General features: G+C 37.0%; 1 protein-coding gene across 6 annotated transcripts; it reads left to right on the top strand.

Annotated features, from left to right (window-relative positions):
• Positions 1-22,825: 22,825 nt before the first annotated feature.
• Positions 22,826-62,657, top strand: LOC113433479 (gamma-aminobutyric acid receptor subunit alpha-1). 6 transcript variants are annotated; one of them, XM_087924573.1, is made up of 11 exons: positions 23,329-23,414; positions 24,231-24,348; positions 25,505-25,593; positions 29,687-29,799; positions 37,079-37,146; positions 45,095-45,315; positions 46,354-46,436; positions 48,119-48,262; positions 52,641-52,793; positions 55,874-56,076; positions 59,658-62,657. In XM_087924573.1, exons 3-11 carry the CDS (start codon positions 25,526-25,528, stop codon positions 59,970-59,972), a joined length of 1,368 nt encoding a protein of 455 aa, XP_087780699.1. In that variant the 5' UTR covers positions 23,329-23,414; positions 24,231-24,348; positions 25,505-25,525; the 3' UTR covers positions 59,973-62,657. The 6 variants fall into 6 exon arrangements, with proteins under 6 accessions (XP_087780697.1, XP_087780700.1, XP_087780699.1 ...); XM_087924572.1 differs by having other exon boundaries at positions 24,231-24,353; XM_087924571.1 differs by lacking the exons at positions 23,329-23,414; positions 24,231-24,348 and adding an exon at positions 22,826-23,282.
• The last annotated feature ends 9,432 nt before the right edge of the window (positions 62,658-72,089 follow it).

Below are 72,089 nucleotides of genomic sequence, written 5' to 3'. Positions count from 1 at the left end.
ATTCCCAGGTGGTCATTATTGATATTCATTTCAGACATATCCATGTTGTGTATAATTGATTACAGATAGGAAGTATTTTCAGAAACCATCCATTCTGATATGATAGGAACAAACTAATCTTTTCAGATTAAGGTTTACTCAATGGACTATTCCATGAAGGTTTACGTTGAAATGGTTAACACCAAATCTTTTAATAATAGTTCTGTTTTTCCTTGCTCTTTTCCTTTGCCTTCAGAAAAGGAATCTTGAGAGCTAGTATCTCATCAACATCTGTCAGAGTTTAGGGAGAAAATGTCGCAGCTTCACAAATTTGGATAGTATCATTTCATATATGAATTTATTTTTTCTGCATATAAGTGGATCACCAAACTAGAGTTACAATTTGTATTGGACTCACCTTACAGATAGTTTTCAATATGCCTCTAATTTGACTTGCAAAAATACCCAATTTATTGTATTTCAGAAACCATGCTATCTCATCTGGATCCTATCATTGCTTTTAACTACCATATGTAGTGTCAATCATGCATTGGAACTGGCCATTCAGAGCAAAAAATTAGAGTAATCATCTTTTTATAATGTGGTTAAGCATGTGGTTCTTTAGAATTGTGGGAAAAAAACTTTTATGTTCTTTGGTTCTGTGCTTCTTTTCGGAAAAAGACAGACTGACTTTGGAAGATTTAATTATATAATAACTTATTATAATTTATATTTTGCTGAATAGTACAAGAAACCCAACATTATCTAAGAAAATGAAATTCAATGTAGAAAAAAGTAAAGCCCTACACTTAGGCAAGAAAAACCAAAAGTACACATATAGACTGGGTGAAACCAGGCTCAATAGCAGTAACTGTGAGAGGGATCTTGGAGTCTTAGTGGACAACCTGCTAAATATGAGCCAGCAGTGTGCAGCAGCAGCCATTAACAGAGGGATACAATCAAGATCGAGTGAGGTACTAATATCACTCTATAAAGCCTTAGTAAGACCACATCTAGAGTACTGCATCCAGGTTTGCTCACCACATTATAAAAAAGATGTTGAGACTCTAGAAAAAGTACAGAGAAGAGCAACCAGGATGATTAGGGGATTGGAGACTAAAACATACAACGAACGGTTACAGGAACTGGGCTTGACTAGTCTAGTGAAAAGGACCAGGGGAGACATGATTGCAGTCTTCCACTATTTGAGGGGCTGCCACAGGGAGGGAGGATTCAAGCTATTTTCTAAAGCACCTGTAGGCCAGACAAGGAATAATGGATGGAAACTGAACAAGGAGAAATTTAACCTGGAAATAAGGAGAAACTTCCTGACAGTGAGAACAATCAACCAATGGAACAGCTTGCCCTCGGAAGTTGTGGGAGCGCCATCACTTGAGACCTTCAAGAAGAGATTGGACTGCAATTTGTCGGAAATGGTGTAGGGTCTTCAGCTTGTGAAGGGGATTGGACTAGATGACCTACAAGGTCCCTTCCAACTCTGATTATCTGTTATTATTTGCTAAAAAATAAATAAAACAAGAACTTTGTAGTTGATTTGAGATGAAACTTTCAATGAGAGTAGATTCAGAATTATTCAGTAGATTCAGTAGAGATGAGATTCAGAATTGAAATGGACCTTGGAGATCTTCTAGTCTAACTACCTTCTCAAGAAAGAGACCCTATATCATTCCAAACAAATGGTTGTCCAATCTCTTCTTCAGAATCTCCACTAATGGCATATCTACAACTTCTGGAGGCAAACCATTCCACTGATTAATTGTTCTCACTGACAGGAATTTATCCTTAGTTCTAGGTTGGAACTCTCCTTGATAAATTTCCATCTGTTACTTCTTGTCTTACCCTCAGGTGCTTTGGAAATTAGGTTGACCCCCATTCTTGTGAAATTTGAGATGTGTCCAATGTCAGAGAAATAACTGTTCCAAGTCATGAAAAGTTCTTCACAAGTCCCTGTTGTGCTAGTTTTAATGACTGGTCTTCTTCTGAGTTAAGTAATTTCTGAGCTTTTAAGTCATTCATAACTTTAAAGGTTAAAACCAACCATTTTAACTGAGCTCATACAGCAATTGACAAGTAGCACAGAGCTTTTAAACCAGTCATGATAAATTCCTGATGTCTAGCTTCCATATTCCAAAGTATCTGAAGCTTCTGGAAAGTTCAGGGTTAGCACACATGAAGCATATGACCCAGCAGACTATTGAGGATATAATTAAGATATTCCTTTCTATTCTTTCTACTGACAGGTGAGAAGTGCTTAAAGAGAGTTACCATCAAATTGTTGTTGCAGATAGAATGCCTAAGATAATGAATAGAAAGGGCTTTTAAAGTAGCAAATAAATGCAAAATGTCACCATTGTCATTCAGATCAGTTAATCACGCAAGGTAATTATTGACTTCTTGAACCTTTTTATAGATACAGATTAAAAAACATAAATAAATAAATAAATAAATCTACCCAGCAATCCTGGATAGTTTGCCCCAGAATTCCTCGAGGACCATTTCATCAGAAAGGTGACTTAATTATGGAAAGCTTATAATTGTTCCCATAGAACTATGATATTTAATTGAAAAGTAATGTTAAAGAAGTTAAGATTTTAATGAATATTAACATTAATGATAGAATTGAATTGGAATGGAATGTGTTGTTTTAATTACATATATTTATAATTTTTTTCTTTTTTTTAAAGAATATAGTATGTATTTTAAGAATGTACCAAGCAGAATCCGAATGGAAGTTATGTATTTTATTGAATGTTATAACTTTAGGGTATATATTGAAGCCTAAATAAGAGTTAAATGGATAAACTTAAAAGATATAAAGGCGTCATACTGCAATCAGTAACTACAGGAGAAACTTTGTTTAATGAGAAAAGATAATAGATAATTGAAACAGGACAGACAAAAAATATAAATATAATGATTTGAATTGAGACGAGATAATTAAAATAAAATTGAGAAAATTAAAAGAGGGGAGAAGCTATGCAGAAAATGTAAAACAGTAATAAGATATGGAATAGAACATAAAAATGAGCATGAAATTGAATTTGTGTCTGTACGAAGAAATGTAACCTGGGATTACGCTACTTTCAAAAAAGATGTTTTATTTGTATTTTTTTGTGAAAACTCAAATAAAATTTACCAAAAAAAAAAGAAAGAAAGGTGACTTTAAAAGGAAAAATGAAATCTCATCCAGAATCAGGGGTGGCATGCTACTGGTTCAGCCCGGTTCTATAGAACCTGAAGCTGCGAAAAGCAGCTGACACTGAACCAGTTTGGTGTTTGGCCCACCCGCCTGCCCAGGCTCTAGACTGTCTTTTATTCCCTGCTTTTCCCTCCTCAGCTGCTTTGTGCGTTTTTTCAGCTGAGGTTGAAAAAGCAGGAAACAAGAGGATTTTCAAATGCTGCGTACCCATGAGCAGCACTTGTCAGCTGTCCAGACGGCACAGTTGATGGTTTCTTGCAAACGCTGCACACACGCATGTTATAATTATCCACAGTTCGGAGATCCAGCAAATTGCTCCATTGGCTGGCCCCTCCCCTCCCCTCCCACTCACTCCGCACCTGGCATGCGAGCCATCCAACTTGCCTGGTTTGGGAAGTTGCTATTCCCCCCCGCAACCATCAGCTGTTCTGCTCTGCCTGGAGATTTAGATTAGCTAGAAAGCAGGAAATCCTTGGATTTTTTGCTTTCTAGCTAATCTAAAAGCAGAGCCGAACCTCCCTTAGGACTGAAGCTTTTCAGTACAAATTCAGGTAGCTGATTGCAGATAGACAGAACTCTAAGTGAATCTGTGATTCTGTGAACAACTCAATCTGCCTGCCTGCTTTTGGGTAAAGGTTGCTCTTTTTTTAAATAAAAAATTCAATATTTACATACATGGTGTGTTGTGAGTTAATTTTGTGAGTTTGCTTACAAGCAAATTTTATGTGACAGACTCAGGTAGCCAATTGCAGATAGAGAGATCTTAAGTGAATCAGTGATTCTGTGAGCAAGTCAATCTGCCTGCCTGTTTTGCCTGCTTTTGGGTAAAAGTCAATCAATATTTACATCAATATTTATAATATTTACATACAAGCCATGTCCATCCAGTCACATGACCACCAAGACATGCCCAGTCAGCAAGCCATGCCCACCCAGCCACATGACCACCAAGCCACACCCACAAATTAGGCCACACACACACAGAACCGGTTGTTAAGAAATTTGAATCCCACCCTTGTCCACAATATAACATAACTATTATCTGAGTGCTACGATTAGGAACATTTAGCACTGCAGTCACACCAACAACCGTGACAGCCATGCTATGACAGAGTAAGCAGAATTACTCTGGGATTTATGTCATTGTTTGGGCACTTAATCTACAATTAACTACTTTGACATTCAAAAAAGCACACATTGTATTATAACCATGGACATACTAGTATCTATCCAGATGAAAAGCAGACAGACTTCATATTAAAGAATAGTATTAATACTTTAGCAAAAGATTGTAGGAACTTTTTTTTGCATGTTTTTGCATTGACTAAATCATGAAGGTATAAGATTATAGGTCATATCCAATTTTTCATGATGTTAAACTGCTTTGTGCTTGAATCAGTTATTATGCCAATCTGACAAATTTACAAATGGTACTGTTATTAATGCATGTTTCTCTACCTATTTATGCATTGCTTATGCATTAAGCCAGGAATGGATAACCAAGCAGCTCCTAAACCACATGCAATCCTTCAGCTGCATTTGTGTGGTTTTGCTTGCTTGCTGGAGAATTGCAATACATTTCCGTAATTAGTTGAAATGAGGAAATCTAAGATGTGTGTCATCAACTAACAAATAAGAAAAACGCATTCTCTCCCAAATATTTTGCCTCATTTATCCCACCCTTGCACTTGAGTTATCGTTTGACATAGTAACAAGGATATAATGATGACTCTAACTCTTTGCTCCCATCTAGTGGTGGGCTGGAATTTTGCAGACCAGATATGGTATCCCTATCTCACTTAATCACATTTGTTGTAAGTATGGGCAGAGAATGGGCAGCAAAGGAGAGTTGAACTGGAACTCTATTTCTATGAGCTTCAAGGTGGCTATCTCCCCTACATTTACTCATTTTAAGCCACTGATTTGAATACATATCTACTTTCTGGACAGTGTTTCTTCTGAATATTCCTTTGTATCAAGTGGCAATTTGAATTATTGAATTAACTGGGGTACTAGTTCATTTGCCAGCTACTCAATGATTATCCCAACATAATCTTTTGTGGTTGGAGCATTGAAGTACACCTCTTATGGCAAACATGTGTCAAAATCACAACTCAGCATCATGCTCTTACAAAAAAATTATTGGAAGCCATCAAATGATTGGGTTATTTTATCATAAGAATAAACTAAAGAGTCCTAAAATCACCATTTTCAGAATGATCTGGGAGTATTTGGAGGTGTGGAATTTTAATGGTAGGAATAATAGCAATGTGGAAGGCTTCCTGCTCAAATTTATCCTTTAAGATTTCTCCAAAACAGCGATATTAAGTTATTGGGGCAATAAGTAGTGTTAAATCTTCCAGGGATGGGATTCTACCAATTCAGACTGGTACTTCTGAAAGTAGTCTAGTTTGAGAGCTGTAAGTTAAACATGAGATGTCAGTTACCTATTAAAAACAGATGTTATTTTTGGGGGGGATAAGTCATTGCAGACAACTCATGGCGGCCAACTCACTGCAGGACAATTTGCCATGGAACAATTCAGTTAATTTAATTTAATTTAATCATTTCATTCAGTTACTTTTATTATTGGTGACCATGTTTTCATCAAAATTTTATCGTAACTCTTGTATTTCTGGATTGACTTTCTTGTTATATTATTATTGGCCATGGTTTTGTTGAGATTAATTTAACTGTTGTATTTGTTGGATTGTCCCACATGAGTTGTCCTATGGCAAGCTGTTCTGTGGCCAGTTGGCTGTGGCAAGTTGTTCCATTCCGTATTTTTGGATTCATTAATAGCTCACAGGAAACTGTTCTACTATGTCTTAAACAAACTTCATTTACAACAGAATGCCTAGTTGTGGGTACCAGTTATAAATCCAGAATGACAAACTGTAACAAGTTCATAGGAAGTGTGCTAAGATGATGAAGGTCTTGAAATCAAGTACTTTGAGGAACAATTAAAGGATCTTTAGCTTACAGAGGAGATGACTGAAGAATGATACAATTGCTGTTTTAAAATTTTGAAAGGTTATCACACACAGAAAATAGGAGTGGACTTAATTTCTTTTAAAAAAATTTTTTATTGGTTTTTAAGACAAACATAGACAAATAAAACATAAAAACATCAAGCCATCTTCCATATATATACATACAGTGTGCCGGTTAGTTTACAAATTGTTTTGTGCTTCCATTTCGTAGTCTTCAATTACAATTGCATTGTATATAATCTCATATTTTCAATCAAGTATTAAATACATTAATATCATTGTTAATCATTTGACTATACTTTTATTCATTCATGTTTTACAAAATAATCATATTTTACTTAAATTGTTTTGTGACAGCTCGTATTATCATCTCAAATCTATCCTACGATCATTTTGTAGATGTAATAAGAAAAGAATACATCTTTATATATTTATTATTTTCTAAGAATCTACATATTTCATTACCATGTTTTATTTTCTGACCATTGATAGAATAGATCCCAGATTTTATAAAATTGTTTATCCTCTTGTTCTCTGATTTCAAATGTCAATCTACAAGGAGTGGACTTAATTTCTATTGCACCAGGGACAGGACAAAAAAAAAACCAATTAAATTTAGAACTTCCTGATTGCTTGATCTGTTAGTCAGTAGAATAGGAATTATCCTTTGCTAATCTTCAAACAGAAGTTGCATGGTCATCTGTTAGGGATGACCTAATGGATCCTGACCTGGATAGGCCAATTACTTTTCTCTATATTTGCTCATGTCATTCCTGCCCATCCATTCATGCTACCCAGCAGATAATTTTTCCCCATCTCCATTTGGATCTCATTCATTCAGAATATTAAATACTATTTTTTCAAAACTCAATTGTGGTTCTTCCAATACCATAATGTAATTGTGCTATCTCTTATTTTCATGTGGATTCACAATAATCTAGATTGGGGTCCCCAAACTTGGCAACTTGAAGACTTGTGGACTTCCAACTCCCAGAATACCCCAACCAGCTATGCTCTAATCTAGACCTCTGATCTAGAGAGCATCATATTTTATTCATTCTATTGAGAGAAACTATCTTGTAATATGTTTTAATAGAGGACTCATATTTTCCCTTTTTGCAGACTCTGTATCTAACTGGCTTCATTTCCAACCGATTTCTGTCCCCCTTTCTTCTTCTTTTTCAACTCACCCTGTCGCACGTCACTCAGGTTTCAAACCTGGGCTGTCGGTTTGAGTCTTAACCACTGAGCCACTAACCACCCCTTGTTGACAATTGTCAGTAGTTGAGTCTATAAATATTGACTCCTATGCCCATCATGGTTTGGATCAACTGATGCTTGCCTATAAATTGTTTTTAAGAAGATGGAGGGAGGGGCAGATTAGGTTACCAGCCTCAGTCATTGCCATCCCACAATGAAGGTTTCCACGTGAATAGTAAAGCCAATACTAATCAATTTGGGTACATTTTGACCATTCCATTTCAAGCACAACCAACATCCAGTTTTACTTCAAACATGCTCATGCCATTCTGTGCAATCTAGAAAATATCTAGCAAACCAACTGCTCACATGCGGCTTTGCTCCGCATTAGGAGGGCTTCTCATTGAGTCCAATGCATCAAGAAAGACACCAAGCCGGTTCAGTCTTGGATGAGCAGCCCCGAGCACGCGCTCAGGGAAGCCCTTTTATTGAACAAAAACGTCACAAAAGAGAGTTCAGCCTACTTTACATGTTAAAAGGGTTGGGGGTCTCAGTGGATATATTGTAGCACCCAATCACAGTGCTTAAGGGATACAAAATAACCAATCCGTGCCTGCAGTCCAGCCAGTAGCCCAAGGTGGGCAGCATCCTTTTGTTCCTGATACCTGCTTTCAGCCTACGTGAGGCCTTGCAGGTATCGAAGACTCCTTTGCCTACGTGAGGCTTGGCATATATCAAAACCCTTTGCCTACGTGAGGCTTTGGCATATGCCCAGGCTGTTAGATGTGGATTCGCTGCTGCATCTCCTCTGTTTTAGTTTTACGCAGAGGGATTTCTTCTGGTTCTTCGCTATAGTCCATACAGAAGCCCCTGCGCATGTTCTCATCGGGGTCCTCTGAGGGTATAGCTTTGTACAGAGATTCTTTTTCCCAGAGGGCATTGACCTGTGCAATGGCGCGTTTTTCTGCTAGCAGTGACAGACTATTAGAGATGGTGCGAACAAAGATTGGTAATATACATGGAAGAATAACACACCCAGCAGCAATAATACCTATGAGCGCTATTATAGCTTGTAATCCTGGCAGTTTTGGGAGCCAGGAGCCAAAGATATTTTTGAGGTCCATACCGCCATACTTGATCCGGATTGTAGGTTAATTGTCGCATCTCAGTGGTTAACTGTGCTACAACTTTGCCAACCTTGTCAATTTGAAGACAGCAATTTGTGAGATTAAACCTTCCACATACCCCCCCTTCCTTGGCTAATAAATAATCCAAAGCCAAGCGATTTTGATAGACAGCTGTGCGTAATTTGTCTGTAGCAGTTGCAAGAGTGTTTAGAGCCTTATCTATTCGTTGACCTGCTAAATCTAAGACAGCTTGCAAGCGAATGATTCTATTAAGCATATATATGGGGGTCCTGTACCCATAAGACCCGTCTTGGGCCCAAGTGGCCATGCCATAGGTGCAGACGATTCTCTGTGAGGTCCAGGTGTCCCCTGTGTATTCTGATTGGCAGGGAAGCCTGCAAAGTATTGTCGGCTTCCCTTTTTGCGAGACAACATGTCATAAACAGGGATGCCTAGTTCCTGCTTCACTGAGATTGGAAGGAGGAAGAAGGAAGGTCTTATCCATCCCAATACACATGACCCTTGCCAATCTGCTGGGAGGGATGGGTAGGCTAGGTTACCGCAGATCCAATACATGTCATTGGGTGCAGTCCAGTTCTGGGAGGATGAAGTGTCCCTGAGATAAGGGAGGAGGGTTGTGTTGAATTTTGTGGGTGTGGTAGTAGCATTATCAGGTGCTGTCCAATTCTGGTAGGAGATGTCCCACGACCTAAACAAAGGAGATGTCCTACCGGAATGGACCCATTTCGGGAGAAGCAGTTTCTACCGATTAGATTGGTAGTAATTGTCCAGATAAGGGGGTCAGGGGCAGTTCTGGCTGTTATGTTTCCTATAGAAGACATGTTGTTGAACAGTGATGGCGAGGCTTCTAAGGCTTGCCATGGCCACTGTTCTCCTGTGGTGGTTCCCCCGCAGACAAAGCAATTGGTTATTGCAAGTTGTTTTGCAATTTTTTCTGCCATGTCCATGAATAGGTTTTTTGCTATTATGCTGGTATCAGGGCTTTATCTAGCTTCCTTAAATTATTATACACTGACCAGCCTAATGATGTTTCCTTACCCTCATATATCACTTCTGTTTTTATAGTAATGTAGGTGTTTGGGTCTGCTCCTATGCCATCGATCCCTATACCATAGGTATCCATGGCAGGGTGTTGTCTGGAGATAGTGATCTCTACCTTGTTGTCCTTGGTAGACCCTGATACTCGTTTAAAATGTGACAGATGATTGCAACCTGAGTATCCTCCCCAGTGTAATCACAGACACAAGACCAACCCGAGCATTCAATGGAGCCCCCGCAAGGGATCCAATGATTAGGGTTTCCTACGGCCCAATTGATGGGCGTGGGACACAAATACTTATGATCATGAGCATATTTGGTTTTCCAATCATCTGACCCACAAGGATATCCCCTGGTTTGGAACAAGCAATGCAAACATCAAAAGTTAAGACAATTGGGTCAGTACCATCCTTAAGCACAGTGGTGTGATTTAGGTAGTAAAGTTTTCCTCCCCTTCAGGATCAGCTCTGCCAGAGGCTTTTGGAAGTCCGGCCCACAAAGTAACATTGAGGCGAACAGCCGCCTTGGGGTCATAGCAAATAGTTTTTGAGTTCATTTTGCATAACTGATACACATAGTCCCGTTATTCTGGCAAGTTTTCCCAGTAGAAAGGCATCTCTGAGGTTGCTGGGTATGGTAAATGAGAGTCAGTCGAGTGAAGCCTGCTTGTGTGGTTTTGGTCAAGCAGTGGGTGCAGTCATCTGGTTTGGAGGGTTTTGGTGATCTTTTAATCCTACGCAGCAAAGGGGGTTCTGAATATGAGTGTCAGGCTGATTCACGAATTGTCTGTGATGATGATGAGATGAGCGAGGTCTGAGGATTGTCCAGGAGCTGTAGGTGTTGCGCGAGAATCATGGAGGCGCCCGACCTGAACAATAGTAGGTGGTTGTAGTAGGATGGGATATGAGGAGAGTGTAGCTCGAGGGGTTGTTCAAAGGTGTTGACCCGGAAAGAGGCGTTGCTGGAGATGTAGGACCATGGCTGAGGAAGCGTTGACCATCTGAGATAAGGAGGAAAAATGTCCCAGGATGCAGTGCAGGTCAGCAGGAGGGGGTGTCTGGCGTGAAGTATGTTACTCTGGATGGAATGGAAACTTTGGAGGCGTGCGCAGCAAGGTGGAAGAGGAGGAGGAGGAGGGCCAGCGAAGCAGCAGGGCAGATCATGTTGATATGTCTGCAGCTGGTGGTTTTGCTACCTTGGGGTGGTATGGCCTGACGTGCCGTCCAGGAACCCACAGGACACGATCTGGAAGCTGGATAGCTGCGTAGCTACGACCCCAGGTGAGGAGATCAGCAGGACCCTTCCAAGCAGGGTCTGGCAGTTGGCGGTAGTACACCTGTGGTTTGGGAGAATCAGGAGAGGGGAGGAAAAGTGTCGCTCCGCTGCTGTTGTAGCAGGGGTGCCAGAGAGATTGAGGAAATTAAGCGTATAAAGGCAAAGATTAAGGATGTTTTGCATCGCCGGGAGGCCAAGGGGTTTTTCCCTTTGGCCAGATGTCGCTCTAGTGCTGTCTTTAAAGTTAAATTGGCTCTCTCTGCCAGGGCTTGTCCCTGGCTGTTGTAAGGATCCCAAATTTGTGGGTGACCTGCCACTTAGAGCAAAATTCTGACATAGCCACACTAGTGTATGCAGGACCATTGTCTGTTTTTATTTCATTTGGGCGTCCCAACGATGCAAAGGTGCGAATGCAGTGGTTAATGACATGTTTAGAGGCTTCTCCTCTCTGCGGGTTGCCATTATGAACCCTGAATAAGTATCAATTGTGACATGCAGATACTTCCAGGGGGCAAATGGAGGAAACTGAGTAACGTCCATTTGCCATATTTCACAGGCTTTCAACCCGCGGGATTTACTCCTAAGGGGATGGAATTGGCTTGCTGACTGCAGGTGGGGCATTGCTGTCTGATGGCTGAGGCTTCTGCCATGGTAAGGTTAAAATGTTTCATGAGGGCTTTGGCATTTTGATGAAAGTAAGAATGGCTTTCCCAGGGAGTTAGGGTGTGCGTGGTCATAATACCTGCAGCTGCTTGATCGGCCACGCCATTGCCTTCCTGGAGAATTCCTGGGAAAGGCTGGTGGCTGCGAATGTGGCCTACAAAGAGAGGGTGTTGTCGTTGTGCAACAAGCTGTTGCAGTGTAACAAAAAGAGAGAGAAGGTTCTTGTCAATAGCAGGAGAGAGGTAAGAGTCGTGGATGGTAGAGACTATTTGGGTAACATACAGGCTGTCCAAGATCAAGTTGAGGGGTTCGCTGAAATTTTGGAGGACTAGTATGGTTGCAGCAAGCTCAGCCCTTTGTGGTGAAGTCTGCACAGGGTGGTTTTGGTGTGCCATGCTCCATTCTTTGCCAAGCACATGCCCCTCGTTCCGCTGCCATCAGCAAATATAGTCAGGGCACTGACCAAAGGTTGTTTGCTGATGGGAGAGGAGAAGGAGATGGGTATGGTTCTAATGATCTGAAAACGTGGGTCAGCGGGTGGGTGGCAGGAGACTAGCCCAGGCCAGTCGGATAAGGCCAACTGAAGCTCCTGGGAGTTTTGGAATAGAGGTTCCCAAATTTGCAGCGAGAAGGGGATAAAAAGTGTGGAGACATCTATCCCCATGAGTGCTTTTGTGCGGCTCCTGCCCTTTATGATTAATTGAGCCAATTGAGCTGGTTTGGAAGTGATGGAGCATCGGGTGTGTGGGAGAGATGGATCCACTCTAAGATGTGGAGCTTTTGGTCCTTTTGGGTCACTGCCGCAGTCAAGAGCCTTGGGGTGGCTAGAATGACCATATCTAGAGGAGTATTGGCAGCGGCCCTATCCACCCATATTCTACGTATGTTCTCTTCTATATGGGTCAGCGCTTGAAGCTGAGGTTGCTGCAAGGATATTTTGTCAGCGGGCCCTTTTCCCCAAGTAAGGGCTTCAATAGTGGAGAGAGAGTGTCAGTGGTTAGTGACAGGAAAGGTCGGGCCCAATTAATGGTGCCCAGATATTGTTGAAGCTGAACCAGGGTAGGTTGAGGAGGCAGAGAGAGTGAGGGGAGTGAAGGATAGGCAGTAGTTGAGAGCATTTTATAGCCTAGATATGCATAGGGAGTCAGCACTTGCACCTTTTCAGGTGCTATGTGCAAGCCTCCCTTGCAAGGATGGCTTTCAGGAAAGAGAATCGAAGCAAACACTGTACCTGGGGGTCCAGGAGCAGCAACAAGGATGTCATCCATGTAATGATACACCAGAAATTGTGGATAGGCAGAACGATAGGGTAACAGGACCTTATTTACATAGTGCTGACACATGGTGGGGCTGTTGAGCATGCCCTGAGGTAGGACTTTCCATTGAAAGCGAGAGGAGGGAGAGGAGTTATTCAAGCGAGGCAGAGTAAAGGCGAACAAGGCGCGGTCAAGTTCATGCAGTGGGATAGAGAAAAACAATCCTTTAAGTCAACAACCATGAGATCAAATTTTTCAGGGATGATATTGGGATTTGGCAGACCACATTGTAATGCCCCCATTGGTTTTATAATCAAGTTCAAGGCCCTCAAATCTTGTAGGAGCCTGTATTTGCCTGATTTTTTCTTTTACAACAAAAATGGGGGTGTTGTATGGGCTGACAGATGGTTCAACATGCCCTTTGACAATTTGGTCCTGGACAAGTGATTGCAAGGCTTCTAATTTGTCTATAGTGAGGGGCCACTGATCCACCCAAACAGGCTCTGTGGTTTTTAGTTGCAGCCGCAGTGGGGTTTCAGTGGAGGATGCCATTAATCTATGATGAGTTTTGCATTAAGTTGAGACATGAGATCACGGCCCCACAGGTTAGTGTGTAGTGGAAGCACCAAGGGTTGGAGGTAGGCAGTGCGAGAGATGTCAGATGAACTCACCGGTAGCCAGTGTTTGCTACGGTGGGCGTGCTGAACTCCTCCCACTCCCCGAACGGCCGGGCAGTTTCCAGGGGCCAATCGTCTGGCCACTCAGCCGTTCGGATGACACTAACGCCAGCTCCAGTATCTAAGAGACCCGAAAAGACCTTATCATTGATTGTGAATTGTAATACAGGCCTGGCTCGCTCCATAGATTGATGAACAGTGAATGCCCAGGCATCTTCAGTTTTAACAGGTACTGGAACAGCAGTTGCCACTAGTTCTCCTTGCTAAGTTTTGTGGGAGTATTTCCAATTACTGCTATGGCAACTGAGGAAAAGTCATCGGAATCTCTCAGAAATGGAGATGCAATAATTCCTTTTGCCATGAGGTCCCGGATGGGATAAATTATGAGGGGCGTCATGGCAGGAGGAATGGTTTTCAGACACGTGGGGAGAAAGTACACAGTGCCTGGGATGTCAATTTCCATATCTTCAGAAGCAATTAATTGGAAAGATATGGTGTCAGCCTTTGGAGCGGGCTGGCTGACTGCCCCCTCTAGTTTCCCTGCGGTTGGGGGTGCTGCTGCGACACTGGTTTGCCCAATGGTACCCCTTTTTGCACCTTGGGCAAATTGTTTTCGGCTTGTTGTTGTTTTGTGGATTGTCTCTAGCCCTACATTGTGCTTTGAAGTGGCCTGGTTTCCCACAATTGAAGCAATTCCCAGCTGGCCTGTTTTGAGAATTTGCGTGCTGCAGGGCCATTGCCAGGTGTTCCATATTGTAGGAAACAGTCCCCACGATTCTGCAAGCCTTTAGATAGTCCGAGAGGGAAGCCCCCTCGGGCAGCCAGAGGCTGCAGAATCCTTTACAATCCTCATTTGCATTCTCAAAGGCTAATTTCAACAGAAGCTCTCTGCGGCCTCTTCATTTGAAATCTGCCTCTGAACAGCCTTTTGGAGCTCTTCTATGAATTCGGCATAGGGTTGGTGTGACCCTGGGTAATTTTGGAAAAGGAGCCTATGGCCCCAGAGGCAGGATCATCGACCTTATCAAGGGCTTTGATAGCGATGATACTGACAAGGGCGAGAACTTGCTGTGGGATCGCTGTCTGGGATGTTAAGTCAGCGAATTGGCCCATGCCAAAAATTTGATCTGCTCTTGAGCCACGATCGTGAGCAATTTTCTCAGCTTCAGCACGAAAGTCTGATTCCCACACAACATACTGCGGTCCTGTCAGTATCATTCGGAAGAGGTCTTTCCAGTCTTGGGGTAGCATAAAAAGGAGATGCTGATGGTGTTAATGAGACCTCTGACATATGGTGCCTGAATGCCATACATGGCCACAGCTTGTTTTAAATCTCTAATTAATTTCATGGATAAGGGCTCAAGCCTGGGCACCAAATTCCCAGCTCTATCCCCACATATTCTATGGGGGCAGAGGGAGAGCTCCTCTAGGGTAAGAGAGCCCTCCTTGCGCCCTGTGCCATGGCTTGTGCAACTGCTCCCATGGGTGTCTGATCCCCACAGGATTTAATTTAGGAGGAACCAAGGGTTCAGGAGCTGTGGGGAAGAGGCTTCCAGTGGGAGAGCATCTTTGGTTTTGGTCTCAGCAGCATAGGAGGGGGACCTCCTGCAAGGGGCTGCCAGCGTTAGTCAGCGCTGAGCTCTGAACTATCAAACATTCCATTACCACCCTCCAAGTGGTTAAAATCTTTGGCGGAGCCCTGGGAGTATCATGAAAAAGTCACCCAAACGTTGCCATGTGGAGACTTTTAAGGACCCCTTTTCCGGATAAGCCGGACATTGCGTGTGGATGTATTTTAAAAGGGCTCTGAGGTCCTTTAGTTGGAGCCAGGAGCTTTTTGCCCTGACTCCTAAGAATCAAAATTGAACTCTTCGTTAATTCCTTAATTCTTGCAGATGCACCATCTGCACTTTAGAGAATTTCCGCCCATACTCACCTGAAGGGAGGATTTCTCCTGGGGAAGGATCCGTGACTAGACGGCGTCCCTGGGTTGCAACTGGCTCGTCCGGCCGGGTGAGATGGGAGGTTGAAGGCAGGCGGGTCCGCTCTTTTCAGCAGATCACGTCGGGGTCACCAGATGCGGCTTTGCTCCGCATTAGGAGGGCTTCTCATTGAGTCCAATGCATCAAGAAAGACACCAAGCCGGTTCAGTCTTGATGAGCAGCCCCGAGCACGCGCTCAGGGAAGCCCTTTATTGAACAAAAACGTCACAAAAGAGAGTTCAGCCTACTTTACATGTTAAAAGGGTTGGGGTCTCAGTGGATATATTGTAGCACCCAATCACAGTGCTTAAGGGATACAAAATAACCAATCCGTGCCTGCAGTCCAGCCAGTAGCCCAAGGTGGGCAGCATCCTTTTGTTCCTGATACCTGCTTTCAGCCTACGTGAGGCCTTGCAGGTATCGAAGACTCCTTTGCCTACGTGAGGCTTGGCATATATCAAAACTCCTTTGCCTACGTGAGGCTTTGGCATATGCCCAGGCTGTTAGATGTGGATTCGCTGCTGCACTCACACCTCACCATTTTAGAAAGTATGTGGAGTGTACTGACACAGACCCAGGATGCTTCTATCTTTTATATATTTCTTTTCCTCGTGCCTACTGTATTTCAGGGAAGAGATGAAATTGAATCTTTCTCAGTGATTTGGAAAATAGGATGATGGAATCCATTCTAAAGTATTATTCAGTCAAAATCTCTTAAATGTATTTGAACTTAAGGTCAAAGTGACATATGAAACTACCTTTAAAACATCTCTCTCTCTCTCTCTCTCTCTCTCTCTCTCTCTCTCTCTCTCTCTCTCTCTCTCTCTTCATTTATGTGAGTTAAGCTAAATCTGGGATACAATGCTTTTTAGAAAATTGCATTTAGAAAATAGCAAGCAGATTAAAAAGAATGCTAAACGCTCATATGCATGAAGACCAAAATGGATTTCTCCCGACCAGACAAATTAGGAACAATTTAAGAATAGTACTAGATGTCTTAGAATTTTATGAAGCTCACCCCGAAAAACAAATTGCACTTATGTTTTTAGATGCAGAGAAGGACTTCGACAATTTAAATTGGCAATTTTTAATCCCCAAAAAATTATAATATGAATTTAGGCACCAAATTTGAAAATATTATAACAACTATTTATGATATACAACAAGCTAATATTATAATAAACGGGGAATATACCCGCCCAATAAAAATAGAAAAAGGAGTCAGACAGGGCTGCCCACTCTCACCCCTGCTCTTCATATTATCATTAGAAATATTATTAATGAGAAATAGACAGAACCCAGATATAAAAGGATTAAAGGTTAAGAAAAAAGAATATAAGTTGCAAGCGTTCATGGGCGATATGATTTTTTTCATTGAGGAATCAATAGAAAGAGGACAAAAATTGATGAATGAATTAGAACAATTTGGAGCAGTAGCTGGACTCAAAATTAGTAGGAAGAAAACTAAATTAATGACTAAAAATTTAACAGAAAAAAAAGTTAGAAGAGGTTATGGAAATACAAGTGATAAAGAAAGCTAAATACTTAGGAATATGGTTGACAGCACATTATAAGACACTCAAGGAAAATAATTATGATAAATTGATGCAACAGGTAAAGAAGGATTTAGAAACGTGGGGTAAGCTGCAACTTTCATTATTAGGCAGGATCGCTACCATTAAAATGAATATTCTTCCAAAATTTCTATATCTATTTCAGACGATCCCAATTAAAGTACACAAATTTTTTTTTTGAAGAACTCAAAAAAATAACTATTAAATTTATTTGTCAAGGGAAAAACCTAGAATAAATTTAAAGGCAATGCAGGATATGAAGAGCAGGGGAGGACTGGCACTTCCAAATTGGGAGTTGTATTATATTGCTGCCTCTTTAGTATGGTTGAAGGAATGGGTGAATTTAACTAACAAGAGTACATTATTTTTAGAAGGCCATGATTTGCAGAGGGGGTGGCACACTTTTTTATGGGATGTAGGGAAAACTAGTCAGAAATATTTCCACAGACATCTAATCAGAGACTCATTATTAACTAATTGGAAGAAAATACCAAAAAAACCCACTATTTAAAAGTACCAATCTGGATTTCAACAATGGAGGCAATGATCCACCCAAATAATCTGGATATCACTAAAATGATTAAACCTATTGGATACACGAGGAAATTTGAAATCACAGCAAGAACTTCAAGAGTGAGGACAAAAAATTGATCAGTGGGCATATTTTCAAATTCAAAGTAGATATAAACAGGACAAGAAAGAATTCGGAATCAACAATAAACTCCAGCAATTAGATAAAATTTTATTAGGATCAGGCAAAAAAATATAACAAAATTCTATAATTATTTATTAGAAGTCGAATTAGAAGAAGAAATTGTAAAAGGGAACATGATTGCCTGGAGTAGGAATGTAGGATGTAGCATCACCTTAACAGAATGGGAAAAGGTCTGGGGTAGAAACAATAAGATTACAAAGTCGGTAGCATATAAAGAAAATGCCTATAAAATGTTTTATAGATGGCACCTTCCTCCTTCGAGATTAGCGAAGATGCACCCCAATATGAGTCCAAATTGCTGGAAATGCAAAAAAAAAAAAGAAGGAACTTTTTTCCATATGTGGTGGTCCTGTACAGAAGCTCAAAAATATTGGCAGAAAATTAGAATTTGGCTGGAAGAAATGACAAGAGAGCAGATCGAATATAAACCAGAGTCCTTTTTGTTAGGGATCTTTGACAAACAAATATCAAAAAAAGTGAAATACATAATAATACACATTTTGACGGCAGTCAGATTAGCTTTTGCCCAATGTTGGAAGCAGCCTCAGGTTCCATCAGAGGAAATGATCATTCAAAAAGTTTCAAGTTGTGCAGAAATGGACAAATTAACTTTGGCACTAAAAAATAAAGACACCTCAATATACTACAATAGCTGGAACTGCTGGTAGAAATGGATAGACCAAAGATAGATTTTACACTATAAGGTAAAAGAGGATAGGATAAAACCATAGTAGTGATATACAGATATATGTAAGGATTAGGTGTGTGTATATGGCATAAATTAAGGGTTAAAAAAAAGAGAGATCTTACAAACTGTTGAAAATGAGAATGTTTTTAATTGTTTTCTATTTTTTCTTTCTATTTTCTTCTCCTTTTTTTCTTTTCTTTTCTTTCATATGTGTATGTGTTGTTGGTTTGTTTTAATTGTAAAATCAATAAAATTTATTTATAAAAAAAGAAAAAGAAAATTGCATTTTGGCTGGACAGAGAAGAAATGAGGTTACACGTTTGTTTGACAGAGGCCACTTATAATTTGCCATTCTCTATGTCATATGCCATTAAAATCTATACCATAATTGCAGGAGATTTTAATACATTAGGATTGTACTCTAAGATTTCCAAGGACATTCAGTGAAGATCACATTTTTTTACATCCTAAAAAATAGTTAAAATAAGCTGCCTTCTTATGCTCGTATATTTTACTAATGAGAAGTATTGTCTTCTTATGCTGATATATTTTACTAACAAGAAGTATTGTGTCATTAGTTCTCATGTACAATATTGAATTAGATCTAATAATACCTAATAACAAAGCTTCCTTTTAAAGAACTTGCAACCCTGTAATCATTTTTGAAGTTGTTTGTTTGATTCAAAAGGCTCACTGAATTTAGGAGAATTTTATCTCAAGCAATCACATATGTTTGCGGTCCATATGGCTATTTTCTATATAAAACAAGTAAACCAATAAATATTTTAATTCAAACAGCACAAAGCTCTGTACGATGAAAAATATATTCACTGGAAAACTAGTTCTATGGGTTTTTTGTAAAATCAATCTAGCATTCAAAATATCATAACAAAATAAAGAGGGTGTTTAAAAGATTCCTGGCTTATCTATTGCCACTAAAGATCAAAGTACAGACTCTACCCATATCACTGTGGGTAAAGATCAAAACATTAGAGACAAACTAGTAAAAAATCCTTATTCAAAAGACCTTCATAAAAAATCCCCCATATTTCTATCTCCATTAAACTGAATGATTACAAAAAGAACTGAATATACAACCAGAAAACCTTTTAAATGACTATATTGTGATTGCCTTTAAAATACTAGCACCTTCCTGGTCCTTTCACTTCAGAATGTTCACCTAGAAAAAATACAAAAGAAAGCAAACATGAAAAATATGAAATTTTTAATTTATGTTACCTTATGGAGAAACAGATTTTTAGCTTAGAAGTGTAAGAAAAGGCATAATATAAAATCATGTAGTATGAAAAATGTGGACAAAGGTAAATTTTTATCTCCCAATATTTGAATTTGAATCATTCATCAAAGCTAATTGAGGCGAGATCCAGAGATAATAAAATAAATTGCTTCTTTATATAACATAGTGTTTAACAGTGGAATTAGATTTGATGATGGCTATCAACTGAAATGGCTTCAAAAGGAAACTAAATAAATTAATGGAGGATAGAGCTTTCAGTGGTTCTTAATCATGATGACTTGTATATTTCCACCAAAATTAAAGGCAAATGGTACTTGGTACTGGAAGAGACTTTTGCCTTTATGTCCTACTTGGATATACTTGGTCAACACTGAATGACAGAAATGGTCTTATTTAGTAAGCCACTTCTTCAAACAGCAGGAATATAAGTTATTCACTCCCATGACTTTCAACAGGCAGAAAAAAACTGGAAAATCTATACCCAGAGGATGTTTCTTTAATATCACTCCTGTTCTCTTGGTTTATATCAGGCAAGCCACTAGACTAGTCATAATGTCTGCTACATTGGAGCTTTGACTTGGGCATGAAATTGCTCCATGAGTTTCCTGAATTGATATTGTTGGAAATGTAAGATTCTTTCCCAAGATCTTTAGTTTGTTCTCTGTGGCATAAATTCTACATGCCAGTAGGAAGAGATACAACTCCTCCTATCCTTTTTGACATTTTTCCAGGTAGGCAACTATCTGTGGAATATATCCTCTTTTATTAAGGCATCCTCTAGGAGTTTAGAATGCCAATATTCAAGCATTTAAAATAACAGAAAAAAACCTTCTGTAGATTGAGTAGGCTTTCCTCTATAACAATTGCCTGACAAGCAGAGGTTTATAACAACTGCAAAGGAAAAGGTATAAGCAGCATGTTGGTTTGTTCTTCCTTTCCTTAAGCATAATTAACTCATGTGCCATGTTAAAGATTGGTTTTAAGGAAGAGCAATAAAGAAAAAACCCCACACTTCTATGTTTTACTACTACTCTCATCTCATGCTTCAGAGAAGACACTATATTTTTGCTCCTGTCACCCTTTCCAAGATTGGTTATACGCTGACACTTTGGAAATTGCTAAATTAAAATCTAACGAAAACTCCACCCAAGAGGTTAATATCTTCATCAACTTTTTCATATGGATATAAATCCTTTGAGAAAATATTGAACTACAGATCTCAGTATCAGAAAACGTTCTAAATATTTCCAGAATACAGGAGGGTTTTTTTTGTTTTTTTTTTAAAGATGCAATTTTCTTTCCAGAGAAGGAGGAAATGACATTGTCACATAGTCTGGTGAGAAAGAATGAAGTGGAATGAATGTTACTCCCCCAAATTACAGAGTCTTAGTAAAGCCCCCATTTTAACTCTCTCCTCTTTATCTCTTCTTGATGTATTGCTTTCTTATTCACATGAATGGTTTTTATTTTCAGCTTAGGACAATTCTACCATCTCTTTTCCAATGCCCACCCCATTCTATAACAGACCACTATATTCAAATCCAGTAAAGCATTTTTTCTTAGAAACTACCAGTTATTAGCTTTTCTAGAAATTCACATTCTATGCAAAAAGGCATTCACAAATGGGCAGGGTTTTTCATTCTGTTCACTAGGGTTAGGTGCTGCACAAAAAGAGTATCTTTTTCTCAAGAGTTGAAATATTTGATTGTAAACGTACTAACAGTGGCTAGGATTGTACTTGCTAAGAATTGGAAAAATGATAAAATACCTATGCAGGAGGAAGTTATTAAGAAAATTATGGACTGTGCTGAAATGAGTAAATTGACATTTGAAATTAGAGAACAAGAAGATAAACAATTTTATATGATATGGGATTTGTTTTATCAGTGGTTGGACAAAAAGACATGGTAATGTAATACACTAGATAATTTTGTGATAGAAATTTAATAGATTGATATAAGACATAATATAGACATATATAACCATTGGTTGAAAGTATAACATAAATTCTAAGATAAAACCTGGAACATCTCGTATAAAATGATGGAATATTACAAAAGAATAGCACAAAAGATTTGTAACCAAGTGCCACACTGTATGTATATAAAATGGAAGATGGTTTTATGTTTTTATGTTTCGTATGTGTATGTTTGTTTTTTAAAATAAAAAGTCTTAAAAAAAAAATCTCTTTCCCTTTAGGCTTTCCAGTACCATGGAGAGCTCCATTGCTGGTTCTTTTTTGCTTTTAGAAATGCACCCATTCATAAAATGAGCAGTTGATTTCCACAGATGAGTAGTAAGGAAAAGAGATGGAAGGCAATATAGCTTTAGGAAGGCATATGTATACTTAGAGAAAGTCTAGTATTTAAGGCCTAATAGTTTGTCATTGTCCAATTGATTTTCTTATTGTGCTGGGCACTGTGGAGAGTGAGAGATGCTTTCTTAAAAAGGAACAGAATTAAAAGGATGCTTAGCTGGTAAGGGACTTTCATTGAAACTGATTTTAAATGGCAGTGTTTTTTTTAAATGCTGCTTTTATTACTTATTCTCCCGCACCATTTGGCAAAGTAAGTGAACTGTTCATTCAGAAACAGAAGTGGCACACACACATCCCTGTCAAAATATACCCCCTTCCCAATAGAGCTCGCCTTTCTCCACAATATTGTAAAGATTGCTTTAGACAAATATTACCTCCCAATTAAGAGTAACCAAAGATGTAGAATGGGTTAAGCATTTTATGCCTTGAACAGATCTTTCTTGAAGCCTCAGTTAAGCACCCAGTGCCTCTCTTGGCTGCACAAGACCTTTCCAATGGAATCACACAGAAAACATACCCAATGGGTGCATGTAAGGAAAGAGAAAAAAAAAAAAAGAGAGAGAGAGAGAGAGCTCTTTAATCTCTTCCAGGTACCCTGTATATTTATAAACTGGAAGAATATTTGTCCAAAGACTGAATAAAAAGAGAGGCAGAGTGGGGCGGATGAGTGGTGAGGGTGGTGTTTAGTGACGGCTATCATTATTCCGCACCAGTTTTCGGTCGCAACTCTCTGAAGATTGTAAGTGTAGTTTCTGTCCTCCATCTGGTCTTCCAAACATTTCCCTTCCCTTCCACAGTAAGCACCACAACAGCAACAGCCATCGTGATGCAGAGTGTAGAAAGGATTTGAGCATGCAGCCAGAGAGAAAGAGATTAGGGCGAGAGCGCTGAAGTTAAATTGTGCTGCATATTTGGAGAAAAAAAAATGGGCGGATTAGTCTCTAGATGAGAGCTTGGTACCACCTTCCCTTCTAAAATAAAATCTCTCTGGCATGAAGTCACAGCCTATTTCACATCCGGTTTACCCCGGGACGTACTACTACTGTCTTGGTAAAGTGCAAAGCTTTTTGTTGTAGAGCTGCGAGTCGAATCCCACGGAAAGGGAATCTGGGTGTTAAAAATCGAAGAGCAAAGCGGCGGCGGCGGCAGAGTCCATGATGGCTAAAAGCTCGTGAGTGACTGAGAAGAGCCGCGGAGACTCAGTGCTCTAAAGCGCCCTCGCAGCCTTGGCTTCTTGGCGGAGCCGCTCGGGCAGACTTTCCCGCTGCATCGGCGACGCCGTGCCCAGAGGGTCTCGAGGTGAGTACCGCTCTAGAATCATTTTTCAGGCTCCCTCCCTTCTCCCTTCCCTTTGCCAGCCCGCTCCCTTTTTCACAGGAGGAGCATTTGTGGACGGAGAGGGCTCCTTACTGCTGCTTTCTTCCTTAGCAGGTATTTCGTCGGAATGAGGGACCCTGCTTTCTCCCCCCTTACCTCCCCCCATCCCCCGACCCCGGTTGAAAATCTGCAGCGGTGGATGGGCAATTGATCAGACTCGGGGGGAGGAGGAGGAGGGTTGGAGGGCGGGGGGACTAAAACGGAGGAGATGGGGACCCTAGGATTAGCAGGGATTATTTCAGACGTTTCCAACCAGAACTGGATGGATTGGGGGCAATGGATGACTTTCTCAGGGAGAGGAGAACAAAGTTGCTATGCTGGCTGCAAATCCATAAATACCACCCCCTCCCCTTTTCACCAAGTCTTCATCTCTGGCTCTGAAGCAGGCAAAAATTACTTAAGGCAGAAATGCCTCTTGAATGATGGCTCCAGGTTTGAACGGATGTGCCCATAGTGGGGAAGAGATGGACTGGGATTTCCCTTTTGCTCTTTTTATTTCAACTATTCCAAGATTAGGGTGGTAAAATGGAGCGGCAGGAAAGGATCAGGAGCGGATTGGTTTGTTTGTCGGTTTGTTTGTTTGTGTGGTTTGTTTTCACACTTGGTGATTTCCCACTTTCCCCTCTCATCTACGGGCAACTCTAGCAATGTATCTCCCTGCCCCCATCCTCATTAGTTATTTTAAGGATGGTGGTATGGGAGAAATGTAGAGTAAGAAGAAAAAGCATCTTCCATCTGCTGGTATCTCTGAAATGACTTGCAAGAGCAGGTTCAGTGTAAAAGTTCAGGCTGAAAAGAAGTGGAGCTTTTCTCATCTCTCCTAGAGATGCAACACTCTTCCTCTTCTTCTTCTTCTTCTTCTTTTTCCAGGAGAAGCAGCATTGTGAACCATCATCTATTAAACTCCACCTGGACACCTGTCATCATTTTGTTCACCTTGCCTTGCCTTTTGCTTTAGGTTTCGGACATTTTATACAAGGACCATCCTGTTAGGTTTTCTTCTTCTCTGCCTTTTTTTTTTTTTTTGGTGATGGTGGTTATGTTGTCTGTACTGAGCTTCAGGGCTGTCAGGAGGTTTGGGAGAAGGAGGGAGGAGGAGGAGGAAGGACGTATCTGGTAGAAACAGTGCAACCGGAGTGGATTTCAGCAGTAAGTATGGAGCAAGGAGCAAGCAGCTAAGCCTGGGCTATAAACAGGAAAATTACAATGGTCAGGTTGCCTTGCAAAATTACCAGTTAATTACCAGGTGGGAAATATAGGGCAGGTTTGCTTTTAGAAAACATCTTAGCTGAAACTGGACTGGACTCAGTCATTAAGTGAAAAGGTGCCATATGGAATATTTTGCAACAGGATATTTTAAAAGGAAGAAGGAAGGAAGGGAGGAAGGAAGGAAGGGAGGGAGGGAGGGAGGAAGGAAGGAAGGAAGGAAGGAAGGAAGGAAGGAAGGAAGGAAGGAAGGAAGGAAGGAAGGAAGGAAAGGTTTGAAGGCAATATGGATGCAATAATCTTTATCATTATTTCATGTTCATTTCATATGCTTTGGGGATTAATAGAACTATTACTAGTGAAAGAAAGCACTGCAACTCTGTATCTTATACTCCTATTAAGCTTTTTAAATATATGCTGTTTTCAACTAGCTTGCTAAATGGGCATATGCTTGGATCTCTCTCCAGAAGAAAGTTCTGTCCTTTTCAGGACCTTCTAGAGCTTTCAAGGACTTTAGGAGAAGATCTTTCCTCTTTTTTCCCACTGAGATAATCAAGCAGTGGGATCTGATTCCTTAATGCTAAAATAGGTTCTAAGTTCTATGTTATTGTAAAATAGGTATACAAATTGTGAACTTAACAATAATCCTTTTTTAGGGATGAAAGAAAATTAGAAAGACACTTGAATTCCAATGTTCTTGAAAAAGAAAAGAAAATGATTTAACCTTTACTATGAAACTAACTCAGGGATACCCTACTTTCAAGAAAATGAAACACATAAGTGTACCTGGAAGAGACCTTTCCCTCTGAAAGTCCTACCATTGTGAGATAACTCCTTGCTTTTAAGGAAAACCATCACAAGTTCTTTTAAACCTGTTGTATTTTCAAATAATTGGTCAAAGCAAAGAATGCTTACTTCTGGTTTTCTATTGTTTTCAGCTTCCATAATCTACTAGCAAAATGATGCATCTTCTTTATGACCGCTTTTGGGCCTGGGTTCTTCTTATGAGCACTTTACCTGGAAAAAGGTGGGAAAAGAGTTTTTTTTTTTAATATTTTGGATTGTCTTTTATCATTGCTTAAAAGCAAGTGTGGAAAAAAGGTTTGATTCATACATACTGTTTTGGAGGGAGAGGTTGATTCTGCTTCAATCCCACCTAAGCCAAAATCTGAGGAAATTTAAATAAAACTAAAGCTTGGTTGCAAAACATCTCAGGTGGGATTATGATTGAGAAAGAGTTTAGTCAGGACTATTGGATCCAAACTACAAATAGATTAATGATTTCAATGTAGCTGCAAAGAGAATGGTCCTCTTTGCAGATAAAGTTTGCCAGCAGTAATGCTGCATGTAGCATTTTACATAGGGATGTTTCTGCTGCTATGATCTTGTGCTTTCAGAGAAAGAATATGACCAAGCTGCCAGACTCTTAAGATTGGCTTTTCTTCATGAAAATACACTTCAGTAAAGATATTGGGTTGAAGATTATAATTATAATAATAAGGTCTGGTTACTATACATATGAACTGAACATTTCATATCAGCAGACAGTTTGCATGATCAGGATGCAGTCTGTAAGCAGTAACTTCATGGGGAAGACTGTTATTAACATTAGTTGAATGAAATCCACTTCACCTTCCTGAACCCTGCCTGAATGGTAAATGGAAAGCCTTCTTATGCTGACATCTATCTATATAGACTGCATTTCTGTTAGCAATAGAACTAATGAATGAAAAAATACATCTTTTCCTTCAAATTACAAATACCAATATTGGTGCACTGGTAATATCCGTTGTTCAGGAGAGTAATTTAAATTAACCTTACTACAAATAATATACGTTTGTAAAAAGAATCTGAGCATCAGAGGCAATCCAATTTAGTTTTACCGTGTTTTCTAAAAGAATAGAGCATAAAAGGATACAATACTTTATATAGCAGATCAGTGATGAAAGAAGAAAAAACTCATCTCCTGAAGAGACAAGAGAACGGAAAGGCTGTTTCTTTTATAATTTTTTTCCATACCACATGCTGGCTTGCATGTTTCACCAGAACTAAGATTTGCACCAGAAAAATCAAGAAGCATTTCCCTGCTTTTGAAAAATTGTATGAGGTGTTACTATTATAATGACCTGTAGATGGAGTCAGTGTACAGTGTTTTATTATACTTTTTTTAATGTGAAACACAGACATTGTAAATGACATTTTTCTTCAAGTTGCTTAAACTCTACATTAAAAAAACAATCACTTTTTAGATAACACATTTGCCCAATCTTTACTCATGTATGACTTCTAACCACTAACAAATCAATAGCACAAAGGGAAAAAAAATTCAAGGATTGAATGAGTTTTGCTCAATATATCTAGGAGGCCCTTCCTCCCTCCCTCCCTTCCTTCCTTCCTTCCTTCCTCCCTTCCTCCCTCCTCCCTCCCTCCCTCCCTCCCTCATACAAAGCTAAGTAAAAGTGAAAAATGTGGGCAGTGTTTCATATTGTATTATTATTTGGATCAGGCTATTAATGTTAAGGTTCTAAATATTAGCAGAATATGTGAATGACCACATGAACACATAAATATCTGAACATGGACACTTTTTATTGTAAAATAAATGGATATATGAATATAGTATTTTTTAAAAAGAAACTAATAGTAGTAGCTTGCTTTACCTGTAACTTGATAGTTATGATACACTTAAAATCTGATTCCTAAATTAATCACATCTTTAGTTTATTACTGGTATATATTCACACTTGTCTTTTCAACATGTATATTTATCTGTAAAAATATAGGCTTGACCACTGAATTCAGTGCTGTTGAAGACCTTCACACTTCAGGGAAATTCCAATTGGTTTTATTAAAATATTCAAGCATTAAAATGAAACGTGTGGCTTTTGGAGTAGTATCCATGGTTAAACCCAGCCTAAATTCAATTTGACCTCTAAGAATCAGGTTGATTTTGAACAAGTTATGTTGGTATTGAAAATAATGGTAGTCCCAGAAGACAATCCAGTTTGCTTTTAGATAGTGCAAATGTATACTAAAATTTTATGCATAGAAAAAATAGAAATGATTCCACCTCATGCATTAAAAAAAGAATGGGATTTCATTAGATTTCAGCAAGAGTTTGACTACACTTTATTTGATAAAATGTCTGAGTGAAAATACATGGGAATATTTTGTCTTATCAAATGGTTGTACAGTTGATAATTATAATAATCTGATTTTGATACTGACTTTGGAATTGTCAAAGGATTCAGACAGGATGATGTTCTAATATGCAATTTTATATTAATGCCATTTTGAAGCTTTAAAACTAATTGTATAATATCTGTAATTTTATCCTCTTTTTGTTTTTTTTTAATTGGTCTCTTGGAATTTTTTGTGCTTAGAAAAAGAAAAAAAAACGGGGAATTGCAAGCTCGGTACCTTCTGCCACTCTTAGCTATTAATGACATGCCTACAGTTAGTTTTCTGAAGTGAAAATAACTTTCAAATGCTATCAACCCACCCACCCACTAGAAGATGTAGTTGATAGATGATGCAACATGAAAGTGGGATTCCATCTTGAATGTATGAAGGCACTCATCTCTTTTTAACCAAATAGTATAAGATAGCTCATTCTGGTTCTAAATTTAAATCTAAAAACAATATAAAAGGTTCTCTACTATCAAAAGAAGAAATATCTACTGAATTACCAATTTACAATTTGAACAGAAATGTAAGTTTTGGTCGGTCCTCTAGAGATGAGGTATTATTAACAAACAATCAATTAAATGTTATTACTAATGATAGGTAGACAGCATTAGGCTAAAGGCATATAAATTATAATAATCACATTTTTCAAATCTATAAATTTGAACAGCTCGAAGACTTATTGAGTGAATTTTTAAAATTGCATAATTCATTGCCTAAAAGAAATATTTCCTAGATTAACATTCGTGAAGCTCTATAGTTTGGAAGAGATATTTCCGCCAAACTATGTTTCTTAATCACATCACATTGGATATCTAAGGAAGGCTGATTCAGTAATAATGCATGTGACAAAATGATGAAGAAGGAAGCAGCTGGAGGTTCAAGGGCTGAATCCTGCTGAGTTTACACTGGCAAACATCATATTTTACAAATGGGATCTTCCCTGGTTAAAGGGTAGAGGAAGGACTCCAGGATTTGGCTCTGAGACAACCATGATAGATAATTAGGAGAAAACAGTGTAATTTACTGTAGAGAAGAAAATATAGGACAGTCTTAATAACAAGAACAATACAGATCTGAAGATGAGATCAAAATTTAGCTCGTGACTATTGCAAATACCTGGAAATTACTTGCTATAGGTATTGTAATGTTTTGCCACACACAGACATGGACATGCACATAGGCATATGCAGTATACACTTTCAAGAATGTTAACTGTCAAATAATAGCACTGTGGAAAAAGAAACATGGATACAGATCCCTGGGCTATTGTTATAAAATTTGTCACTCTAAAATGGAATTTCCGATTCACCAGGAAATGAATTTATTTTGCTTTCCTAAACTAATTGATATATCAAAAAAGTCCAAAATATTTAGATTAAAAAGGAAATGAATTGTAATAAAAATAATAAAATCATTTAATTTTTCCCACAATAGGGATTGTAGTCTTTACCAGTATATAAAAGAGGCTGCATTATATGGAGCCATTATATATTTACCAGTATATAAAAGAGGCTGCATTATATGAGCTATCAGTGTATTTTTCATGTAGGCAAGGATACTAAATTATTTTAGGATTGGGTAGTTAATGGGAAGATGCTTTGTTATACTTGCAAAGTATTTATGCATCAGAAATACATTAAAGATGGGCTGAACAATAAAACTCCCAGTGTAATTTATTATCTAGGTTTGACATACGGTTTTCAAAGAATATGAATACTTGAAAAGTGAAAGAAGAAGGAATCGTATAATACCCCTTTAATCCATCATTGATGGTAGAGCTTCCAAATCTACTAATCAGTAGAAGAACGATCAAATAAGTTTCAGGAATATCATTGGACAAGATTGTTGGTGGATTAAAGACTTAAATTAATAGCATGCGTATCTTTATTTTAGGCAGTAATCAGCATATACTATGGTGGTTTTGTTTTCAGCTATGGACAAACTTCCTTACAAGATGAAATTAAAGACAATACAACTATATTCACCCGAATTCTGGATCGTTTACTTGATGGTTATGATAACCGTCTAAGACCAGGATTGGGAGGTATGTATTGTTGCAATTATTGAAAAATCTGCAAAAACAATGTTATTTAACATGCCTTTTATGCATTTTAGCCATTTTGTTTTGTAGACTTATAAAATGATAAAATTAATAAATTAATAAACTAAATGATGAAGATGGTTAAAGACACTGAGCTTGTCAGCTGGAAAGCCCAGTTTGAGACCTGAACACCATGTGACAGGGGAAGCTGCCATTACCTGCCCCAGCTCCTGCCCATCTAGCAGTTTAAAAACATAAGAGTAGATAAATAGTGGGACAGTAACAGCATTCTGTGTGCCTCGGGGTATAGTCATGCTGACCACATGACTACGGGAAATGTCTTCAAATAACACTGGCTCCCTCAACTAAGAAATGGAGATAAGCACTTCCTCTTAGAGTCAGACAGGAATGGATGGGGAAACATTTTACCTTTACTTTGAAAATGTACCATGTACTTTGATGCAAAGCTGAAGAAATATGTTTTCTAGGACCCCTTTTAATTCGGACTTGAAACATTGGTTTTTCATTATTATAACATGCATTGAATCTGGAAATAATGTTTCAATTTAAAAAAAATGAAAATTGGGAGATTACTTACATTGCATGACATTCTTCAAGTATTTTCCATTAAACTTGATTCAAAAAAAGAAGACATTTTATATTAAAGTGTCTGATTGGCTGCTAGTCCTCTGGACAGATTGGTTTAAGCAGTATCAATTCAATTCAAATGAGTCTGAGGTAAAAAAGTTCAACAAGAGATACATTAACAATTTATTCAGTTTTGATTCTTATTAATAGTTCCTCAGTTTGTACATGAAGTAGAATGCCCTTACTGTCAAATAGGTACTTTTTGGTATTGCCCAATTTAGTCCACAATTTTTAAATCATTCTTATATCATGGAAGGGTATGATGCTTGCAAAAAGTTGCCTATTCTTAGTTGTGTATGAACACATTCTTGAACATAAAGGGAAAGTAAACTGAAATTTAGATCATGCATTTAGAATTGCATAGACTTGTAATTCATGACAGTTAATATCCCATATGGTTCTAGGCATTACTATTAACATTTAATTTACATTTTCTATTGGAATTTTCCAGTATGCTTTAATATTTAAGGGTAGATTTTATTTTAATTTTTTAAAATTAAAAATTTTAACGTGTGTTTCGGGTCAAGGATGGGATGGAACCATGAGAGTTTTTGTGGACATAGTCAAGAGTTATCATACTAAATATAAACCAATTATAGCACTGTTTGCAGTTTTGATTGTTATTTCATACAGCAACCAGAAATGTGAATTTCAGCCGAAACTAATATTTCACGATCTAATTGACTTTCAAGTCAATGATACACCTAATAAATTGTGAAACTGTGAAAATGGAGGAAATTGAGTACTCAGCTGGGATGTCTATTTGCTTCAGAAATTATAATTCCTGGAAAAAAATAGCTTGTATCCGAAGGTCCTATAAGCATTGTCTATCCAGAAAAGGTGTTTTTGAAAAGAATAATTTAAAATTCAGGAACAATGTAGGAGATGAATGGAATCCATGGTAGTACAAGATTTGAGAGTTTTTTCTTCTTCTTCCCATAAGAATTTTTTACTAGATGTCGGTCACTTACATAAACTAAATAAACCATTCTGTTCATAGAGGGATAGTCTGGATGCAAACTGTACCTGTTTAAGGTATTGTTCATTAGTTTCTGCAAATGCTGTGCCAAAAGCAAAAAAAAAAATATGTTTGTTTATGCAGCCCTCACTTTAGAGGCACAGAATGGTCTGTCTAGATCCTGAAGCATCGGCTAAGAATAAAAATAGTAAAAGGTGCTTTCAATTCTCACCTATGCATCCTTCATAGAAATCTAAAGATTTGACCAACTGCCACATTTAATAGTCACCAAAAATCATTAAAGAGTTCTGTAGTTAATTAAATATTCAGTGCTTTTTATCACTTTCTGCAATCTATTTAAAATAAGGTATTTGATTGAATTGTGTAGAGTAGTTAGTTCACTTAAGCAGTTTTCATCATTCATTCTACTGATGGGAACTCTAGAAGGTAATGAATCTCTTGAATTTTGAATATAATTTTGAAAGTAAAATGTAAGAATATCAACAGTTATCTGGTTGACTTAAAGTAACAATATTTTTTCTGCCAATTTTCTTCTGAAGTAACAATATTTCTGTGAGATAGGTTCCAAAATAAATATTTCTCAGTTCCTAATTAATACAATGGTAATTGCTACATCAGTCATTGAGAAAGAACTAATAGTATCATTTAGCATAGTATAGAAATAAAAGCAGATGCATCTCATTTAAGAAGAGTAAATAAATTTGTATAAATGTTGTATCTCAGATTTCAGGATGGACGCTTGATATCATATGATTAAAATGCTTCAGGGCTAGGATTTGGATAGCTCCAGGGGTGGGTTTCTACTGGTTCTGTCCACCTCTGTAGAACTGGTAGTTCTGAAGAGCAGCAGACATAGAACCAGTTCTATGTCTGCAGATGTTTTTACCCGCCCGCCCACCCGGGCTCTTACCTGATCTTTATTTCCTGATTTTTCAACTTCAGCTGCTGAACAAGGCACAGCTGCAGTTAAAAAAGCAAGAAAAGAGGGCTGTTTCAAAGGCTGCTTCTCTGCACGCAGTGTGCTGATGACGATTTATAGGTGCACCCGCTCTCAGTGTGCAGGGAAGCACATCATAAATCACTGAACCTCGTAAATCCCGAACCAGTAGTTAACCCTGTAGTATCCCACCCCTGGAAAGCTCTGAAAGTAGGACTGAAAATCAAAGGGCCCAGATGGATATGGTTCATGGCTATACCCTGTAGACAACTGAATAAGCCCAAGGGAATCCTATTATAGCTGAGATGGTTTAGAATTCTTTGTACATTCTGGTTTCCATGCCTAAGATTTATTTCCCGTACATGGCTGAGATCAGAGTATCTAATTATAGTACAAATATTTGGTTCCTTATTCAAGGTTATTAAACATTAATTAGCACCCATTTCTAACACTTGCATCAGCATCTCCACCAATGGTGGCCATTTGTAGAGGTTTTGCTCACCTTTTATTTTATATAAAATCTCCTTTTGCTGTCTGTAAAAGAAGAGATGAGGAATCAAAGCAGAACTTCATAGACTGAAAATAATATATAGGTGGCATGCAGAACATTTTCAGTCTCTTTAAATACACCTTTAGTGTCTTACTAATGTCTGCAAATTCATAAGACCCTTAGAGATACATTGTGCACATGAGATGATATGCTAAAACAGTTTGAGTTATGCAGGACCCCCCCTTGAGGTTTTTTTTTATTGTGTTTTCAAAATAATTATTTACTATCCTTACAATTTGAAAAAAAAAAGTAATAATTTCAAATGAGAGTAAAGTAAAATAAGGACATTTTCAGTGTATATTTCTCTGATTATACCTTCATTACAGGTCACTTCTAACTAAACATGTAGCATCCTGAGAATAACCCATAGGAGGGGTGATATTTTCATGATAATAAGCACTGATTGATCCATATTCAGTACAGAAAGTCGAGCAATTACACAGACTTCAATTTAGAATTGTTTCAGACAAAGCAGATATTTGAAAGAGCTGAGATTGGATCAAGTCGTAGCTGTGTCTATGAGGGGAAGATTTGGCCTTTCCAAATCTGGCAAAAAGTCCAAGGTTTGCAAAGATAAAACCAGTGGGCAATGTGTGCCTTAACAAATAAACCATAAACAAACATCTCTCCGCCCTTACATCACTATTATGACATTTTAGCCCAAGAGTATAAATAAGAAATTAGAAAGTTCTAATATTCTTCTACATATTCCTTTTCCATAATGCTATATAAAGAAAACAATTGGGAAAGCTTTGATTTTTAAAGTAAGGTGTATTGCATTAAATTATATACCTTCTTCATGGAAATTAACATGTTCTGAACAAAGGTTACTCATGCTTTAGGAATAGCAAAAAGAATAATTCTTAGCAGATAGAAAAATAGAATAACTCCAGATACAAAGGATTTGATTTTAGAGATGTGCGACCTAGCAATTTTTTAAAAAATTATATTTTCTGTCAATCAGAAAATGTCACATTATATTTCCCTTTGGAAAAGAATTATTGGACAGGCTGGGGGAAATCTTGAAAGCTGTTTCATCTTTTTAAGATTTATAAATCCGGTGCACTTGGGATATATTTCAATTATAGGTTTTTTGTCTTTTTATATGTTTTATTAGTGTTATTGTATTGGGTTTTTCCCCCCTTTTTGAGTAGTCTGTTGTTCATTTTTATTTTTTTAATATTTGACAATGAACTGCCTTATATAACTAATGAAATATATTTTTAAAAAAAGAATTGAAAAAGAAATTAGAAACTGAAAAAGAACAGTTGCATTAAGAAAATAAGTTTTTATAGAAAGTGAAAGATTTGGAATTGGTTAAAGGAAGGAAATGGTTTTAGAAAATGAGGTTTTTTGAAATTGCAGAAAACCATTTCACCCTCATCAAAAGAGAAGCTTAAGTTGATACATATGTAGTTTCCAGGAAGTGAGTATTGTTATATCCAATGGAACTTCTGTTTGAAGAAATTTATGGATGATCTGGCTATGAGTTCTCTATAATACCTGTTTCATTTTAATCTATATTATTGGAAGGTTATAAAAATAATATTTGAAGTATGGCATGAAACCACTGGCTGATGCTTCCAGTTCTGCATGCCAGAGCACATCTTTAGCTGCAGAAAGGCTCCAGTGTGGAATCCAGCACAATAGAGAAATAAATTTTAAAAAATTAAAAAAAATATTTTCAGCATCCTGGTGGGATGGGGTAGTTAGATAGGGATTATGAATGCAAATAAATATATGAGTAGTGGGTATAGTCAGATTTCAGCTTCATTAAGAATTGGAAAAGACAGGGAGGATAAATGAATAGCAGCAGTTAATCTTTTATAATACCCTTTTCAACCATTATACTTAGCTTACAGCAATTTTCATTCAAAGATCCTAAAAGATTTATTCTGTTACATTACTATCTGCCCTTGATTTGGGATTAGATCCAGCTCTATTCTGAAATATTGCAAACTTTCCAACCCCTTCAAAATAGTAAAAAAAAATAGCAAATTATCAGACACTTTTCTTTTCCACGCTTTCATTATTTTCAGAATAGACCTTAGTCATAGTGTTTTTCACTGGACCTAAGAAATTTTATTTTATAACTTGAATAACAACACACTAGAAATAATGAGAACTTGTTCCATGTTCCATTTGAAGACTATGGTTATACCTGTACCTTTTTAGCTAAATTCAGAAAGCCCAGAAGTTTTGTCTTTAGTTAGGATTTTTTTAAAAATTATTATTTCAATAAAAAGCATTGTAAATGGAGAATAATTTGAAACAGACAGTGGGAGTCAAATGAAGCATTAGAAAATCTTTCCCTTCTGTTTCTCTGCTTCAATTCACCCTATCTGAAACATTTCCCCTCTGAAAAGGAAAGTACCCATTGCTGGCTCAGTTTGTAGTCTAACTAGCTTTCATTGAAATCACGCAAAATCAAAGTTCTGGTACTGATTGCTAGGCTAAGAAAATATTCATTTTTTCAGGATGAATATATTTCTTGGGGGAATCACCTTAGACTTGCAATAACAGGTTAGTTCTCATTGTGACAGTCTTTAGAATTCCCTCACAACCTAATTAAATTTTAAGAAACCCCTTCCTCTAATATCCTCATAGGGAGATTTGATTAGATCATACCAATTTTATTGGATGGCTAATTAATAGAGTCCACCATCACAGTGCCTTTTCAGCATCATTCTTATGGCTGTTGGCCCTGGGAGCGCTAAAGCAAAACAGAAACAATATATTACAGTCATGGGTGGCAAATATATATCGGCATCTTTCTTTAATGTTTAGACAGATTGATAAAATAGATTTTGAAGTCTTTATTTTCTCAATTTTTCAGTTTATATAATAGCATACTGCATTATTATGGCCTCCCTAACCAGATTGTAACTATGATATGTCTGCTTATTTTTTCTCTTTCAAGAAGGTTATGGGGAAAGGATCGTATACATACCACTGACCTTTATTTAATAGGATATTTCTCTGAATTCCAAATGGAGTTCTAAATTTGGAGGACTATACATGTAGTCCTTGATTTACAATTATTCATTTAATGAAGTTACAAGGGCAGTGAAAAAAGTGACATGTTTGTTTTTCACACATGACTGTTACAGCATCCCCATGGTTGCATGATCAGAATTCAGGTGCTTGGCAACTGGCATGCATTTATGATGGTTGCGCTATCTCAAGATCACGTGATCACCATTTGTAACCTTTCCATCCCATTTCTGACAATCAAAATCAACGGGGGAAGCCAGATTCATTTCATGACCACGTGATTCACTCAAAAGTGGCAGTGTTTTGCTTAACAATGGTGGTAAAATAAGGGTATAAAATGAAGTGCAACTCACTTAACAACTGCCTCACTTAGCAATGGAAATGTTGGCCTTAATTGTGATCATAGGACTGCCTGCACAAAGCTTTGAACGTTCCTTCTGAGAACTTCTTTTGAAATAGAATTCCTTCTGAGAAGAAATGTGTCTGGTATGCAAAAGATCATACGTAGTTCGCAGATGATTTTATGGGTTTAAGCCAGGGGGGGATTCAACCGGTGTTATTACCGGTTCGGTGACTATGTTTTGCTGTGCGCACATGTAAAAAACCTTAAGCTCTGCCACCCAGACACTGAAAAGCACTGTGAGCAGGTGCTCAGCATTTGAAAAGCCACTTTTTACAACCTCAGCTGTCCCGCGCAAAGCAGCTGAGGTTGAAAGAGCAGGAAATAAAGGAGAGGTAAGAGCGCGGGTGGGTGGGCCACACAGCAGCAAACACAGAACCAGTTTGGTGTCTGCTGCTCTTCAGAGCTACCGGTTCTATAGAGCCAGGCAAAACCGGTAGCATCCCCCTGGTTTAAGCTTAACTGATTAAATATTGATGTGGATGAACTACGAATATCTACAGCCGCATCAGACTAGGTCTCTCTAGTTCTGTATGATGTACACATACAGTAGCATAGTAACTGCTCTCCAGAGGCAGGGTTTTTACAAGTCATTCATAAGTCTAAATGGACAGCCCAGAGACTGCACATGTAAAGCATCTGATACAGAGTTATCACCTCCTTTTAGTATCTTTAATAAAAATAAATGTGTTTTCTTCTGGAACAAGATATGTTGCTTGAATTTAAAGAAAGTTAATGATCGGCATTCACTGTCCCAATTTCCTGATTCATCAGAGCGTGTAACTGAAGTGAAGACTGACGTCTTTGTTACCAGCTTTGGTCCTGTTTCAGATCACGATATGGTAAGTAATGCTCTATTGCCTTCTGGTATGTTAAGAATTGTTTAGCCTTCAGGAACAGTGTGGAATTCTGAATGTACCTATCACTTCTCGTGTCCAAAAATCTTTCTACATCTCAGTTGTTACAGTTTTACAGCCTTGCAATTGACAGTTTCTGAGTGCGTTGAGACATTCATCTTGAATGCCATCCACAGTTTAATGATTCAATTCATTTGAAACATTTATAATATTTGGTTCATTCCATGGCCGAGGAATAGCAAATGGAAGGGAAACATGCCATGTGAGAATGGGCCGTTTGAAGCCTAAACCATCTTATAATCTTTATAATAAAGATTGGAATAAATTCTTTTTTCTTATGATTGTTCAGGCCAATGATCAAAATAGTAGTAAAATAATTCTACATCGCTTCATGTCTCATTTGTTATTTAAAAGATTGGTCTTCCATTTATATTTTTTGATTATGAAGAATTCTTTTTTTCTCTCCCTATAAACATTTTGTAATTCTGAGGTCAGGCTTGACTACATAGAACTTTAAAAGCTGGGCAATAAATTGTGAGGTTTTAAAGTTCCAGCTTAGGACTGATTCTGAGGAATTTCATTATATATTATCTGCTGGAACAAAGCCACAAGGAAGCACATTTGAGTCAAAGGAATTTGCCTACATTCTGGCTGCTGATGAACAAACATTATTATATAAGATGTGTTAGTAATAAAATAAATGAAAGATTTAAGAGAAACCAATAAAGTTGGTAAAAACATTTCTTTATAACCTGGGTTTTATTACACACACACACACACACACACACACACACAGTGTTTTTGGACTGGCTGGGGAGTTCTGGGAGTTGAAGTCCATACATTTTAAAGTTACTTGAGTTTAAGAAACAATGTACTCAAACAATTAATAGAAAAAGTAAGACCATTTCCCTACCCAAAATGGTAGAGCAAGCTACTAGATATAAATGGAGGAAACCTCATACTCACTAGCACTGAGGATGTTACCTAGTCATGTAATGAAACATGTGCAAATAAACAATCAAGCTCAGAAGGTACCAAGGACTCCATAGTTCAATCCTGAGCTACATATGTTATATTCTTTCCTATGGCCCTATTTCCCCAAACTATAGCAGCTCTCCAATTTAAACTGGCATGTCTATTGTAATCTGCATTTCCTCAGTAATGTAATGACTTATTTTACATTGATGAAATTTTCTGTCCACTATGACAGCATAGTCATTACCTTATGTACATCTTTCTGGGAATTTATTATGTTCCTTTAATTGCTGAGAATCTTCTAGGTGTAACTCCATAGCTAAAGGATGATGAGGCAGATAGAGCATCCAGATCCTTTAGATTAATGTGTGTGTGTGTGTGTGTTCTATGTAAAGTTTTATGATGAATGTATTTTACAATGACTATGTTAATGATATCACTATTGTTCTATGTTCATTGAGAGCTTAAGCACTGGAAACAAATTTCCTGTGTGTCTGTCTAATCACTCTTGGCCAATAAAGAATTCTATTCTATTCTATTCTATTCTATTCTATTCTATTCTATTCTATTCTATTCTATTCTATTCTACCTCTACCTCTACCTCTACCTCTACCTCTACATCTACATCATCTCCATCTCCATCTAAATCTATCATCATTATCATCTTTCTAGCAATTGTCTATCCAGTGCAGGATGAAGGCCACTTCCACGTGTTTCCAACCAATATGGTCTTGAATATATATATATATTTCCTGAGGTTCTCGCGGGTATTTGTATGTGGATCTTTGGTTGTTCGGGTTTTCTCCCGCATAAAATTGGAAGTATCTAGGCGACGTTTCGATGAAATCTCATTCATTATCTTCAGGCTTGTGTCTTCGGCTTTGTGCTTCTCAGAGTAATTACTCCGAGAAACACAAAGCTGAAGACATAAGCCTGAAAATGATGAATGAGACTTCATCGAAACGTCGCCTAGATATTTCCAATTTTATACAGGAGAAAACCCGAATAACCAAAGAGAGAGATAGATAGATAGATAGATAGATAGATAGATAGAGAGAGAGAGATAGATAGATAGATATATTTGTTTTCTTAAGTTTTCGTGGGTACTTACATGTATGGCATTCAGCTTTGTTCGGGTATTTTCCCACGTCATTGTAGTTGTGCTTTTAAAGTTGTAGCAACGTTTTGGCAGAATCTCATCTGCCATTATCAGGCTTCTGTATTGTGTTCGTCTGTGAGTCAGACTTTCACAGCTGTTTCAGTTTTAAATTTTAAATGGCTGTGAAAGTGTGACTCACAGAAACCTGGCTTCCTAATAAATGATAGCCGTCCATTTACCCGAAGCCAAGCCGCACTAAAAGCCTCCAATACAGGAAACACAATGTTGCCAGCTAATCAGGACATAAAAACCCTACAAAACAGACAGAAGATATACATATATTACATGCACACACACACACACACACACACACACACACACACAAGTCATGAGGGGTACTACATAATATATAATGTAATGTAATGAAGGCCCCAGCTTTCTTACACAACCTGATTTAGGTTGGACTCAAAGGAACAAGAAAAAATAAGCTTTCTCAATAACAATGTTCTTTTCCCCCTACTTTGTAGTTTTGCCATAAAATTTAATGTAGTCTGCAATAACAATAAGCTGGGAGTTAGGGTACAATGACAGGGTTTTACAGGAGAACCTGGAATTTTCAAGAGAATGTTTAGCTTCACAGATATGTAGCTAGAAATATGTCTGTCCCTTCTTTCTTGAGTAATATCATTTGCAGAAAACTAGCTCCCAAATCTTTTGAACTAAGAGTCAAACTCCTCAGCTGTAGCAGAATTTTCTGGAACTCATTAATAGCCATTGTAAAATTATTCACTGTTGCACAGCAAAAATTCTTTTTTTTAAAAAAAGGACCTGGGAACTTTCAGGTGAATTTGTAATGTGAATTTCAGCAAGGAGTTGCACAGAAATCCTTCCTTGCCCATCTATTTGTAGTCCTGGTTTTAAGATCCTATTATAATGTTGCTATAAGGTTAGTCTATGCATAGTGCTCTCATTCAGCAGCAAAGTACTTCGATGGAGATGCTTTTAGTCTAAACTGCAGTACAATCAGTGACCTCTGCTGACAGATATGTGATTAAATTACTTTCTGAATTTAAAATGGCTTGAGGAGAAAAGTGGGTATCATCCAAACCTTAGCAGCAAATGGAGTGCTGCCATTTACATAAATGGCTGCACAAGCCACATTTTACAGTTCACATGACATAAGCAGCCCAACCATCCTCTTCTCAAGTCAATTTGCATAGATATATGCTCTCAGAGAAAGACAGAGAGATGGGAAAAAATAGCTGTTTGTCATACAGTAGACAAGAGCAAGGCTTTCAGTATGGTATTTTCACAGCTAGAGGGGGAATCTTGGAAACTGTAAGATTTTTCCACCTTCATATATTGTATAGTGAGTTAATTAATGTGAAGTCCCTCTGAATCCAGGGTGTCAAAATCACGGCCCGCGGGCCGGATGCATCCTGCGCTGGCGATGCCCACCCCTGGTTTAGTGAAAGGGAAAAAGTCATGATATGTCACTTGATGAGAACAGGATGCCACGAGTTTGACACCTCTTATCAGCTCTGAATGATTTGAAATGCTTCTACGCATTTTTTTCCACCTGGGCTAAGTTGTTTTATACAAAAACCTGTCAACCAATTTGTTTGCTATCTTGTGATTGTCTATGTCTGCCTTCTCTTCCAGTCCTCCCCTCCCCATAGTTTCTTTCACTGTTGATAATTGATAAGGTCTTCACTTATTTCAGGAATTCTCAAAGTTTGTGGTGAACTGACTCCATGAATGAAGGCAATGAATCAACTCCATATAATGTTAAAATCTCTTTCCCGATCATTTAGGGAAAGTTATTGTATCATTTACTTCCTTAGATGTTTTAGATTTAAGCAAGAAATAGCCAGATAAACCATGCTATTTATTTTGAATAATTAAATTTCAAGCTATATATCAAATAAAACAATGATTGAACTCTAAAAATTTTCAAAAATCAAGCCTTTTAACTGGAAATGAAAAATAAACTTCAAGTTTAAAATTATATTTAATAGGATGAGTTTTGCATTAGTTCTGAAATGTAAGTTTTAGTTTGGAGATGGTGTTTCTTAATCATTTAGAATTTCTGCTGGTTCTTTAGAGTGGCAATTTCAGAAAATCCTAAATTTGTTGCCAGCTGTCTGAGCACCACAGGGACATTTGCAGCCAGTGATCCAGCTTTGCATATGTAAGCTATCAGGCTGTGCTTCAGCCGTTACTTTTATTTAGCTTGGACAAGCTGGCCGCTGGCTTGTTAAACTAAAGCTTGTGACGAAAGTTAAAAATAACAAACAAAGAAAAAAATTTATATCAACATGTAAAAAGAAAAAATCCCAAGGTAATGATTGGTTCATTAATGAGAGAAAGTGGCAAAAAGGTGGCAAGCAATAGGGAGAAAGCAGAACTGCTTATCTCATTTTTTGCATCCGTCTTTACACAAAAAGAAAAAAAAAACAGTCCAACCTATCAAAAACAGTACCATAAAAAACAGATTAGGAATACAAGCAGGGGTGGGATTCAAATTTTTTAACAACCGGTTCTGTGGGCATGGCTAGGTAGGCATGGCCATGTGACTGGGTGGGCGTGGCTTTTTTGCAGCATCTGCCCCCCAATTTTTTTGCATCCTGGGCCTCAGTTTAGCCTCTTGGGGGGGTGTTTTGCTCCCAGGAAGCTTCCCTGGGGCCCAGGAAGGCAAAAAATGGAGCATGGGGGGACACGTAACACCCCCTGTGCTCCATTTTGGGCCTCCTGGGCTTCAGGGAAGCCTTCCAGGGAGGTGTTTTTGCTCCCAGAAGGCCTAACCCCCTCCGAGCACCCCTTTTTGCCTCCTGGGCCTCAGGGAAGCTTCCTGGGCAAAGCAGTAAGACACCGAGGGGAATCCTGGCACAGCTGATCATCAGAACATTTGATTGTCAGGAGGGGAAAGAAAAGAAATACCTCAGGGAATGACTGGGGGGAGAATGTAGTCAGCGATGTCAGGCATGCACACGATGTCGGGCATGCACAATAAGGACTGACTGGGTGGGGAGGGGAGGGTGGAGAGAGATGGGGCCAACCAGGGGCATGATTTGATGGTTCTTCAAACTGCGCAGAATCATAACAACCAGTTCTATAGAGCTGGTCTGAACCAGTAGAATCCCACCCCTGAATAGAAGCTAAAATATGCAAGAAAATTGTAAGTGAACACCTGCCCACCTTAGAGGAGTTCAAATCACCAGGACCAGATGGATTACACCCCAAGATACTGAAGGAACTGGCAGATATGTTCCTCAGAACTACTGAACTATATCTTCCAAAGATCTTGGATCACTGGGAAATTACCAGAGGAAAAGAGCTGATATAGTTCCATCTTCAAAAAATGAGAAAAAAAATAGATCCAGGAAAATACAGACTTATCAGCCTCACCTCAATACTGGGAAGATTCTGGGAAAGATAATCAAGTAACAAATCAGTGAACACCTAGAGGCAAAAAAAAGCCATAACCAAAAACAATCATGCCTCTATGTTTGTCAAAAACAGATCATGCCAGACAAACCTTATTGCATTCTTTGACAAAGTGATAAAATTAATTGACCAGAGGAATGCTGTGGATATGATTTACTTGGACTTCAGTAAAGCATTTGATAAAGTAGATGACAACCTAAGATAGAAAAATGTGGGTTGGACATCATCACTAGATGGATTCGTAACTGGATGACCAACCACACTCAATGTGTACTCCTCAATGGGACTGCATCTACATGGAGGGAAGTATGCAGTGGGGTACCCCAAGGCTTTGTTTTAGGCTCAGTACTCTTCAATATCTTCATCAATGTTTTGGATGAGGGGATAGATAGGAAGCTCAACACATTTGATAGGAAGCTGCCAGGAATAGCCAACACTCTAGAATAGGAGCTTAAGGTATAGAAGGATCTTGACAGACTTGAACATTGGGCACTATCTAACAAAATGAAATTCAATAGTTTAAAAAAAGTAGGGTTCTATATCTAGGCAAGAAAAACCAAATGCACAGGTATAGCATAGATGTACATGGCTTAATAGTAGTAACTGGAAGAGGGATCTTAAAGTTATAGCAGACAATCACTTAAATATGAGCCAGAAGTGTGCTGCAGCTGCCAAAAAATCCAACTGTCAACCCACATCTCAGTCAAAACAAGGCACATTCCATCAAAATCTCCATGGCTATCTCTGTGGAAACCCACAGTGGCTGAAGGGAGGGACTTTTACAACCTGCAAAATTGCTTTCTTGGGGAATGTGACTGATGACACATATTGGAGGGAGAGGGAAACAGGGTCAAAGGCAAAACACGAATTAACTGAGGCCAGAGTTGGCTCCACCTGGTTTGTGCTGGCATGAAGCTCCTAATAAATAACTGGATTTCTTTTGAAGCTTCGCTTGAGACTCATAACTTAATTAGGGTATCTGTCAGAAACCTGACACCAATACAGTTCTAGGCTCAGAATCACAGGGACAGAATCAAGATCATGTGAAGTGTTAATAACATTTTATAATGCCTTGGTAAGATTGCACTTGGAATACTGCATCCAGTTTGGGTTGCCATGATGTAAAAAAGATGTTGAGACTCTAGAAAAAGAACAGAGAGGAGCAACAAAGATATTAGGGGACTGGAAGCTAAAACATATAAAGAACAACTGGGTATGTCTAGTTTAATGAAAAGAAGGACTAGGGGTGACATAAAGCAGTGCTCCAACATTTTAGGGGTTACCACAAAGAAGAGGGAATCAAGTTATACTCCAAAGCACCTGAAGACAGAACAAGAATCAATGGATGGAAATTAATCCAGGAGATGGAGTAATAATTCGTAAATTTTTTGAATGCACAGAAATGGATAGACTCACCATGGAATTGAATAACAAAGAGGACTCAGAATACTATACAATTTGGAATAATTGGTACCAATGGATAGGTACAAAACATGAAAGATATAGGTTAAAAAGAGAAAAAAAATATTTTGTATGCTTGTATGATCAATGAGAATCTTTTGAAATGGATGGACATTTGGAATGTATAAATGCAGCCAAGATTTTGTACTGTCAAGAAAACGATGGCGAAATATACCAACATACTTTTCTTTTATTGATATATTTGTATATATTTTAATATGTTAATTTTCAAAAAAGGTTTTTCTTTAATTAAAAAAAAGGAAATTAATCCAGGAGAAAAGCAAATTAGAACTAAAGAGAACTTTCATGCTAGAACAATTAATCAGTGGAACAACTTGCCTCCAGAAGTTCTGAATATTCCAATACTGGAAGTTTTTAAGAAGGGATTGGATAACCATTTGTCTGAAAGGTAGACTGGGAACATGTTTTGATCCTGCTTTAAGTGTAGAAGCCCTACCAGAATTTGGGCCAGACTATGCTCTCTGTGCAAAGGCAGAGACTATAAAATTCTGCTTTTTTTGGTGTATTTTCTATTTCTTCTAACCGAATAACTCCTTTAAATTTCTTTTTCTAAATAAAGAAGCCCTGTTCAAACTTGAAACTCCCTCAAATTTGCTTGTGATTTCCTGGAGTTGTGACCCAGAGCCTGAAAATTTTATCTTAAAAGTGGGTTGGCTTTGAAACTGTTGAAATAAAAAAAAAATCATTTTATAAGACATAATTGTGCTAACCAAAATTTGTTGGAAGTTTTAGGAATCCATTTTTTTTCAGAAGAAAGGGCTACCCTTATTCATACTTCTGTTCATCTGTTTTATAACTTGCACAAATGACAAAACACAGATGTACAGTATGATCCGGTTAAAGCTCAGTATTGTTCGGAAAGCCTTGTGCTCTTCAATGGGACTATTCACAAATGAAGTAGTTTCAAAGCTCACAATTCTCTAATTTTAGGAATATACAATAGATGTATTTTTCCGACAAAGCTGGAAAGATGAAAGGCTGAAGTTCAAAGGACCAATGCAAGTACTCCGACTGAATAATTTAATGGCTAGCAAAATATGGACACCAGATACATTTTTCCACAATGGAAAGAAATCAGTCGCTCACAACATAACTATGCCTAACAAACTTTTGCGGATTACAGAAGATGGGACACTGCTTTACACAATGAGGTAAGAGAAAGGGATGTAGTATTTTATTTATGAAAAAAAAACCTCTACATACTTTTCAAGATAAGTGTTTTTTTGTTTTTATTTATGTTATTTTGCTTTAATGAGTTATACATTTTCCAAGATTTACATTAGATAGTAAAATATATACATCCTTAAAGGAATCAATTGAATGTAGCTGTTTTAAGCAATTTTTCTTCTAATTTGTACTTGTCTTTTCATTTTCTCTTTGAGCTTACTACATTCATTGGGATAGAAGCAAAAACACCATATTTTATTTTAACAAATTTGGAGATTAGTCTCCTGTTACAACTCAACCTTATGGAGTGGCAGTTTGCATAATGTAAACAATTATGTTTTATTAATCTATTATTTGTAAATGGAAAGTAGGACTTTGTTTCACTATATTGATTTCAAGGGGGAAAATGATATATTTTGTGCTCCTTTTATAATCAAGTAAAATACATGTTGGATGGAACAAGGATAGGGGACATTTCCGGTTCTTGGCCAATTTCAAACAAAGTCCCTATTGTGGAATAGAATAAAGGAATATCTTGTGTAACTGTGAGTCTCGGAAATTAGATGAAGTTTGATTTAAGAATGTTAATATAAACACTCTATAAAAATGTATTCTTTGTGCTCAAATAGTGGAAAAAAATGGGACAATTGGGGGGCATAAAACAACCCTGGCATAAATCTATCTTAGCATGATGCATATTATGCATCACAGAGAAATACTTTTGAATTACACATTGCAATTACCTGTTTTCAGAAATGGGACTTGATGTCGATACTGGAATAAGTGTTTGCTATTTAGGGCAAAAAGTAAGATAAACTTTGAGGTTTTGGGTTTTTTAGTGAATTCTTGTATAGAACAAAAAAATGGACTTTTAAACCAAGTGAATTTTTTTTAGTTAACCTTGCTCCACACAATCATTTCATACAGTTTGTTAACCAAATGCACTAAAATATTCTATTACCATTTTCATCAAAGCCACGTTATATTCTATATCTGTTCTAATGCTTTTGGCCTGTTTGCAGACTTACAGTGAGAGCAGAATGCCCAATGCATTTAGAAGACTTTCCCATGGATGCACATGCTTGCCCATTAAAATTTGGAAGTTGTAAGTTGACTTTGATAATTATTTTCTAGCTTTTCCCTTTCTGTGGGCCATTGGCCAGTTAGACAGGGACTTGGCTTACAGCCAAGGTTAAGTAATAACTAGCAGTCAGCATGGGTTTGTTAAAAACAGATCTTGCCAAACCAATCATTTCATTCTTCAACATAGTGACTAAATTAGTAGACCAGCAAAATACTGTGGACATAATATATTTAGATTTCAGCAAGGCATTTGACATAGTAGACCACAACCTACTTCTTAGTAAGCTAGAAAAAAGTAGAATAGATAGCACCACCACTAGATTGATTCGCAAGTGGCTGGCAAACCGTACTCAACAAGTAGTCCTTAATGGGTCTAAGTCTACATGGATGGAAGTAAGCAGTGAGGTGCCACAAGGTTCTGTCTTAGGCCCAGTACTCTTCAATATCTTCCTTAATGACTTAGATAAGGGAATAGAAGGGGAACTTACCAAATTTGCAGATGATACTAAGCTGGCAGGAATAGCTAACATCCAAGAAGATAGGCTTAAGATCCAGATGGATCTTGACAGACTAGAACACTGGGCCGTATCTAACAAAATGAAATTCAATGTAGAGAAAAGTAAAGTCCTCCACTTAGGCAAGAATAACCAAAAGTACACATATAGACTAGGTGAAACCAGGCTCAATAGCAGTAACTGTGAGAGGGATCTTGGAGTCTCCCAGCTAAATATGAGGCAGCAGTGTGCAGCAGCAGCCAAAAAGCTAATGCAATCCTAAGTTGTATTAAGAGAGGGATACAATCAAGATCAAGGGAAGTACTAATACCACTCTATAAAGCCTTAGTAAGACCACACCTAGAGTACTGCATCCAGTTTTGTTCACCATATTATAAAAAAAATGTTGAGACGAGCAACCAGGACGATTAGGGGACTGGAGGCAGGAATGGTTGCAGAAACTGGGCTTGGCTAGTCTAGTAAAGAGAAGGACCAGGGGAGACATGATAGTGGTCTTCCAATATTTGAGGGGCTGCCACAGAGAGGAAGAGGTCAATCTATTTTCTAAAGCATCTGTAGGTCAGATAAGGAATAATGGATGGAAACTGAACCAGGAGAGATTTAACCGGGAATAAGGAGAAACTTTCTGACAGTGAGAACAATCAACCAATGGAACAGCTTGCCCTTGGAAGTTGTGGGAGCGCCATCACTTGAGACTTTCAAGAAGAGATTGGACTGCCATTTGTCAGAAATAGTGTAGGGTCTCCCACTTGGGCTAGATGACCTACAAGGTCCCTTCCAACTCTGATTACCTGTTATCTGCTATGATACTTTCTAGTTATTGCAGCTTTTTGCAGATAGCTACATGGGTAAACATAATACAATATTTAACTTGGACATGAAGAAACTTGAGGAGGACACTGTGATCCCTCAATTCTGCTTATCTGTGGTTATATCTTATTGCAGAAAGTATATCTTTAGTGACTTTATTAATGCATACATAAAATATAGGATTTACAAGATTGATTGACTGTCAATCTGTAGGCTATCTCAATTGTTTTCTGACATTCTGAACTGTAGATAAGAAATAGAGACAAACAGGATATTTTAAACAGCAACAATGGAGGGGGGAAAAAAGCATTTGTCCAAACTGACATGGACAGGGATATTAAAGAAACTTTGGAAATGTTTTTTTTTTTAAACCAACTAGATGCTTACACGAAATCTGAGGTAATATATGAATGGACCCATACCCCTGCACATTCTGTTGTTGTTGATAAAGGTAGCTCTCGGCTGAATCAATATGATCTCATGGGACAAACAGTGGATTCCGGAATTGTGCAATCCAGCACAGGTGGGTACAAAACCCCAGAGCTGCTATATGTCCATTGCTTGTACCACAGCAGTTTTATCTCAAAAATATGATGTCTTAGATGAGTATGACATTCTATTAAAGTCCCATCTTTCGGTTGTTTTTTAAAACAAACAATTCCTAATTTGTGCTGCATTCTAAAAATTGTGCATGTCCCACTGAATATATTTTATTTAAATGTATCGTAGTTTTGCAGTGCCCCTGAGAAACAAAACAATTGGCTGTACTCAATGTTCTCGCCAGGTTCAGATCTCATTAAACCTAGCAAAGAAAACTATAAGAATCTTCCACCTTTCATCCAGGTTCATTACATCTTGCACAGCTTGATATCCTCTATGAACAGTAAAGCTCAACACATGTTGCTTATAGCTACACAAACTGGATTTTTCAAGGCAATCAATTAGTTTATTTTCTTGTAACACAAAAAAGGAAGAGTCTGAAAAGAAAAACATATTGAGACTGTTGTAATAGGCAAGATGCTGCTCAGGGTGAATATTCAGCAATATAAACTTAATCAATGCCCCTTCCCTCAAAACAAAACAAAACAAAACATAAGCTTCTCAAGGAACATGTCTTAATCCTTTGAAGGTACAAAAATATGTGTAGGCTTTTGAGACATTGGCATGGTATGGACATGGACCTTGAAACATGGTAATGTCTAGAATATAAATCAATATGAATATCTAATAAACTGATCCTTGGAAGCTTTTTTAAATAATACCATAAATTTCAGAAATGTTTCATTCTACAAAACTTTTTTTTGTTCCTATTCTACAAAAGAATATTATTCTATTTTAGTACAGTAAAACTGTACAGCCACTAGAGTAAGCCCAAACCATCCTTATATGTACATAACATTTTCTTTCATCAGTCATGAATGAAAAGGCAACCAAAAACTTCACAATTGCTTGACCTGCAATCTACATCTTCAAAAAATGAACAAATAAAATTCCCTTAGAGAAACAGAAATTAAAAACTACTTTAAATAATCACACACACCCCAAAGTAATCTTAATGGAAAGATCCTTGTTAGCGTTCCAGCCTTATTCACAGCATTTTATACATATTGTCAAATATGAGGCAGCTCGGGAGGTGTGTGTGTAATTGCAAAGGTATCAAAACAAAATTAATATCATAGCCTAAAAGACATTAATCATGGTTATTTATGGTTAATAACAAGTTCTGCATTAAGTTGGCACTGATTAGTAACAGAAAGCATTCAGTAAAACCACTAGAAGCACTGTTATTAGAAAGGGAACAATTTCAATAATTACATTTAAAACATGATTATGGTGTTCCGTTGTAGTAGTGATAGTAGTGGTAATAACAGTACAAAATAAAGAAAAATGAAATTAAGTTGTAAAACAGGAAAGAAAAATGGGTAAAAGGAAAACTATGTCTATAGATACTGACACATAATTGAAATTTATTTATTTATGAATTTAGTGCAGTGGATTTCAGGAAATTTAAGACTCTGAATCGATACCTTAGTTTAGTCGGTTTGCAGAATATGGCTGTCTAAAAGACTTCCAATACTTTATAGTTATTAGGATTACAATTTAATGATTTTGTGAATGGAATGCAAACAAAAAATACAATAGTTGTGTGCTATAATTGTATTATTCATGGTTCTCTTGTATATTGCTGAACTGAAGCAATTTGTAGAACTAACCTCAAAATATAATGAAAATTGCTTAAATACTTGGGTAGTTAATGTTTTATAAAGTCAGCTAACAAATTTTATATGGTAAAAATGAAATTGTAAGTAGAAGAGTCTGAATCAAATTTCTCAGAACTTTTACAAAATGAAAACTAGTCCACTTTAACGGGATTTGCTCCATTCTGTGGTGAAAGCTGGACAAACACTATCCATCAAACATAACTGAAATGAATGAAAACTGAGCAGGAGTACATTTATTTCGATGGATATTTTTCTCATTTTGCTAGTGAGACCACTTTTGTGATAGGAGATTGGCAGTACAGTTTTTGAAATCATGATAAAATGGCTATGCTGCACTTTCCCTATTGTATGGATTTAGAAATAATGGTTCCTAAGGCTGGATATAAGAACCTGTTTGTAGTTTGCTTATCTGAAGACCTTGAGGTGTCTATTTCAGAATGCTCTTACCTAACTCATACTTCATGAGTTGACAAAAATGTATGGATGGGGAATTGGAATGAGATTAGGATTATGGCAATGATGATGTTATGGCACTAGCTGGGTAAGAAAAGGTCTACAAGCAAATAATCAAGTTCAAAGAGTACCATGGACTCTTTAGGATTATGTTCAAACATTATAAGCAAATGTTAGCAAATGATCCAGCAAATATCAAACAAAACTTAATGTTCCAGCAGTATATTTGCATTAGCCCAACACTGAAATAATTAAAATTTTGGACTGGGCCAAGGTAGATTCATATCCAGGTTTTTCTTCAACATAGAGTTCACTAGATGATTGTATTTCACAAGACTGTACAGGGCATAAAAAGAGAGGAGACCATCATATTCATTGCAAAATTCACAAAGAAGGATGGGCTAAACAATTATCATTGTCAGCATCAAAAGAATGATGATGACATCATTCTTGTTGTTCATCCAAGACAACAGTGCCTGATCTTGAATAGAACCAGACCGAAATTAGATTTTTCAAATCCCCAGGATTATTTCATATGTCAGTTCTAATTTTGGAAGAAGACTTATTTGATTTCAACCTTCTCACTTCTTTTTTCAGCTAACATTTGTTTTGCTTTGCTTCTGTTTTGTCAGTGCTGAATATAATGCCATATTACTAGTACCCTAAGGAATTTGATCTTTTCAAGATATTAAAATTTAAACTAAAAGTCATAGAAGATAAAAATAAAAATGAGATGCTTGTTTAATTTTGTGAAAACACTCATTTTACAAAAGCCATTAAATAGTGAACAGCCACCACCAATGTTTAATAACTGAATACTTTCCCTTGATTTACAAAACAAACAAACAAAAACAAGAAATCTAAAAGTGGCACAGTGAGGAGAAAGAGAATGGGATCAAAAGTAGCTGTAGATTAATTGCCTCTCATTAAATGAAGTCAGCCCATTCATTCTTCCTGCAGATTGTTCTATGCCAAGCTCTGTAAGCATTCAATTATAAAACTAATGCATTAGATAGTCTGATCATCATTAGGGCTGCACAAAACCATTCAAAGAGGAGCTCTGCAAGGAAAGCAGGCTAATCCTTTAAAACCATTGCTTGAAGCATCAAAAAGTCATAGTCTGTTATAGGTCATCCCAGCTAGTTTATGGCCTTTTCTTGACCAAAACAAAGGGATGTCATTTGGACTGATTGAAGATTTGCAATATCAACATGCATTGCCCAGGAATGATGCTTCCACACTTCAAGAAGCCAACTCAGATGATGGCTTAGTACAATGTCCTCCTAAATCATTTTGTATAAGCCTAGTGAGCATAACAACATAATCTTAATTTTTTTCATTCTTTCTGGATATAAAAAAAGAATCTTATTTTTATGTTACAGGCCATCATACCACATGTATGGCTTTCAGGCCTACATATAACAACAGGAACTGTGGTTGAATCTCCAGGTACCGCCAAAAATAGTTACTAGGTTGACATTTTAAGTGAAAGGAGAATAATCATGTGAACAGTATGACTCCTTAATTAGCTACAAATGATATGAAATCCAAGTGTTGGGTTTCATCCACACATTTTCATAGTGCAGTTCTCAACATGTCATTCAAGGACCAACTAGTTCCTTTAATTCACAAAAGGCTCACCATCCCTACTGCTACAAGGAAGATGAGCTATGTACATCCTGATGACTAGCAAGTAGACAAAGAAGCCATGAAAAAAGAACAGATATTGGAGAAGTATTCTTTACCTCTAAATGTCACAATTGGCAAATGTAGTGAGTAGCAAACTATATTATTGAGGTCAAATAAATCACAAGCAGAAGAAAGGAGAGAAAATCCTGAGTTGCTAGCAAAATCCATTGAACTGAGGGAAAAGATTACTATTATTTATTAAATTTATTTGCCACCCATCTTGCCACAGGCGACTATGTTGTGTCTGCAACTAAGAATATTTTAGAATCAAGGTAAGGAGTTGTATGAATATCAAGGGGGGAAGGGGCTCTTTCTATTTTTTGCAGAATACTAACTCTTCCTTCTAAAAGACTAGAATGCAGAATCATTCTTGATGTTCAAGGTTAGTACTTGTGGAAATATATAATAATTTAATGGGACAAAGGTACACTAATTTCTGAATTACTGTATTTCTGATGGAAGACTTCCAAGGAATTCTTCCTCCCTTCTCCTTTATTTATATTCTAAGAAATGTCACTTTTTTTCTTTTGCATCCAGGGGAATACGTTGTGATGACCGTCTATTTCCATTTGAAGAGAAAAATAGGATATTTTGTCATTCAAACATACCTGCCATGCATAATGACAGTAATTCTATCCCAGGTATCTTTCTGGCTTAACAGAGAATCAGTTCCAGCAAGAACTGTGTTTGGTGAGTGTCTTGCATTACATAAATATGTTTGAATGCATGTAACTTTAATACTCTTTAATTAAAATATCACACTTAAGATGCTATGGCAGCAGTATTTTGTCTCAGTGAGGCATTTTTTAATGCAAACGTGAGATAATTTGTCTTGGTGAAGTGATGCATTTGCTTCATTGGGGTATTTGGACCTGTTGGGCAAGGGTTTAGAATGAAGGAAGAAATCTGTCTTGCATTGCAATAGGGAAGTGGGTGGTATATGCATGTGAGAGAACAAGAAACTTTGTAAAAGCAGGCAATAATTGTAAGCTTTGTACACTATCAATAACACTAAAGCATAATGTGACTGACTTGTTTGTTGTTGAACTAATTACTGCCATTTTGCATTAGTATTTTGTATGAACAAAACACTAATGCATGGAATTAAATCAATAAGCTATGATTTTAAAATTCTGATTCAACATTCATTGATTTATTAGATAATTTGAAATTCAGTTCAATTAACAAAAGTTTGGTGAGGTTTTTAAAACATTTTTATTGATAAAGTGAATTCTAAGCAAATTTCTTCCATGAGTATGTTTCATATCTGGAATATTGAGGCAGATAGGTGAGCTTTTGGCGATGGGAAAAGACTTTGAACTGGTCTTTCCTACTTGGTTTATTCAGGTAGTCATATGCTAAGTTGTTTAGGGATTTAAAGGCCAACATGAACTCTTTAAAATGTCTGGTAGACAAATAGTGTCCAATCAAATCTTTAAAACAGGCATCATATAATCCATATATTGGTAAACCAACTGCAATTTCTAGATCTTTTTCAAAGACTCCCCAAAACAGTACTGCAAGTGACTAAGGTGTGGCTAACCATCACTAATTCCAATCAACCCAAGAAAAGCTGAGGTTGATATATTAGTTGAAGTTAGGTAAATGCATTCCACATATTATCCGTCAACTGCAAATTTAGTGTCAGATGGACATCAGGTAGAACATCCAAAGTGTGAACCTGGGTTTTCTGGACAAACTCATTACCCTTCAATGCACGCTTCATTTCAGTCCCAAAGTTTAACTTTCTTGTTACCAAAATGGCTTCTAGGACTGTTTGAATTTAATTTTGGCTTGTCTGAATGATTCCTGGTGAAATCTGTGTGACAACCTAACTTAGTCAATGGATACCTAATTACAGGAATAGTTGATTTACATTTGAGAAAAGTTCCAGCCCAAATCTGAGTATGACATGATCCAACCTATTGTTTGCATTGATATGTTATATATCACAGCCCTTGGTTTCCTAAAAGTGTTACATATAGGCTTTGGGTGCCAAAATTAACCTCTCACTAATTTGGAGTTCATTCAATTCTTCTCTCCCTTAACTATCCATTATGTTCTATTGGATTCATTGGGTTTTCTATGTGAACTTTTGTCCATTTTGAAGTTGGGGTGAAGATGATTTTTTCCCTCCTATAAGTATGCTTCAAATATTTTGTGTAAGCACCTGAAACTAGAGAGATAGAAAGTAAAGTTTGATCAAATAGCTTACAATTATAAGAATGGTTGGACCCATCACCATTATATAACTGAATTAAAATAATTTAAAATCCTTTCTCTGAGTAAAATTGTAAAGTTGGGGGTAGTGGTAGTAGCAATAGTAACAGTCTGAGCCATTTCAGAACAGAATTGATGGAAAATGGAAAATCAGATTATTTTCTATAAATAATGCATCTGAATATGGGTAGTGCAAGATATTTTTGATTGCAGTAAGTTTTGGCTAACAAATGTCACAGTGAAAATATACTCTAGCAGATATTTAATACATGAGATATCTGCAGTTGTCAAGGTAACTGGTGGGCAGTGATTTAAGGCAACGGTAGAAAGATGCAGACTTTTTACTCTTAGTAAAAGCTCAGTGGTTAGTTAAAACTATTCTACAGCAGGCGAGGAACAGTGCTTTAGAATATGCAAAATATATTGTCACAATGGCATCTTTCCTCATCTCTAACTCAATCAATATTAATAGCTAGCTTTTGAATCTGAGCTGAACAGTTGCAAAAACCAGCTGGAGAATTCATGGTAGGTTTCAGAAATGAGCTAGTGAACAGAAAATACCTTCCATCTCTCTTTTAGATTATTATATCAGAGCAAATCACATTGTAACTTTAATTCATCTCAAACAATTGGTTTTCTGTCAAACTAAACCCATCTAAGAGGTATAAACAAAATGACACAACATCAGTGATAAATAAGTAGTAAAGTAAAACCTTAATACAGTCCCAAATTTTGAGTGCAGTATGAACACTTGTCACTAGTAGACTATCTCACCCTGTCCAATGAATTGTCCAATTTCCCATTTCATTCACTTTTATTACCCTCTGGGTGCAATTTTAATTCACCACCCATTATTAGTTTTCAGACAGAATGGAAAATATGTCATAGGAAGATCATTGCAAATTAGTCTAAGATGATAACAAACAACTTGCCCTTCTGGTTGAGACACAACTACCACAGTCCCTTAATATACACCTGATTATCTAGGACTAGTGAGAGTCTGCCTCTACTCTAAGTTCTGAATCTTCATGTCTACATACATTTATCCAGGAAAAATCACCAAATGAAAAATTAGAATCTAGTGTGAACCCATATACATTTGCAGACTACAACTTTCAGTATCTATTGCTTTCTATCAGTGAATTTGATGTGAATTATCTCAATTTCCCCAGCCTTATTAAAATAGCATTTGGGAATCAGAAAGATTTGATTTATTATTGATTGGAATATTTGATTGAATTTACAATATATTCCAGGTTTCTTCTGACAATAATTTAGTTACTTTTAGCAGGCTCAGGAAAACAAAGAGAGCCAGTTTGGTTAAGGTTGGATAAAGCATCAGGCTAGAAACTAGAAAATCATGAGTACTATGCCTGCCTTGAGCCAGTCATTTTTTTTGGCCCTAAGAAGGAAGCAATGACAAACCACTTCTAAAAAAGTTTGTCAAGAAAACAGCAGAGATCTTCAAGGACAAGAAAAACCTTTACCTTGAAGTGAAGGTAGCAACAAAATGGAAAATTTGGAAATATTGTTGTTTTGGTTTATTTCAGGTGTAACAACTGTGCTAACAATGACCACCTTGAGTATTAGCGCACGGAATTCTCTTCCCAAGGTAGCTTATGCTACTGCTATGGATTGGTTCATAGCCGTGTGCTATGCATTTGTCTTCTCAGCTTTGATTGAATTTGCCACAGTGAACTACTTTACAAAGAGAGGTTATGCATGGGATGGCAAGAGTGTAGTTCCTGTAAAGGTAATAAAACAGATCTTCATATATTTTATTTGTATTTGAAACGGTTGCTTCATATGCTATGCACAACATGTAGCGAGTAAGGAAGATGACTTTAACAGAAAAAAAACCTGTTTCTTCGTCAAAAGAGGCCAAAGGATTTTCTAAATCCAGAATGCTCCAATAACATTCAGAAGCAGCTCAGATACCTCCTAATTCCCTGAACTGTAAGAACAAAGAGGTACAGCATAATCAGCTTTTCAAAATGCTGTTACTATAGCAATCTCAATAGAAGTAGTTTCAATCTTCCTATGGAGTTGATGTCATGGTCTGATGTACCTAGTGTGTTTTACAAGTACAAACCTGCTAAACAAATGATCATACAACATTACATGATTATATTAATAGTAACCTATTGAAAAAAGTTTTCAGACTTGCAATATACAAGTTTATTTAAAAGTAAATCTTTTGAAGTTTCAAACCATTGGCTTAGATATCTGTCTGTACTGAGTTACTTTCAACTGTATTTTCACAATCACAAGGAAAGAAATATCAATGACTTTTAAAATAATCCAAAAGATAAAATTTCACTTTAGATATTAAGAAGCAAGTAATTTATTAATGCATTAGTTCGTTAAATAATTAAAATCATATAAATCTATATGGACATTTCATATAGTTTCAGGCTGTTTTCCAGATTGCTGTTAAGGACAAAATCACACATGCATGCTATTTACTCAGGGATTATCAGACAACTGCTGATATATGTGAAACAGCTATCACTCATCAGAATCCTCAAAAAGAATTTTCATACCACCCACTTATTACCATCTAAAAATAAGATTTTTCAATAGAGAAAATCAGGACATTCAGCAGCAAGTTGTTGAGTGATGATTCATCATGCCATAGGACATGAAGTGATGTATATGCATGTGAGATTCAGACTCTTGAATTTGGAAAAAAAATAATTGCAAAAAGGTGGAATTCTGACAACACGGGCAAGAAATAAGCTAGGCCTGGTTATTTCACACATACAGTAGCACTACCTGAATCTGACCATACTTGATAGAACCTAGAGCATAGGAGGTCTGATTTCCCCATCACATCCTCTTCAGAAGAAGCCTTTGAAGTGAGACTATTCTTTGGCTTCTAAAATGATCTCAACAGAAGTGTCGAGGCATCTGTCAATCACCCATGGTAGGCCAAGTCAAGAAATAAGCATAAGCAGGGATTACAAGAAAGATCTTCATTGTAGCAAGATAGAATAACAGAATCTTTAAAGCCTATCCAAATTTATCTGTCCTTTCTCACACTAAACAAAACCTAGGTAGGATCATTTGAGGTTTCTTCCTTATACTTTCCTCTTTCTCAGGATGGAATATCGCTCTCCCCACCCTCACTCTGAATTGCTCATTCCTTCTCAATTTTTACTATACATTCCTTCACAGAGTTTGTCAGCACAGTCTGTGAGTCTGACAGATCAGAAGTTAAATTTTACAAAACAAAGTTTAACCTTGGCTATCCAGTCCTATTTCTGCCAAGAAATTATGACCAAATTCAAGATGTCACCGTAGATCAATTTTGCCCTACCAAAAAGACCACTCCAGTCCCCAGATCAATGAAAGAAGTGAATGATATCTTGGATAACAAGCTGTCCAATAATGATCTCAATAACATATTGTTTCATTCGTTGGGGATTGTTTATAAGAATTAAGATGAAGTGACAAAGTTCTAGGGTCCTTTTTCCGTATGTAGGATTATAATGATATTGGAAGATTTTTTAAAAATAATAATAATAATCAGAAGGAACTTGGAAGCCAGTGCTGAACAAAATCAGTTAATCGAAGTATACTTGACCTTAAATAGATAATTTTTGGATCATGCTCTGCAAACGGGATTAATTTGTTTATTTTGCTTATTAGATGAAAATAGGCTGCACCTTTTATCTAAAAGATTTTTAAAGGATTTATTGTGTCCATGTATTATTTCTTAACTTCAAAACATATCACATTAATACAATTAAAATAAAAAATAAAAACTAAAATCAGCTATGAATATAGCTAACAATTAAAAGCTTGTTGAAAGAGATTTGTTTAGACAAGACTTTCATAAATATCTATTGATTTAATATTTAATTTCATCAGTTCCAGAGATAAATGTTAATACAGAGGGAAAAACTACAAGCCATCTGAAAAAAATACATTACTAGGAACTTCAAAAACAAATACACAACCAGTTAGGGTCCATCTTTGCCAGCAGCAGAAAGAACTTCCATGAGTACAGAATCACTACCAAAGGTGTTTTCTGACAGGTTCAAGCATAATACCAGAAACAAAAATGATTTGCTTCTGTCCAGAAGTAGAAGAAAAACAACTATGCAGAAAGTATGTGTTGGGGTGGGGGAGTTGGAAGGGGCAAGTTTTTTTTAAAAAAAGAAATTGCCTATGCTGCTTACAGTGTTTGGTTATGTTTGCCCCAATACATAAATATTGAAAATATATATTTCTCTCTCTCTCTTTCTCTCTCTCTCCCTCCCTCCTTCCCTCCCTCCCTCAAAATAGAAATCAGTATCTAACATATTTGATGCCTTCTTTTTGTGCTAGTCAAGCTGCATTCTGGATAAGGGTCCTCCTGTCACATATTTGGCATGCTACTCCTAACTCTTTTTTTAAATATAATTTTTATTAAAATAAAATTTGGCATAAGATTGAAAAAATCTATAGAAAAATAAAATGAAAAGTAGAAATATGAAGTGTGAAAGAATAAAAGCAAGGACACAATAACAACAAAATAAATATTTGTAAAGAAATGATTTATAATCTTTGCAGCAGCAGTTACAATCATAGTAACTACCATTTTCACTCTCCCAATGTATAAGCAAAACTTTTGAATCAAGAAATCCTGAAATCATTAATTCATTTTTACCCATTCTCAGAAAAATATCCATAAAGGTTCAAATCTTTTAAAAACCAATAGTTCTTCCTTTTTTAATCAAACAAGGCAGTTTCTGCAAGCTCTTCATGATCCATTCCTCCATTAATTCCATATTTCTTCATTCTTTCATCCTTGTGCCTATAATAGCCATATTATAGTTGGTTGAGTAATATATATGCCATATTGTGTATAAATCTTTTCTAGATGACTTTCCATAGGCTCTAATAGTAAAATACAGGTTTAATTTGATTATTAATTTTTAAAATTCACTGCATCACCCATTCACAACTCTTTTTAATTGACAGCACAACTTTTCCATTCATATAACCTTTTGGAACTGATAGTAAAGTTCTATATCATAATATAGATATAGAGCTTTATCTATCTATGATAAACCAGAATGGGAACCATTTGATCAAATGAGATGTCTCTTTGTTGACAACTGAACAAGCACTGATTTATCAACAGAAAATATAGTATATTCCTGATTCTGTTTTCTCCTTGTCTACTTGACAACATACAATATCTGGACAAAGGGGAAAGAAAGTATTTTTAGACATGGCTCTCTGAAGGGCATATGAGCTGAACCAAGTATTTACGTTCCAGAGAAGTAATAGTTTTAAATGGGTGAAATGATGCGACATTTAAAATCTTGTGTTCTTTATTCTTAGCCAAAGAAAGTGAAGGATCCTCTCATTATGAAAAACAACTCGTTCACAGCACCAGCACCCACAACCAGCTGTACCCCAAATATTGCAAGAGACCCTGGACTAGCTACTATTGCTAAAAGTGCAACAATAGAGCCCAAAGAAGTGAAAGCTGAAACAAAGCCACCTGAACCCAAGAAAACTTTTAACAGCGTCAGCAAAATTGATCGACTATCAAGAATAGCATTTCCACTGCTCTTTGGGATTTTTAATTTAGTGTACTGGGCTACCTACTTAAATAGAGAGCCCCGACTTAACGACAAAAGCCCTCCACACTAGCCCCATCATTCATAAGAGTTGTCCATCTATTTTGCACTGGGAATTGCTTTTGGGTTCTAAACACACAGCAGTTCTCATTTGCTTCATTGCCTCTGTTTTAAAGAAATTGAGATGTCCTTATTTTATAAAGCAAAAGTATATATTATATATATACATATATATAAAATAGAAAAAAAAAGATATTAACTCTGTATTCTAGGGCTGTAATAATGTGATGTAGACACCAGATTCTGAACCGTGACTTTGAACAAGGGAGGGAAATATAACAGAAATCCAAATCAATTGTCAATAGCTTACCTCTGGATGTTTCCAGAAGGGATGTTGTACATGTCAGAGCAGAAATATTTTTATGCAAAATGATAGAAGGTAAATCTGTCTTTATATATGTTCATGTTGCACATAAGTATTCTAGTTTCCATTTTTGGAGTGCTGCTTATTTGAATTATTTTATAGGATATGCATCTATCCAAAGTGCTGGATTCCAGAAAATATAGTATTTTTCTTAGATTTCCTATTTGCTGAATTATCCAACCACCAATTTTAAAGCAAATTAATGTTCATATTTACATACAAAACAGTCTATTTCCTAATGGTAGATTTTCTCACAGAATAGCACATTGATTCATAGAATGAATGCTTTAATATGCTCTCTCACTTCAGTCTTATTTTAAACATCAGATGGTCACTTGACTCGATAATATCAACCAATGGCACATTCAGTGCAGATCTAAATCTCTTTGTTTCTGTTAGATAAAAACAATACAGGGTCGATTCTTCTTTTGTGCTTCTGTATTTGTATTAAGGCTTTTGTTCGTTCGGTTGTTTGCTTTCGAAGGAAAACAATATTTAACAATCTCTAGGTAAACTGAATGTATTATTTTATCAAATGGTACACGAAGCTTGCAATCCTAAGCACCCTGACCTGAGAATTATCTAGGGACTTTGGGGGCCATATCTTCAAGTCAATAAGTAGAGAGATTGCACTGGAAAGTTTTAGGTTGCAACACATGGCAAAAAGCAAGACAAAATGTATTATTTCAACAACGTGTAAATATACTACATGAGACTACATTTTTTTTAACTTTTTTATGTTCATATTATGCCTTGTGGGGGTTAGTTCTCTGAACTCTTAATAGGTTGCATTTTTAAAAGAAACATTTAGAACCTGCACTTCTTTTTTTTAAGAACAGTCAGTGGCATTTGAAAGAAAAGGGAGAAAAAAAGACAAGGAAGAGAGCTTGGAATAGGATATATTCCATTTGTAAAGCGTTTATCTTTAAAATAGCTTGCAATTTGAAACCTATCATCTAGTTATACTATTAGGCTAATGACTGGTATGCTCAGGTAATGCGTGAATACAAAAATATGGAATTATATTTGGTAGGACAATGGTAAAATATTTAAGACAAACGTCATCTGTACATTATTGCTATATTTGCTGAAACACAACTGTTAACAATAAGTGATGTAATATATGTAGCATTAAATACAGAAAAAACATACTCAAACGAATGTACAGGAAAATACATTTTATTGAGTAAAACTTATTACATTTTATTTTTACTGTAGCAATATATTTGTAGGAATAATATGTAAGGGCTTTAAATACAAAATGTCCATTTTTCAAGTTATTAGTATTCCCAAAATAATGCTACCCAGTTTTATTTCTGCTGAAAAATTATTTTGAGGAGGGGGTGGTGGAAATCAAATTACCAAGATGGATATTTTAAAAAAATTGAGTGGAAGCATGGATTTGGGGAGGTGTTAATATAAGGGTTCAGAATTCATAACACATGGTAGTGAATGCATATTAAAAAAACAAAGTTGTATGGACCTTCAGTCAAAATAGCTAACACAATCGATATCTATACATGTTACAGGCAATGTTTTATATACTATTTCTCAATAAATCAAAAGGTTGCTGCAGTTAGTGTCTACAAATGAAATAGTTTACTTTTTCCTTAAAAAAGGTAACTTTTAAAAAAAAAACACCCTAACGCTTCATTGTCTACCATTTAGTCCTGTCTAAACTTGATGAGCTAATCTGACTGAAGCTTACTAAAGAGGATCTGTTATCTTCTAGTATTATGTGTAGATATATGTATAGAAAAACAATCAAAATAAAATATGAATTTCACTTCAGTATTTGTTTATCTTGTTATTTTGGCGTTTACTCTAGTGTGTTCATTAAGGGCATTTGACCTTCAGAGTTATCCATTTGGCTCCTTTCAGCCTGCATTTGGCACATTAGAGATGAATATTACTTAACTATTCTGCTTTTTTTATTTTGCTATGCAATGATGCATTCTTTCATCTCTTAGTTTCTTAGTCTCTGTGAACAGTATCCTGTATAAATCTGATTGCACAGTTATCAAAGACAAGGTACTTTCTGTGTAGCTTTTTTACAATGCTTTGCTAAACCATGTAATAATAGTAAGTCTTCCTTGAAAAATAATGATACACTCTTATAGAGGTCAGTTTCTGTTTACTCCTGGAATAATTAAAAACAAGATGACATTGAATGTTTATTGCACTTCAGTGCAGCAATGTGGCAATAAGACCTAAATCTATAACAGAGATTGTTTATGGCAGATGCATGTAATGCTTTACAGAGTTTAGCAAAATCTCATTATTTTATGTTGAACTGTAATTCTATTATACTAATAAAGTTTAAAACAAAAACTATGAGTAATACAAGTGAATGTTTTACTTGGCTTATTTATGTTTATAAATGACCATGCAGGCCAATGTATGAAAGGCTGAAGGATTTAGATCATATGTCAGAGAAAATTTGACAAGAGATGTAAAAAAACAAACAAAAAACACACAGCTCCTGCTGTTTGTGCATATTGTTTGAAGCATTATTCTGTTTTTTTGTACAACATAGTCCTTGTTTGATGTGTTTCCTTTGATTTATGACCCATGCTTTATGGCTTGAGATGGACCATTAAATGCATAGTAAACTCAAGACGAGAACAACCCAAATGAAAGCATAAAGCAATGATGAGTGTTCCTTTAGATGCTTTGATTCCAACCTTTCAAATCCAATCCAATAACAGTGAATGACTTGAAGACATTTTCTTATCTACAACATATAATTCTCATATGGTCTAATAAAAATAAAAGCTGAAGGAGATATGGAGGGCTTATCATGAATATAATAATCAGTCATCTTATATTTCATCTTTTTCTCTCACATGCTACTCTTCTACAATAGTAACTGAGAATGTACTTTTTCTGGTCCTTTTTATTAAACTATATGTAGCTAATCCGAAAACTTGCACTGAACTATGAACCATCATACTATGTATTTGTCTGGATGAAATTCAAAACATAATGAAATAAGCTACAACTTTGAACCAGTCAAAGAGTAGCTAACTGATATATTTTCACTTTAAATGTGTTATTTTAAAAGAATAATACTTCCAAGATCCATGGTTCATCCCCCCCCCCTTTTTAAGAAATAATTTTTATTAAAAGTTTTAAAGAGGACATAAAAATTATCTAAAACAGAATAAACAGAATAAAGAAAGAGAAAGAAGGGAAAAAACAAAGATGCATAAAGAAAAGATAAAAGCTTCTGATTTTATTTGTAGTAAATGCAAATATAATTACAAAGTTCTTCTATTATTAATTTTTTTGATCATCAAAACCATGTCATAAAGGGGTTTCTAGTCAATCAACTTTTTTTCAGTTCAGTCATCGCTGTAAATTCCATTAAATCACTAACCATTCCACTATTGTTGAACTTTTTTCAACTTTTGAACATATAACAATTTCCCCATAGTAGTCATATATAAAAAACAAATTTCCATTGTTTTTTCTATCTGTTCATCAGTCCCAAAATAGAAGTCTCTGGTTGCAATTGTACGTTAGTCATTAAAAGCCTCTCAACTAGTCTATTTATTTGTATATAGATTTTTTTTTTTTTGCTTTTTTACAGATCCACACTACATTATAAAATGTATCTCACCTCCTATTATTCTTTTTCAAAGAAGCCACCTGGACTTTTATAGAAAAAGTCACCCAGTTTTTCCAACCACACACCTTCTTTCCCCCTCTTTCCAGGTGTGCAGCCATCATTGCTTCTTCCCTAATGCCCGCTGATTTTAAAATAATCCTCAAAACTGCTTAAAAACCTAAAATATGACTGTGGAAAGCTGCATCTTTTTTGTCCCTGCCAAAAATCAAATTAATTCAATAAAAGAGAATGGCATAAGAGTTCTTAAGATTTCCTGTTCAAATGAAATGGTCAAGTTAAAAGCTTCTAAAAGATGTCAGAGCCTGTGGTTTTGTCTCATTGCAGAGAGATAGACAGACTAACATCACCGATGCTGATAATCTCATTTGACTGAACTGCTGTGGGAGTTTTGAAACATCAGACTAGATTTTGTATTCATAACATACCTACTGATTACAGACTTTTTGACAAAAAGCCGAATTCTCTTTACTTTTTTTTCCTTTTATAATATTGTCTAGTATGCACGAGACGGTGCTGATTACTGAACACCCTATAAAAACCAGTGATGCATTCTAAGCTTAATCCATCAAGAGGAACTATGAGCCAGTATTACACAAACCAGGCAAAAATAGATTGTGCTTTGTCCTTTGACCAAATATATAAAATAGTCTTGTGCCAAAAATCAAGAAAATGTAGTAGAACTTAAGATATTAGAGATATAGAAGAAACTCATTTAAACAGTTTTTCTTACTTCATCAGTTGTGATCTTGGCCAAAAACATTAGCTTATGAAATGGGTACTTCCTGAATGTGGGTATACCAATGAAGCAGTGATGGGATTCAAAAATTTTTTACTACCGGTTCTGTGGGCGTAGCAGGGGAAGGATACTGTAAAATCTCCAGTCAGAGGTGGTATTTTCTGGTTCTCCAAACTACTCAAAAGTTCCAGTACTGGTTCTCAAGAACTGGTCAGAACCTGCTGAATACCACCTCTGCAATGAAGATATTCTTTCATATGAAAAAGAAACTAACAAAATAACAGAGTTGTGTTGGTGTGCTCTCTCCAGCTAAAGTATCTGGTCTCGAAATTGGATGACTGATAATCTGGCTGAGTCTCAAAGGGAGGTTTAGATACTGTCAAGAAAACCCATCCAAATTTATCATCCAGAGTCTTGGCTATATCCTGATATGGAAATCAATGGGAAAAGTGAAGAGTTATTTTTTTTTAAAAAACACCTTTGTGTAGCATCACCCCAGAATGTACCACTTATGATTAAGTCCTTCTGTCCCTCTTCTCAAATAACCAGTCTGCCTGACTGACACACCTTGTGAAATTTGTGGGGCTTTAATTAAGATAATACTCCTCTCTAGCCAGAGGTGATAAATCAGGAGATTGCAGCTGGATCAGGAATGCAGCCATTTCTGAACTCCACTTCTGGATTAGGATTGTCACTTCTCTTATGGCCACAGTAGTTGTTGTTGGTTTTATTTTTTGCCGCAGATCAACACTATCTCTGCCTTTGCAAGGGGTAAGATCTCTCCCCGCTCAGTCCTTTTTTTCTTGACAACCCTCCCTCCCTCCACCCCCTCTCTTTCTCTCTCCTCCCTCAAATTCAATCTTGCATTCCTTGGTGTGTCTCTTTCTGCTCTCTTGAAGTCGCTCTTCAACTTTTCTGAGTTGCCAATGAGCCATTATGAATGAAGCATTTCCTTTCTTTTTTCCTAAACAAGTTCTTCAGTGAGAACTGCATCCTCTACCTCAGAATTATGTAAATTATGGTTTGTAAACAATTAATCACAAAATTAACATACTTGGTAACGTCTATGCAATGAATTTGGAATGAAGGCAACTAGCATTTCTTTTTATCTGGTCAAGTTTAGCTGCTCATACTGATTTAAGTATTTTTTATTTGGTACATAGACATAGTTTTACCTTCTTCAAACTCTGGTTGTTGGTTGCATAACACTTTGGATACTGCAGCTTTTTTCATATACATCTGAAAGTTTGTTTTCAAACATTGTAAATCTCATAAATGCATAATTATGAAGGCACTCACTACTATACAACCAATGGCCCTCGGCTATCCTATGCAACATACTGTTCTCCTGATTCTCTGGGTCTTGCCTTGTGCACCAAAAAGGCAATTTCCTGAATGTTAAAGACCATTTTTATCTTCAGGGATAAAGGGAGAATTGTAGTCCTTCCATCTTTTATAGGAGCTGAAATTTTCCTGATCCAATTATCTGCTTTCTTTTCTAATCTTTCCTTTATCTATTCAGAAAATTTAAACCATTTCCCCTCCCTTTGACCTACCCTGGCTGAAGTCATAACTCTGTTGCAGGTTGAAGTGTTCTCTTTATTTATTTATTTTGTCCAGGCATTCAACCTGGGAAAAAATAAATAATTAAAATAAATCATTAGTTTGTTTTTAATGGTTGAAGCACATCCTTATTCCTTTCCACATTCCTTCCCTTCCTCTTGTGCATCACTTTTTTTTTTTGCTTCATTGTCCAATTGGTGTCCATGTACAGTGCCAGGAGCCAGCAGTAGCAGCTGTTGCCACATTTTCTGTCTTTAGCTTTACATAATAAGAGTACTTGGGCTCCAAAATCCAGAGCCTATACAAGGGATGCTCGGCAAGTGTGTCAGTCCTTGGTACCAAATTGTAGCTAGAAGGGAATCAATGGTGGTTACCCCAAAGGTGATTTTTCAAGAAGTAACTGGACTTTCTGGTTTTTTCATTGAAGACATTTGCTTCTCATTCAAGAAACTTCTTGGATTTGCCTCTTGAAAAAGCACCTGTGGTACAACCATGACCCAGATGACTGAGAATGTCCATAGGCATTCATCAATGGTGATAATACCAAACAATGGAAGTTAGGAGCAAATGGGGTTATATTGAAGTTATTTGTGGGGATATGACTAAATGGCTGATAACAATAGCACTTAGCTTTATATGCCACTTTTTAGTGCTTTACAGTCTTCTCTAAGTGGTTTAGGCTAGGAGTATAAGTCACCTAACAGGTATTTGAGTTAGAAATATATAAACCAGGATAGACATTTTAATACTGTAGAGAATCCTAAAAGTGTAATTGGGTGTGGTTTCTCAAACAGCCATAAGATGGAGCCAGCAACCTGGGTAGTTTTAGTCTTAGTCTCAGAACAAGTCTCAGTGAGTCTCTCTGTTTTCTTCTGTTGGAGAGTTTTGTCATTCCTCCTAACTGACTGATATTCATGGATTTGATGTAAATCTGATACTGAACTAATTTTGACACTGGACTTTATTATTGGAGTATTCTTGCACTGAAAACTGACTGATCTTACCTGTGAATGACTTTGGACTGCTTGTTTTGAACTTTGCTTAAACCTTTCTGGAAGTAAAAAACTATATTTACTGTACAGTGTATCTGTGTGCTGTGTGTGTTTTATTCAAACACTACTCTAAATATGTCTCCCTGTATGCGCTCATTCTCCTAACGGGGAATTATCTCAATACTAGTTATGGGCCCAGGCCATACCAGGCTTAGATAACTGAGAGTTGGTGTGAATACAGAGTACTGTATACAGACAGCTGTTTATTGTTTAATTGTGGGTTACTATCCTGGTAAAGATGACACAAGTCACTTCAACAAGTCTATCACTGACAACCCAATTGGATGGAACAAACTATGTTTCCTGGTCTATGAAGTGCAGTCTACTTCTGCGTAGAGAAGGTTTATGGAATGTAGTTCAAGACCCACCGGATGTAAATGCTTGGGATCCAGAAAATGAGCATGATGCCAAGAAGCTTGCTTACTTTAAACAGATCAATGAATGAGCTCTTTGTATAATTGGACTAACAATGAGTGACCAGCAGCTAGTCCATATTCGTGGAGAAGAGTCTGCTGCTAAGTGTTGGGAGAATTTGAAGAAGATTTATGTTCGTGACAGTGTAGGTGCACACATACATCTTACATGTAAACCAGGGGTATCCAACCTTTCACCTTCCCTGGGCCACATTAGAAGATGAAAATTTGGTTTGGGCCGCACATAAAATAAAATAACAGTAACGATACCTGATCATCCAAAAAAACCATAGAAAACATAGTTAACATATTAAATTTATTTGGAAATGAAGTTAGTGAGATGTTTTTATTATTTATTATTAATTATTTATTAAAATTTATTTATTTTTTATCACTTTTTTTATCACGATTTTTTTTAATCATGGTTTATTTTCTGGCCAAATTTTGCGGGGGGGAGGGAGAAAGCTCGCCCGCCTCACGCCTACCTCTCCTCCTGCAAATGGCCCGGCTGGATGAGGCAGGACTGGAAGGCAGAAGCAGCAGCAGTGGTGGCGGCGGTGGCGGGGGAAGAAGCGGCGGGGGCAGAAGCGGCGGCAGGGGCAGCGGCGGCGGGGGCAGAAGCGGTGGCGGGGGCAGCAGCAGCAACAGCAGGAGGTGTCACTCTGACGGCACCCGCCTTTTCTGTTGCTGCTTGGCCTGGCGCTCGCCTCGTGCCTGCCTCTCCTCCTCCTCCTCGCTGGCTCTGGCATGAAGGTTGGGGTGGGCACTGGGCCGCATTACGAGGCAACCTGGGCCGCATGCGGCCCGTGGGCCGCGGGTTGGACAAGCCTGGGCTAAGGTTTGCTGAGAGAAAAATGAAAAGTACAGTAATTACTTTAGTTACTGATAATGGGACTGAGTTTGTTAACAAGAGTTTCCAAACTATGTTTGTTGTAGAGTGGCGGTAATAACCTGAGGCAAAACTTGGAGCAAACTTCAACTGTAACTTTATTGCCAGAATAAAGGGTTGCCCGGCTGCCATGCTAACAAGGCAGTCAGCTGGCGGCAACAGCTGATGCCATTTGACAGCTGCTTTTATAGCCGGTTGTCAAACGGCATCAGCCAATAGGAACGGTCCATGTTCCTGCTAGAAACACAGACCAGAGTGAAGACTTCGGATTAGTCCATTGCGAATGCTACACTCCTTCCCCCCAGAACGGAGCATGCGTAGTCTTTAAGAAAGGCCAGGCGCTTGCACAGGCGGATGGATCGTCTCAGTTCAGGTGAAGCTGCTGCTGGAAGGAAGTCCTCCGCTTGCTGGGCTGCTTCTGGAGTTAAAGAAACTGGTGTCTTGGATTTGGGTGACTCTAGGCAAGGGACCAATGGCAGTCCAGGCTTGCTTGCTTGTAGGATCTAAAGGAAGTCTCTCTGTGCACCGGCAGTTCCTTTTCTTTTGGGACGTAACGAGGGCCGTTAAGTTAGAATACTGTATGTCAGAAAACAATATAGCAGATCATTTGACAAAGCCCCAAGGCTCATAAAGCATAAGACTTGCTGTGAGGATTATGGACTTAGAATGTAAGTTTGTATATATTGTCCTACCAAAAAGGGGAGAATGTTAGGAATATAAGTCACCTAACAGGTATTTGGGTTAGAAATATATAAACCAGGATAGACATTTTAATACTGTCTCTTTAAGAGAATCATAAAATTGTAATTGGGTGTGGTTTCTCAAATGGCCATAAGATGGAGCCAGAAACCTGGCTTGTCTTAGTCTTAGTCCCAGAAGAAGTCTCAGTGAGTCTCTCAGTTTCCTTCTGTTGGAGAGTTTTGCCATTCCTCCTAATTGAATGATATTCGTGGATTTGATGTAAGTCTGATACTGAACTGTTTTTGACACTGGAATTTGTTATTGGATTATCCCTGGACTGAAAACTGACTGATCTTACCTGTGAATGACTTTGGACTGCTTTTTTGAACTTTGCTTAAACCTTTCTTGAAGCAAAAACCTATATTTACTATACAGTGTATCTGTGTGCTGTGTGTGTATTATTCAAACACTACTTTCAATATGTCTCTCTGTATGTGCTCATTCTCCTAACGGGGAATTACCTCAACAGTTTACAGTGTCAGCATGTTGTCCCCAACAATCTGGGTTTTACCCACCTCAGAAAGATGGAAGGCTGAGTCAACCTTGAGCCTGATAGGATTCAGTCTTCCAAATTGTAGGCAGCTGGCTGTCAGCAGAAGTAGTTTGCAGTACTGCATTCTTACCACTGTACCACCTAAGGGCATCTAAGCTCATGTTGTTGTCTGTCTCAACGTTTGTTAGCAAGCCCTTCTGGCAAAGCATGGATTAATGCAAATTAGGATCCAGGGTGAAGGAACTTCCTCAATTATTTCATTATCAGTTTTTCCTGCACCCAGTCTGCTGAATGGGACTGGAAACTCCAGAGTCTGTATCTGTAGTTACCATGGAAATTTGGCAATGGGCCTTTGGGGAGATCCATGAAGAACTCAGGCCTTGAAATAAGCAGAAAGAAAGCAGCAAATGAAATGCTTGGGAAAGGAATGGACTTCGGTGTTATTAACATCATCCACAGTCAATCAGATTAATAATAGCATGAAAAAAAAGGCAGAATTAGAAAATTAGGGATTTTCAGTTCAGCAGCTAAAAAATACAGTATATATACCAAAGTAGAGAGAATAGGGAGAGACCTTTTCTTCAAAACCTGCTATTGCAATCATTATACTGTATATGACATTTGCTCATTGCTCCCATAAACTCACATTTCTAAGTATTTTCCCAACCAGGAAAGTTTTTATAGAGTCAGATCTAGAATTTTGTTAGTTCATCGGGACACCAGTCTAAAAATAATTCTTTACAAATTAGGGATCACAAAATACTATTCTCAAAGTATATAATGTTGAAGATGGTAATGAACATGGATTAAAAGAGATGGGTTAGCATGTGGCTAGAAATGTAAGCTTTTGTTTGTCATGAATGTCTAGTGCAAAGAAGGAAGTAGAATAAAATGGAAATAAGAAATGACAATTAAAAAAAGAAAAAAAGAATGTGACCAATAAATCAAGAAGTGAGAAACCCCTAAGCAAAACAAAAACAAAACCCATATGCTTGCTATATATCTATATGTAAGGCAAGCTATTTATAACTACTGGTATTCTTAATGGGAAAAATAGTAAGACAACAGGCTGTTTTACGACCAACTCTTAATGGGAATTACACAATGGATGGGTCTCAGGAGGCCATAAGTAGCTATAAAGGTAAATATTGGCTCTAAAGAATGTCAGACAAGCTATTATCCCTATGTATCCTGAACTCACAAAGGGTTTTATCAACTATTACTTTGTTTTACTATCATTACTGTTCTATTAACCAAGAAAATTCACTTGATAGATAAGGTAAATTTATGGGCTTAGAAATGTAAGTTCAATACAAAGAGGAAATGAAAATTCATATGCCTTTATAAAATAACCACAGCTGAACTGGGAATATTATTCAAGAAATGTAACTTTTTGTTCAAAGCATATAAATCAGACAAATCAAAAAGTAGCAGCTATGTTATTTTACTAGGAAATGATGTAATTATAGTCCAAGACCTCCTGAATGGCACATATTAGTCCTGCCATAAATTTACCTACTGCTATCACTATAGCCAAAACCTATACTGAGTGGGAATTCAAATAAGTGAACCTTGACAATATTAATCCGAGTATGCTTAAAATGTTCTGGGTAATCAAGAATTGTTAAGTTTAGTTTCATATCACCTAAACATGCAAATATTTCCTTTCAAATGTCTTTTTTTTCTGAAGTTTGAGTTACATCTACCTTTAGCTGGATGCAGATGTTAGGGTTAGACTAACATTATGAATCATTAACTAAAGTAATTAGAAATTGTGCATGCAGCTTCCTAGATACAGTATAATGTATGTTATATATTATCTATGTATCTATGTATCTACAATATGTATTTATGTATCTATCTCTGTACATCTATCTATCTATCTATCTATCTATCTATCTATCTATCTATCTATCTATCATCAATCAAATTTTCATGAAATTCCTGCCTCTCTCCCAAACTACAACTCTCTTTCTCCCCCCCCTCCTTGTGTAAGAATAAATGCTAAAAAATACAATTTAGACTTAAAGTTAATGCATTTTGTCATGACTTTTTCCAATCAGTTTCTCTGTACTGCCAGAAAAACACAGCCTTAAGGTCAGATATCCTTATGTTATAGCCTGTCAGTTCGTCATTATATCTATGTACCCAATCTCCAACTTTTAATTGTTTAATCTGACTTAGTTTAACAAAAATGCAATTGCTAGACACTGTTCCACTGTCTCCAAGCCAGTGCTTTTGTTAATCA

The sequence above is a fragment of the Pseudonaja textilis genome, chromosome 2, assembly GCF_049901715.1.
Source record: "Pseudonaja textilis isolate UNSWEBS1 chromosome 2, rPseTex1.2, whole genome shotgun sequence".
Classification (NCBI taxonomy): domain Eukaryota; kingdom Metazoa; phylum Chordata; class Lepidosauria; order Squamata; family Elapidae; genus Pseudonaja; species Pseudonaja textilis.
This window is presented reverse-complemented; position numbering and strand designations above follow the sequence as displayed.

Excerpts from the sequence above, each read along its gene's own strand:
- LOC113433479 (XM_087924571.1), top strand. The coding sequence starts at position 25,526 with ATGATGCATCTTCTTTATGACCGCTTTTGGGCCTGGGTTCTTCTTATG. Across the intron at positions 29,800-37,078 it reads TCTAAGACCAGGATTGGGAG|AGCGTGTAACTGAAGTGAAG; the intron begins GTATGTATTGTT and ends CTGATTCATCAG. Across the intron at positions 45,316-46,353 it reads ACACTGCTTTACACAATGAG|ACTTACAGTGAGAGCAGAAT; the intron begins GTAAGAGAAAGG and ends GCCTGTTTGCAG.